The sequence below is a fragment of the Nelumbo lutea genome, chromosome 2, assembly GCF_056320005.1.
Source record: "Nelumbo lutea isolate HS-2025 chromosome 2, American lotus-T2T, whole genome shotgun sequence".
NCBI classification, from domain to species: Eukaryota; Viridiplantae; Streptophyta; class Magnoliopsida; order Proteales; family Nelumbonaceae; genus Nelumbo; species Nelumbo lutea.
Genome location: NC_142685.1, coordinates 113347075 through 113412425, shown reverse-complemented (window position 1 = coordinate 113412425; position 65351 = coordinate 113347075). Strand labels below are relative to the sequence as shown.

At 38.3% G+C, this 65351-nt stretch overlaps 1 protein-coding gene, 1 long non-coding RNA gene, 1 other non-coding gene and 3 pseudogenes across 3 annotated transcripts; all 6 read left to right on the top strand.

Moving 5' to 3' along the window:
* The first annotated feature begins 18457 nt into the window (after positions 1-18457).
* On the top strand, positions 18458-19334 carry LOC148872920 (arabinogalactan protein 13-like). Its single transcript, XM_088968209.1, has one exon. The coding sequence runs from the start codon at positions 18627-18629 to the stop codon at positions 18804-18806; it is 180 nt and encodes a 59-aa protein (XP_088824335.1). The 5' UTR covers positions 18458-18626; the 3' UTR covers positions 18807-19334.
* Positions 19335-29802: 10468 nt separating this feature from the next.
* Positions 29803-31517, top strand: LOC148872918 (uncharacterized). Its single transcript, XR_016106812.1, has 2 exons — positions 29803-30161; positions 31001-31517. It is a non-coding gene; the product is annotated as an uncharacterized LOC148872918 (long non-coding RNA).
* On the top strand, positions 30002-30135 carry LOC148872919 (small nucleolar RNA U19). Its single transcript, XR_016108545.1, has one exon. It is a non-coding gene; the product is annotated as a small nucleolar RNA U19 (small nucleolar RNA).
* Positions 31518-38290: 6773 nt separating the features above from the next.
* On the top strand, positions 38291-39763 carry LOC148872917 (cytosolic sulfotransferase 12 pseudogene; annotated as a pseudogene).
* Positions 39764-56047: 16284 nt separating this feature from the next.
* LOC148872916 (cytosolic sulfotransferase 15 pseudogene) lies at positions 56048-57652 on the top strand (annotated as a pseudogene).
* Positions 57653-61142: 3490 nt separating this feature from the next.
* LOC148872915 (cytosolic sulfotransferase 15 pseudogene) lies at positions 61143-62334 on the top strand (annotated as a pseudogene).
* The last annotated feature ends 3017 nt before the right edge of the window (positions 62335-65351 follow it).

Below are 65351 nucleotides of genomic sequence, written 5' to 3'. Positions count from 1 at the left end.
AAATAGGGTGGATTTGGAAATGGAGGTGTAATTGCATTTGTTAATTCCATTTGTTATTTTGATATTCATTTGTTTGGGCATTCTTTTAGTGGTGTGATTATTGATGATTTGAAGAAACACCAAACAAATTTGGTGAATTTCACAAGTTGGTAGAATTTTAATTGAAATCGAGAATTCTCTTCTTTGACCTATTTCAAAATTTGCAATCAATCAAGTAGTGGACAGTATAAGTGAGCTGTCCAAATCAGTCCAGTTGAGAGGCATTTGGAAGAAGGTTGTAAAACGGATTATTTGCTTTTGTACCCGAAAAAAATGCTGACTTGTTTACATGATCAAAATATCCCAATTTAGGTGGTGTTTGTTTTATGGTTCTGGAAAAAAAGGTGGTGTGGTTCCAAATTTCAATTCGTGGTTCACTTTTTCAACTGTAACATGTGAGTATTGATTGTGTAGCCCATGTGTTCACTACTTGCTTTTACTATTTACTTTTGAAGATTTATTGGTGGGAGAGATACACAACATAATATTGAGTAAATTGAATATTACTATCCTGTCCTTTGGAATTAGTCTCATTTTAGTATTCAAACTTCAAAATGTACCATAGCTTGTAGTATCTAAACTCTTGAAAATTGTTCATTTAGTTCAAAATTGTTTGAAAGAACATAAATACCCTTCCAGTTTTGAATATGTGAGATAAGTATAATTTTGAAATGGCTAAAATAACCATATTTAAATCATTTTTTCATTGTGATTACACACCATTGTTCACTTTATGCCATAACCTTTCTACCAAAGGACTAGTGCTTGCTGTTGGAGAAGCTACACAATAAAATATTGCCAGAGAAGATGTTAGAGGGATTTAGGCCACCGTTGTTGTAATCCTTTTACATTTATTCAATCCATAACAAAGGGGGGTTTAGATTGCCATTGTTTCCAGAGAAGATGAGTAATTCTTGTTGTCACTGGAGAAGACAATCAAGTAAAATGGTTTAAAAAATATTAAAAAGGATAGTTTTGACATTTAAAAAAAACAAGTTACATATGTTATCACGTGATACAAATAACTAATGAACTATTAACAACGAGTATTAAATTATCAGTTTCAAGAATTCCAGTACTACAACGACACATTTTGAAGTTTGAGTAATAAAGTAAAACTAACCCCAAATACAAATTACTAATCTGCAATTTATCCTATAATATAGGTTATATGTCGTGATTATATCAAGGGACCATGTTTTCTTTTGTGGTTTCTGAAAGCACTAATTGTTGATTCCTAATCACCTAACAATATAGGGGAATGAATGAAATATAATTTCTATTCTTAGAATCAGCTGAAGCCTGTAAACAACCTGAGACAACAATGGTGCTCAAGGGTACCTGTCCTTTAAAATATTTTTATTAGTTTTCAAGTGATTTAGACACACACCCCATCTTTTCTTTTGATAAACGAGAAACACACTTGATAATGAAACATGGATTACATGTTTGAAAAGAGAGAAAAAAAAAAAAAAAGAAAGAAAGAAAACACCTCTTCGTCGTCAATTCGTCATCAATGGGTTTCTTTTGTCTTTTTGCTAGATATGTGCCCAAATCAATTCCCATCAATAGAATGATTGTGATGAGAGGAATTATCACAAATTTATGGCATACTAGTGTTATAGTTTCATACCTTGATACCAGAAAAACTTGTAACGAATGAATCAATATCATAAAAGTAGTAATTGATGGTGCACAATTCGGCCAGTCCTATCTGTCAACGATCTTGCCTCTGGCTGGAGCAGAAGGTGCCTGAAACGGGGAAGAGAGCAAGTATCTCCGGGAAGGGACCCAGTGAGAGTGCTCCGAAGCTCAAGATAGTATCCTCAAAGGCAAGATGATAAACCATATGGTGCAAAGTTCACATACCTCGTTATTTGGGGGGGGGGGGGGGTAGAGAGCCTTTTATAACCACTTCGCGCACTCACTCCTAAGCTTCTGTCAGGTCGGGTATGATTACCTCTGCGCTTCTGCCAGTTTGGGTGTCCTCACCTTTGCTGGGACAGAACCGCCAGTGCTCTCTTTGTTGGAGCCGTCTCTTTAACTGGAGATGGCGGTGGTAGATGGCGGTGGCAGGTGGCCGTTGAAGTGCGGCTGTCAAGCATCAGTCCCCAAGTCAGTCAGGTGTGCCACCTCTAGATACGGACTCCTTCAGTGTTAGGTACGGTGCGGTTGTTTAGTTCGACATCCCAGAGGCAAAGTGCTGGAGTGATGTGCGAGGTGAAGTCTTGAGTTCGGATAGAGGTGTGGCCCGAACTGCCATGAGGCGGGCAGTTCGGGCTCCAAGAGAGAGCTTGGGCTCCTTGTGGGGAGTTCGGACCGTGGGTTCCTCTTTTTGGAGCTCGTGTCTTGGGCGTACTGTTGTGCCGAGTTGCTACCTTTACATGTTGAGTGGTTACGAGGTCGGGCCAAATCTCCCTTCATCAATTGCCCCCCACTCCTCATGCAAAGGGACTTGTCCTGGCGCGGGGAGTTCGTGAGGTGGTGGGTGAATTTGACCCGTACTTCGGACTGGTTTGACTGATAGCGCGGAGTGCACGTTCGTCAGGGTTCTTCTGGGTTTCTCGAGCGCCAAAAAGTCAGAAAACGCGCCAATCCGTCTATAAATGTTGATAGACGTGACAGCGTGCATTTATTTCAAAATATAAAAAATGCACCGCTGGGAGATGTGATGGTGGGCATTGTTTCAAAATTTAAAAAGCGTGCTGTTGTTGTCTTTTATGCGGGGAGACGTGTGCCGACACTCTTTCAATTTCAAGTGACGTGCGGCCAGTCATGTCTCGGTCTCAGGAGACGTGCTGTCAGCGCGACTGCGGGCCATTGGATTTGCCTTGATCAGAGCCGTTGATTTTCGGTTACTGCGGGTATAAATAGTGGGGGACCCCAGTCATTTTTCATTACATTCTCCCGCGTTTTGCTTCTTGAGCTCGCATCCAAGTTTTCGTAGTTCGTTTGCCTTTTCCGGGTGAGTCTACTTTCTTCCTGGTATCCTTTTCTTCCTGATGTCTAGCTCGGATAGCTCAGACAATTCTTCGAGGTGTTCAGATGCAGGTACGCATCGAGTTGCATCCCCCGACAGCTTTAGTGAACTCGAGGTAGAGCTCGAGGAGGAACTTGAACCTATAGGCCGAGTCGCCTCTGGTAGTTTGGCATCCTCCTCCCGTCGAGGTCGGATGTTAGACAAGTTTGGGCCCTTGTCCATGATGCCCGAGGGGCTTCAGTCCCTTATTACCCAGTTCAACTTGCCTAGGGATTACACCTATTTTATACCCTTGGGCAGTTTTCCTTGGGAATATGGTCCTAATGAGATCGTGATATTCCAGGAGCAACTCGTTACTAGGTTGCGCCTGCCTTTCCACTCCCTCGTTGTCGAGGTTATGAACCACTTCGGCGTTACTGTCTACCAGCTTCACCCGAATTCTATTCGTAACTTAGTGGGGACAATCTCCCTATTTTGCGAACAGATCTTGCCTTTAGACCTAGAGATCTTTTCTTCCATTCTAATGCTTAAGAAGTAAGCGGGCCCCTTCCCGGGCGTAGGCGGGCGTGTTACTTGTCTCCTCGCTTGTGGTTTAATCTTTTACATGATCTTCCCAACAAGGTCCCGGCGTGGAAACGAGACTATTTCGGGGTGCGAAGTGCATTGGGGTGGTCGTTCCAAACCGGGTGGGGGATGTCTGCCCCTGATGCCGGTCTTATGCTTGATAGGGAGACGGCGAGGGGCCTCTGGGAATGGGCACGACTTGGGCTAAAATGCCACCATTATTTGATGGAGGCCAAGCTCGTCGAGGTTGGTCTGAGTTCGGGTAGGTTCCTTACTCAGAGCTTGCCTTTTGTTTTGCTCTGTTCTTTCGTTTTCCTGATGCCGAGCTCTTTTTGCAGGTGTGATGGACTCAGAGAAGACTCGTGGTGGGAACCTGTTTTCACGCCATGAAGAGGAGGAAGTGAGTTGCTAAACAAACTCGTGCCGAGCTACCTCGAGATGTGGAGCCCGAGGTACCGGACTACCCGGTAGTGGATCCACCCAGAGAGCCCGAGATGGCCCCTCCAGTACAAAAAGCGGCAGGGGCCCCTTACACCGAGGCTACTTACGAGGCTACTTACACGGGGGCTCCCACTTACTCTGAGTTTGCTTATACGCGAGCTGGGCCTTCAGGCTCGGGAGCCCAAGGCGAGTTCAGGAGCGTTTTGTCGCAGAACCACGCTCTTCAGAAGAGTAGGGAGGCCATTTATCCTGGGGATGTCGCGGCATGGATCGAGCTTCCTTTGAACCAGGTAGCTTGTCATGCTGCCACTCATGCCATGGTGGTAAGTCAACGATTTCTTGTCGGTCTCTTTGCTTTTATCTTTCTTGCTATCGTTCTTTTGATCATTTGTTATTTTTTCCTATTGGTAGGTGAATTCTTCTATCCATGCCTTGGTGGCCCAAGTGGAAAGGAGCTCGAACTGGGCACGAGCTACTGAAGAGGCTTCCTGCACTGCCGAGGTGGCTTCTCGGGCTGCTGAGGCGGCTTCTCACGCTGCACAGGCCAGGCTGGCGAGGTCTCAGAGAGATAACGAGGCCATGGGAGTTGTGGTGAAGCATATGGCAGACCTGAGGCTGAACTTGCAGTATCAGGTTGAATACCTTCAAGAGGATATTAGGGAGAGGATAGAGATCTTTTCTCAGGGCATCGAGGATGTCAAGAAGAAGGTCGTCCATGAATATATCGCCTCGCCGCGCTTTGACGACTTGATGGTGAGCACGTACAGAAAGGGCTTTAAACTGAGCCGATGAATGATCCAGAATACGTACCCCGAGCTCGATATTAGCGCCATAACCATTTTGCGCATTACTCAGGAGATGGCCAACGTTACTGATGATGAGCCGGATTCTGAGGACGAGGCAGGACCTTCTGGTATCGTTGAAGTGCCTTTTGATGGTGAAGAAGTATCTTCGGGCTTGTGAGCTTGCTTTTTTTGTTTTTTTTTTTTTTGAAATGTACGCAAAGTATTTTGCAATGGAATGATTTTCTTTTGGTTAAGTGTTGGTCACTCTTTTCTCCGAACTGTCCGTGTTGCTGAACTAACCATATGCTGATGCCCCTATTAGTTCATTGTTGGCACTTTGCCTGAGCTTTTAGTTGGCATTTTTTGCCTTTGCTTGCCCATGACGAGGTCCTTGTTAGCTCGGCATCCTAGCCCTTAGGCTTTGGTAGCGATTTAGTCTACTTCGCTTGGTGATCTATAGGTAGTATCGTCTCAAGTTAACGATGTTCCAAGCTCAAGGTACTTGTTTGCCCTCTAAAGTTTTGAGATCGTATGCCCCCCCCCCCAAACACTCTCTTTACTTGGTAGGGCCCTTCTCAATTTGGTCCAAGTTTGCCATGCCAGGCTCGGGTGCCATGATCTTACGGAGGACCGGGTCATCGACGCGAAAGTTCCGCTTTTTACTCTGGCGTTGTAATACCGAGCTACTCTTTGCTGGTAAGCTGCGGTCCGGATGTATGTGAGGTCTCTTACCTCGCCCAGTAGGTCGTGGTTGGTACATAACTCATCTCCATTTGTCTGATCGGTGTATGCTTCTAGTCGTAGTGTAGGTATTTCGATCTCCGCCGGGATTACCGCTTCGGTGCCGTAGGTGAGGTTAAAGGGAGTATCTCCCGTGGTGGTTTTTTTTGTAGTTTGGTGAGCCCATAGAACACTTGGTAGCTCGGTCTAGTCATGCTTTCAGTCCGTTGAGGATAGCTCTGTTCATTACTTCTGTTTGACCATTTGTCTACGGGTGTGCGATCGATGTGAAGTTCTGCCGAATCCCCATATCTTGGCACCATTCCTAAAACTTGATATCTTCGAACTACTTGCCATTGTCGGAGATCAGTACCCGAGGTAACCCGAATTGACATACTATGTTCTTCCAAAAGAAGTTCTGTATGTTTCGAGCTGTAACTGTTGCGAGAGGTTCAGCTTCTACCCACTTTGTGAAGTAATCTACCGCCACCACTAGGAACTTTCAACCACCTGTTGCTGCCGGGAATGGCCCTAGGGTGTCGATGCCCCATTGCGCAAAGGGCCATGGACTGGTGAGGTACTTGAGGTCGGCGGCACACTGATGGTGGATATTGGCATGCTTCTGACACTTATCGCATTTTCTAATGAGCTCGACAGCCTCTGTCTTCATTGTTGGCCAGCAGTACCCTTATCGAAGTGCCTTTTGGGCGAGGGCCCTGCCTCCCAAGTGTCTGCCGCACAAACCTTCATGAGTGTCGCGTAGTACGAGCTCAGCCTTAGCAGGTCACAAGCAACGCAGGTAGGGGAGTGTGTAGAACCGTCGGTATAGCCGTTCGTCTATTATGACGTATTTGGCTGCCTGGCGCTGCACCCTCCTGGCTGCATTGCGGTCCGCAGGGAGGGTTCCATGTAGCAAGAACCTCGCGAGTGGGTTGATGAGAATAGAATTTATCATATTTTTATCCCCAATTATTCTGTCTTTTATACTAAATTAGCATATAATTGGACTCATATCTCTTGTATTTTGGTTCAGTGTATGAAAGAAGGCATCAAGAGCAAAGAAAGACAAATCGAATGATTTTTCACAGTTTTGACATCGTTCAGTGATTTGGGCTTAACTCGCGTCTCCGAACTCCGAATGGGCTGATTCAAGATCTACTGGAAAGAAAGAGAGAAAAGGCACAACTTTTATGTTTTGGACTTTCGCAGATTCGGCCTGCATCGAAGTCTAATCCGGGCCCGAAGTCGGGGCAATTTTGTTGGAAGGCCCAATCTGCAGCTGAAACCCAACTCGCAGAAAAGCCTGACTAAAGCCCAATTCGTAGAGGAGGTCTATTACGAATCCAAGAACAAGAAATTAAGTAGAATCCTTCTAGATTTAAATCCTCGATGTAATCTTAGAGTGATAAAAGGATTGAGTTCAAGAGATAAAGAGATAGGATTGGAATTAGGATAGGACTTTCTATTTCCTATAAAAATCAACTTCAAGAGAAATTTAGGAGACCACCCCCTCCCCTTTAATCTATATAAAGGAGGGGGCGGACCAGCTTTAGGAATCACTCAATCACCGGATCACTAAATCATTCAATCATTCAACTTCTGATTTGAATCAAGAAGCAAGGAGCAATTAGTCAAGAAGGGTTCAAGAATTCAAGAAGAGGAGATCTCATCACCATGGGTGAATTCAAGAGTTCTTTCTTCCCCTTTGTTTGTTTTAATTCTTCCACCATGAACTGATTTATTTTTTGCTAGGGCTATGGAAAGCCTAACCATGTTGATGAATATGTTTTTATTTTCTTGATTTATCCAAGATTGTGATTTCCATATAGTCTATGAATTATTGTGTTTAATGCAATTAAGAGCTTGGCCACCTCTTAATTGATTGGGTTATGTGAATGAATTGAGAAAGGAATTCACATAATTGACAGAATAATTCATACTGTGAATTGAATGGTATATAGACATATATATACATGATTCATCTGAATTAATGGTTTTCTTGGACTTAATGCACTTCCATCTTGAGAGCTCTACTCGAGACATCGAAGGGTTACCTGATGGGCATAGGTTTAGTATATCTCGAGAGAGAATATTAAATAAATTTGTGAAAATCTCAGCTTATAGGAATAACAATTAGTCTTGGATAATTGGACCCATCAATATTCATTACATTGGTTAGGTGGACCTAAAGTCCTAGCGATTCCATCATTTGCATATTCGATTGGTGATCACCCTTGTTTTTATTTTCTTTGTTCCAGTCTTTTTTTTCAGTAGTTTTGTTTCCTCAAATCTAAATTTCGACTATCCAAATAATTAGGGAAGACTGTGATTCTAATACTTATTTTGTTAAATCCCCGTGGGAACAATATTATTATACTACTTGATAACTGGTGCACTTGCTAGGGTTATATATTTATAGCTATCATGGGTCGATCTAGCTCGGCTCTGTTTCAAGGATGGGAGCGACCTCTTTTGCCCCACCGAGAATGTTAGGCCAAGATAAGTCCTCTATGTACACGGTTCTCATGGTGTTGTGACTCATGCTGGCTAATTGGGACAGGGCGTTGGCCTCAGTGTTCTCTGACCTCAGAATTTTCCTAATGAAGTGTGACTGGAAGTTGAGTAGAGCCTCCTTTACTTTTTCCAGGTAGGTGATCATAGTTAGCTTGCGTGCTTCGTATTCGCTCGTAACCTGGTTAACCACCAGCTGGGAATCGCTGCAGACAACTATGTGTTATGCTCTTACCTTTTGTGCTAGGTTCAGCCCAGCTATCAATGCCTCATACTCCGTCTCGTTGTTGGATGTTGCGAACTCAAAGCATAGTGCGTATTCCAATTTCGTGCCACCCGGGCCATGCAACACTATTCCAACCCCACTGCCCTGCTGGTTCGAGGAGCCATCTACGTGAAGGATTCAAAGCTCCTCATCCCAATTCGCGTTTGGCCTAACCAGGAGAGATGCCACCCTGGCTGCTACTTCACGGGGTTCAGGCTCTGTTGGTTGGGAGATCCGGGCTCACCCGAACTAGGGATCTCGGGCTCAACCGGCCTAGGGACTTTGAGGCTGAACGTGCAGTTGGCGATAAAAACTGCTAAGGCTTGGGCCTTAATAGCAGTTCGTGGCTTATACTGGAGGTCGGACTCGCTGAGCTCGATGGCCCACTTCGTCAGCCGACTGGAAACCTTGGGCTTGAGTAAGACTTGCCTTAGAGGTTTGTCAGTCAAGACGATGATAGTGTGAGCCTGGAAATATGGGCGGAGTTTCCGAGCTGCAATTACCAGTGCGTATGCTAGTTTTTCTATCTATGGGTATCTCGTCTCTGCTCCCTACAGAATTTTACTAACATAATAGATGGGTCGTTGGACCCGATCTACTTTTTTTATTAGTACCAAACTGACCACCTCGTTGCTTGCCGAGAGGTACAGTTCTAAGACCTCGCCCTCCTCGGGACTGGTTAAGATCAACACACTAGCGAGGTAGTTTTTTAGCTCGTCAAACGTAGGCCGACTGTCTCAGGTCCATTCGAACCCTTTGCCTTTGATTGTTTTAAAGAAGGGCAGACAGTGGTCTGCCAATTTGGACATGAAGTGGCTCAGAGCGGCTATGCGGCCGTTTAGCCTCTGAAGCTCTTTTACTTTTCGGGGTGGTCTCATATCTAGGATGGCCTTTAACTTGTCCGAGTTGGCCTCAATGCCATGCCGGTTGACAATGTACCCTAGGAACTTACCCGAGGTGACACCGAAGACACACTTGTTTGGGTTCAGTTTCATGCTAAATTGATGCAGAATTTAGAAGACAGAATCTAAGTCTTGTATTAATTCCTATGAAAATTGTGTCTTGACGACCATGTCATCTACATAACATTCTATTTTCGTGCCAACTAAGGGCCGAAACAGCTTATTCACAAGTCTTTGTAAGGTTGCCCTAGCATTCTTCAGTCCGAAGGGCATGACCTTGTAGCAGTACAAGCCGAACTCGGTTATGAAGGTGGTTTTTTCCTCATCGGACTGGTCCATCTTGATTTTGTTGTAACCCGAGTAGGCGTCCATGAATCTTAGCAACTCATGTCCCGATGTCGCGTCCACTCGGCGGTCAATTCTGGGGAGGGGGAAGCAATCTTTCGGTGTAGTCGACGCACATGCGCCATTTGCCGTTTGCTTTTTTTACCAGCACTGGGTTGGCTACCTAGCTCGGGTAGTGAACTTCCCTTATGAAGTCTGCTGCGAGGAGCTTTTCGACCCATTCGTCGACCACCCTCCAGCGGGGCTAAGTTGCGTTTCTTCTGTCTAATAGGTCTGACAGTTCGGTTCGTAGAGGTTCCTAGACGGAAGCACCGATCTGTAGCGTCCGAGCTGAGTCCGTAGCTGAAGTTGGGATTGCGGCCGTTTTTTCTGTGGGCGCAGCTCATTCCTCGCCTTGTTCCGTAGGTCGCTCTAGTTCATGGTCGTCGACCACCTTGGTTTTTCACTTCAGGGCGGCAACATAGCACTTGCGGGACTCGAGTTGGTCGCCCCGCGCTCCCCCCACACCGAAGTCTGTAGGAAATTTCATTGCCAAGTAATAGGTGGAGACCACTGCCCACAAGACATGAGTGATTAGCCGCCCTATAATGGCATTGTATGGGGAGGGGGTCGCAACCACCAGGAATTCATGGTTGAGTCTAACCGCACAGGGCCATGTGCCGATTTCCACTGGTACTATTATTTTCCCGAGGGGCCTAACTTCCTCTCCGCTGAAGCCCACCAGTGGAGTGTTTGCGGGCTTCAGCTCGCTTCTTTGCAACTAAAGCTGGTCAAACGTCGACTTGAAGAGAATGTCCGCCGAGCTGCTTTAATCAACAAGCATGTGCCTGACTTCAAAGTCGCTGATCCTTAGTTTGATGACAAGAGCATCATTGTGGGGGTAGTGGACCCCTCGCGCATCATCTTCTGTGAAGAAAATCGGTTCCTCCACCTTTGGCCTCTTTGGAGGGTTCCGCTCTTCTCGGGCAGCTTCACGAACGGATGCCCAGGTTGCTGCTGAAGTGCAACCCGCGACTATCGAACCTGCCACTATAATGTTGATGGTTCCCCGAACTGGCCTCTCCTTCGAATGCTGTTTTTGCGGTGGTTCGGCCGGCCTGCCACTGGACTTGGGAGCATCCTTACTGTGCTCCCCTTGCCGACATGTCTTATTATTATTATTATTGTTATTATTATTATTATTATTATTATTATTATTATTATTATTATTATTATTATTATTATTATTATTATTATTATTATTATTGCTATGCTGTACAAAATTTCTCAAGTACCCGCGACGGATGAGTCCCTTTATCTCGTCCCGGAGATTATTACACTGTTCGGTACTATGACCGTGATCTCTATGGAAACTACAATACAAGTTTTTATTTCTCTCATTTCGGTTCCCTTTTAGGTGAGGTGGTCATTTCACGTATGGGGCGTCTTTGATCGTCATCAAGATCTTGGTCCACCTCGCATTTAAGGGTGTGTAGTCCGTCTGAGCTGCTAAGGGAGCTCGGAATGGCTGGCTCGGCTTCATCTCCCAGGCCGGATTTTTTCTTCTGTCAACTGGGTTGGAGGGCTTGCCTTCCCTCTTCCTTTTCTCGATCCCACTTTCGGTCCTTTGGTTGTTCTCTTCCTCTGTTCTCATGAACTTATCCGCGAGCTTAAGGAATTCGGCTACGGTCGCGGGCTGGCTAGCTACCATGTGCCATTTGAACTCCTTGTGTGTTACTCCTCTCTTGGCCACCGCGAGCTGCACCATGGGGTCCAGTCGCGGTATCTGCAAGCACGCATTATTGAACCGCTTGGTGTAGCCCCGGATGGATTCTCCTTCCCTCTGGACTACTCTGAAGATGCTTTCCTCAGTTCTGAGGCACCACTTGCTGGTAACAAAGTGTGTGGTGAAGACCTACACAAACTGGGTCCAAGCTTCTTATCAACTCGAGGGATAGGTTCCTGTACCAAGTGCGGGCCACCCCTCTGAAGGTGGTGGTGAAGGCCATGCACATGCACGATTCACTGGCCCTTGCTAGGTGCATCTAGGACTGGAAGGCATCGACGTGGTCATTGGGATCGAAGGTCCCGTCATACTTGTCTAAAGGGGGAATTTGAAGTCTCTGGGCATGGGGACTGCAAGGAGTTCTGATGAGAGGGGGGAAGGAACTGAGAGAATAGGGATAGCTTTTACCTCGTCTGAGCTTGTCTCTTCTTTACCTCTGAGCTCGGGCAGGACACGGGTGGCAGTTCGGCAACTTCGTCGGCGTCTTTGTTGCTGAGTGAGCCTGGTACTTGTGCTGTCAGCCTCTGTGTTGCCGAGCTCGATGGGGCCGGAATGTTGGTAGTCCACCGCTAAGACGCTGAATCGGTTCTCTGTGGGTGGGAGCTCAGGCTTGGAAATCTGAGGTGCTGACTTGGCGGGCGAGGTTCTTGATCCGTCGGTGAGCTGCAAGGCAGGGAGATCCTTCTTTCTCTTCGGCCTAGGGATGAGGCTTGGCTCTTGGAGGGGTTCTGAAGTTGGGAGGCTTCTCCTCAGTGAAGGCGTCCACCCTGAGGGGAGGGCTTAACCGGCTTTGGAGCAGGGTGCCAAGGTGGAAGCTGGGATTGGTTCAGAGGAAGCAATTGGGGGAACTGTTGTTGATAGTGATACTGAGAGAGGTGGTACAGTACTTGGTGTTGCTGGAGCTGATGCTGCTGGAACTACTGCATTTGGGCTTGCATTGCCCACATGCAGTGCATCAGGTCGTCAAACTGGATCTGGCTAGTCGCCAGGGGACAGCAGTTGGTTCGATAGAGGTTATCTCGACAGGAAGAGGAAGGGGGACGTTCACGGCGGGTAGGTTCACTGGCTCCACTGTTCGTGGGGCATTCAGGTTGGGGATCCCATCCACCGGAAGGGGGACGGTGAACTGTCCGACGCACACCACGGGGACTTGATGTTGTTCCCCGGGGGCATTCATCTACGTGCTACGTCCGACATTTCTGGAAGAAGCCATGAGTGTCGATTTCTTGGAAAAATGAGGTTATAAGAGTTTTAGAGGGAGGCTTTTAGAAGTGTATCCCACAGACAATGCCAATTGATGGTGCGCAATTTGGCCGGTCCTAGCTGTCAACGATATTGCTTCTGGCTGGAGCAGAAGGTGCCTGAAATGGGGAAGAGAGCGAGTATCTCCGGGGAGGGACCCGGTGAGAGTGCTCTGAAGCTCAAGTTAGTATCCTCAAAGGCAAGATGATAAACCAGATGGCGCAAAGTTCACGTACCTCATTCTTGGTGTGGGGGGGGGGGGGGGGTAGAGAGCCTTTTATAACCACTTCGCGCACTCACTCCTAAGCTTCTGTCAGGTCAGATATGATTACCTCTGCACTTCTTCCAGTTCGGGTGTCCTCACCTCTGCTGGGACAGAACTGCCACTACTCTCTTTGTCAGAGCCGTCTCTGTAACTGGAGATGGCAGTAGCAGGTGGCCGTTGAAGTGCGGCTATCAAGCGTCAGGCCCCAAGTCAGTCAGGTGCGCATCCTCTAGATACAGATCCCTTCGGTGTCAGGTACGGTGCGGTTGTTCAGTTCGGCATCCCGGAGGTGAAGTGCTGGAGTGATGTGCGAGGTGAAGTCTTGAGTTTGAGTGGAGGTGTGGCCCGAACTGCCATGAGGCGGGCCAGTTCAGGCTCCAAGGGAGAGCTCGAGCTCCTTGTGGGGAGTTCGGACCGCGGGTTCCTCTTTTTGGAGCTCACGTCTTGGGTGTACCGTTGTGCCAGCTGCTGGCTTTACACGTTGAGTGGTTACGAGGTCGGGCCAAATCTCCCTTCAACAATTAACCAATCAGATTTTAGTTCGACATGATAGAAGGCTGAATCACAATAAATCTCATAATAAAATCATTTTACAAATTAAAATATCCTATCAAGTAATAAGGGATGAGATTTGGGAATTGAGACTTGAGACCAACCTTGTTATAAGCAACATAATAGTGGAATAGACCCAAATCTCTCCTCACAAGGCTTTGTAGCATTTTGAATTGTCAAACCTCCCGTCTGGAAAGAATACCCCATCAGCATCTTCAATGATAATCATATGCTAAGGATGCTTGCTTTTTACATATATGCCATTTGAAAGGTTAGCGATGGGTTGGAAGTTGATTGGACCCATCGAATCGCACAAGATCTAATGATATGAGGGTATGGGTTAGACATGGAAGAGAAAGGCCCAACGCAATGGCCAACGAGAAGGGCTGTAGTGGAGAAAAAGAAAATTTGGGACTAAAGCTGCATTATGAGAAATAGGGCTGTTAATGGGTTGGGTATTATGGACTTGAACACACTGTTTTCAAAACCGGATTGGACCGGATGGTCAGATCGGAAAAATCGGGAATTGGTTACATGATCGGTTTCGTTTTCCTCCAAAACCATTTTTTCCCCAAAATCGTTGATTTTGGTCAGCAAACCATTGAACTGGCCGATTAATCATTCGAACCGTCTGAATCATTCGAATCATTCGAATGGTTTTGATTGTTTTCTAATTTTTTAATTTTTTTAAAATTTTTTATTTTTTTGTCAGAATGGGCCGACCGTTCTCGTCAAACAGTCAAACCGTTTGAACTGGTAACCGGACCCCTGACCGGCTCAGTCATTGGTTCGTTTTTAAAAACCATGCTTGAACATATTGAGTTGGTTTTCGTTTTAGGCCCGATTATTATCGATGCAGAATCAGTTTTACCTAGTCCTGAATCGATTTAGATCCCAACTAATATATAATATGTATAGTATATTAAATAAATTATGTATTTATATTAGGTAAATACATATTAATGGTCCATTGGTTTAGACCTGATTGTCTTAAGAACTGACTGATTTGATTTTGGGTCTAAAATTATAGACCTTATCAGGTATGGTTTAATTCCAGCTTCAAAATATTTCTTATAGGATCAATTCTAATTCTATCCAGACTTGACCCATTAACAGTCCTAACTATGAGAAGAGGTTAAAATAGGAATTATCGCAATTATAAACATATAGTGATCCGGTGCCAATAAGACACTCCCAATACTGTACCAACAATTCACGGCTGCCCCATAAATATTTCTGATGTATAACTTGGATTAAAAAGAGGGGTTTAATTAAGAGTTAGGATCTTTTGCCAATGGCGGTGCCAATGTCGTTGCTCAGAAAACAGTAACACATCAGTGCCATGTTGGAAAAACCGATGTTCTAGAAAATGGTAATATGTTTAAAACCGTTTTCTTATAAAAAATAGTGTTCCAAACCATGTCTTAAAAATTGAGAAAGTGTGGTCTACGGAAACCTCGAATTCGACATTTTTTAAACTTGGAGCTCATTGCTGCCAATGAAGACATGATATGGTAGTGACGTGGACTTCCTATAATGGGTATTAGTGTTGTAAATAGATATGGAGCATTGGTACCAAACATAAGGTGTTGTTGTCCGAGGAAACATCCTTGTTAGCATCCAATTTTTGCTCGGTCCCTCCACCCTACCTCTTTGTACCCCTCTTTTGCACTCCAAAAACTTAAAATAAACCAGATCAACTTGACACTTTCCAAACCCGAAAAAACCCTCATTTGACCCAATCCACAAGACAAACAATAACATTGATCAAACATTATCCATAGACTAGAAAAACTATAACTTAGTTGCACATCAATTTTTATGACTAAACTCTAAAGATCCACTATTCATTAGGCCAACTTCATTTCTAACAGCCCTAAATCTATGCGATATCAAAATTCCAATTCCTCCAAAATCAAATCTAGCATATCCATTACCTTTGGATCATTAGGAAATAATCAACTAGCGAATCCCACCACGAGTCTTCAACAACCAACCGTAAAAACATCAAGATCCCATTTGGGTGGTCCTGAATTATTACCAAGATCGACCATATATTTCTCAAATCAAAACCATCCACTTGACTCCTCACCCTAATCCATGCCTACCTACCAAATTGTAGTTCAAAATTCCCTCGTTTAACCCCCATCAAGCCTAGATCCTATTCCAACAAATCTCATTAATTAGAGCCTACCATTCATCATCCCAACCTCACATGACAAATCAGACCTTACCATTGTGTTTGGAGACCCATAAAGCCCTAGCATGTCAAATCTCACGACCAAACACCTCCGTTTGTCCATTGAAAATGTAAGATTCCATAAGATAAGACCATAATCTGAACTAAATCAATCAATCTGCACCCCTGATCAAAGATCCATCACTTTCATTATATTTAGGATGATCAAAAGTGCCAACCCAACAAATTTCATCCCAAAATTCCTTCATTTGACCCTTCATTAAACAAAGATTATATTTCAGTAAATCACGTATATCTGAACTTGTCAACCATAAATCTCCATTATCCCAACCCCATTTGTCCGATTAGACCTCACCATTGTATTCAGAGACCCAAAAAAACCCTAAGACCCCAAATTTCATGACCAAACTCATTTGTTTGACCGTTAAATTAGAAAGATACCATTTCAATATACTAGATTAAATTGCCATGCCATCTGGCCCAACCTGAAGCCTTAAAAGTGTGATGGCTGATGTAAAATCCATTCTTGACCCATTAGAACACATGGATCAATCAAACAAAGCCTAATAGACCCAAAAGCTCAAAATACCAAACAGACCCTTACATAAGAACAAGAAAAGATAAATTAGCTTTTAAAAGTTCTTCAAATTTATATTTTCTACCATTGACAGTCCCAAATACGAGATTGCAACGTCTGGCACGCCCCAAGCTCCCATTGGACGCATAAACCTGTGAAAACCACCATCAAATAGAAGAAAATGTTTCACCAAACAAGAAAGCTTGATTGTGTACTTATTTCTTTAAATAATCTTTGCCTATTTTAGTGAAAGGACTACTCAGTTATAGACGCTGTAGCTGAGCGAATTTCAAACCCATCTCCTTCCATTTTTCTCTATAAATAGAGGCCCAACTCGAACTTGGGGAGGGGGGACTGAAAGAAAAAGCCCAAGAGAGGATTGAGAGGAAGAAACCCATGGGAAACTAAAGGAAGGAAACGTAAGAGAGGTCCCTAGAGAAAGAGAGAGAAGGAAGAGGAGAGTTTCCCAACTCCTGTAAAACACTCAGTATGCTTGAAACCCCAAAATCCTTCAAAGCCAAGCTCAAGCCCTATCCCCTATTTTCCAAACTCAACACTAGAGACGCTCAGCCTAGTTCCTGCCTTGCTTAAGTTTCATTTGAAATATTTTCAGCTGTTGGAAAGATTGTTTCAAGGTTGTACACGAGAGGTAAGCCTCTCATTCCACCATATCTTTGCTTTTAGTTTAGTTTAAGGTTGCTTAAAGCCTTAAAACCTTGTTAAACTTGCCTTCCTAGTTTCCTCTGGATTTGAGAAAAAGAGATAGAGAGGTGAGGGTCTTAGGGAAGCTAGTACCTAAGACCCGATAACATCATATCAAATTGATTTTGGGCGAAGTTGGAAACATTTTTGTTAGATATCAGGAGTTTTGAACAATCTTGTTAGTTCGTGTTTTACCAAAATTTGAGCATGAATAACTCTCGTTTCGGGTTGCTAAAGCAAGTTGGAGAGAGGGGTGCCTAATACCTTTCATCTCCTAATTCTTAGAACTTGAAATCTCTTGGTTGTGTGCCTTTCCCATGAAAAAGAGTCACTATGAAAGACTTAGCTTGATTTTTCACATCTGAAAATGAGGGCCCATTTCTTCTAAAAAATGGGCGGCGATTCCAAATCTTTTGGGTCAACCGTGAGCTTTCCGGAACTCACAGTCCTACCTGGTAGCAACATTTCCAAAAAAAAGACACCATTTTCTCAGAAAATGGTGCTTCCAATCGACACATATGCAGCGTCGATGTCAAACATATACAATAAAACACGTTTCAACCATCTATCAATTTGATCGAACACCGAACATTTCATCATGAGATTGGAACCCATCATAAAAGTGGGACCCGCCATGTATGAGATGTGCGGTTTGAGATCTGTTGGTAGAGAGTTGTAGTGTATTATGTTGTAGGTGATTTGGACTCGTGTTTGTTTGGCATCGTTGCCGTTGCTCTAAAAAAAGAAAAAATGATGCTCTAGGAAATAGATGTTTGTTTGGAACCTTTTTTCCATAAAAAAAAATAATGCTCGAAAGGCATGGCTTAGAGAAACGTTGAATTTGGCATTTCTTGCACTTTAGTTCCTTCTTGTCAAAAAAAAATATAATTTGACATTGATGTGACATTAGATAATGGGTACTGTCTCTCAAACCCTCAAAACGTTTTATAGAACATTGATACCAGATAAAAAATATTATTGCTCAAAAAAAATCTTACCTAATCCCAAAATTTCTAAACAAAAAAAATTAAACAATTTTCTCAAAAAACGATGCTCCCAACCCACAACCCTCACATCAGCGAAATTTTTTCGGAGTGCTGCATGTGCATCACGGATGACAAACATATACTTAATTAAAGCCCTTGATTTAAATAATGGTTCTTCTAAACCTTTCCCAATGCGGATGGATGAGGATGACATTGTTGCCCAGGCGCATGTTAGGGGCAAGACCCAGAATTGTCTGACATGGTAAATGCAGTGCAGCCCACGCAAAAATAACAATTTCTGACTTCAACTTATCGAGGCCAAAAGTAAAAAAGTACAAATAAAAAAATAGAAAAACAGAAATAAGATGAGTGGTTAGCAATAGCAAAAGGTTGGGATCCACAAAGGTACAAACGTCTTGGTGACAGCTGTATGGCACCCGAAGGTCGAAGGCAGACACCCTGTCAACAACGGGCAGCTCCCATCGCCAACCCCAACCCAACTCCCATTGTCATTCCAAATTTTTTTGTTGTTGAACGGTCATTTCGGGCAACCTGCCCGTAAACCATCTCTCTCTCTCTAACTTGGCATCCCCTATATTATAAACCCCTCTGTACTCTCCCTTCCTTCTCTCACCCACCTATCGAGCTCTCTTCCTCTGCGTTCCTCTCTGCATCCACCCTTCTGCACAGAGGAATTAGAGAGCTCATCTCTCTCCATCTCCCCCCTCTCTCTTTCTCGCTCTTGCTTTCGCTCGCTCATTTGTTTTTTAAAAAGAGTATCAGAAATGGAGTCATTGAAGATGAGGTTGTTCGCTGCTGTAGTCGTGATGATGATGGCCATCTCGGCCGTCCAGAATGTGGCAGCCGCAGACGCTCCTGCACCAAGTCCCACCTCGGACGCCTCCGCCTTCGTCCCCACCGCTCTCGCTTCCGTGATGGCTCTCGCCTTTGGGTTGCTCTTGTAATCAACTACATATAAAATGGAAGGAGTAGTTCTGGGTTTTCTTCTCTCTGATTCCTCGTCTCTGGCTCTCGCTCTCACTCCAGTAGATTTCAGTCTCTAAATATCTTAATTACCGGTGCAGAGGGCAAGAATGGAGGTTTGAGTTCGAGAGGATAGTCGCTCTGTTCTCACTTCTTTTTCTATCTTTCTCTACCATTTTCCGTCACTATTAATTAATTGTTATTGGGGATTTGTTTGGGTGTGCGATTGGTTGATGTATCTTCGGTATATATTTCTGTAATTATTTTGGGTGGAGGTGGTTTAGGACAATAAAAGTGTGATCTCAAGAGTGCTTAATCTGAGGGAGAAGAAGAAGGATTGGAGGGGTTCAGCTGGAAGAGTTTTGATTGATCCAGATTGATCTGTTCATTAATCATCATTTGTATCTGAATTTGTATTTGAGTTTGTATTATCATCTTCTTCCTCTTCTTCATCTTTGTACTTCGGGGCCTATTTTATAGTAATAAAAATTTCTATTTCTTTCTTTTCATCTTTTTTTTTTTTCCTTTTTGAAATTCTCTTCTTTATGTGGTGGTGGACCTGGTGGTTGATTGGATGACCCTCCATCCTCCATCACTGACTCGTCTTTTTATGGTGATGAAGTCTCTGTCATGAGCTGTCTTTTTGGCTGCATGTTAAGTATTGAAAATGCACATGCATTCGGTAAGTATTGAAATTGAAAATTCATATCATAAATAATTATAGTAAGAAGAAATATTAAACGTAGTTGTTAAAATAATGATAAAAAAATATATATAATTTGTTTATAATAATAGTTATGGTGCATCTTATCATGTGCTCGGTGAAGATTGTTATTTAAACAATGGCCACAAAAGCAATTATATTTAGCTTTTTTTAAATTAAAACATATTAATTGTAAATATTATTTTACAATTTCTCCTCATAAGATCTTCAAATCGGACGGAGATGGCACAACTGTAATTATTGTGACTTTTTTTTTTGAGAAAAACAGTCTTTATCACTAATCACCGTGTGGTCGGTATTGAATTTTCATATGCACGACAGATGAGCAGGAAGCTCAGGTTTTTTTTTTCGAGTTGACGTCTCCGCCCCACAAGAGCCGCCCAGAACGCCCCACAGCACATTCGCGCTGTATATTGGGAAAGGTTATGTAGGGCGGAGATGTGATCTCGTTTTTGGTGCAAAATTTGCTTGGTAAATGTCACTGTAGCAGAAAATTGTAACAAACATTGTTACAATCCCAGTTTGCACCAGGGGTGGGGGTTATGCGCAACGTTCAAACTATTGATACTCTCCTACACCCTTTTCACCTTACCAGGGAGTATCCATACTTTCAATGGTTTTCGACACCAGATTAGACTGGATGGTTAGATCGGAAAATTTGGGAATCAGTCAGGTGATTGATTTCATTTTATACTACAACCGTTATTTTATCAAAAACCGTTGATTTGGTTAATAACATTGTTCATCAAAAACCGTTATTTCATTCTATACTAAAACAATCGAATCATTTAAATCGTCTAACAAATTTTGCCATTTTTTAAAATTTATTTTATCAGAACAGGCCGTCGGTTTGATTTAAATGGTCGAATTATTCGATCCGAGATTATGATTTTGAGGGATGTGCTACCCTCGTGTAGCCCCATGGAGCAAAAATTGTAACATTGTTCAATTCCTGCCTCATGAAGGGTGTGATGGAGTACCCTTTGTATAGTCCCATGGAGTAAAAATTGTAGTAGACATTGAATAATCCAAGCCTTCACCAGGGTTGGGGTTATGGCCTTATGAGTTTTGGGGTATGAATTATCCGTTGTATAGCCCCATTGGAGCAAAAATTGTACAGACATTGTCCATTTCAATGTTTAAAAAATTGTGAGAAAGTGACATAATCCTTAGTACTTCTTAGAAGTTTTCAAAGAAATTAAGGCCCCATTTATTTTTCGGTAAATTACTTATCTAGAAAAATGCAATTATTTGGGTAAGTTTTTCCTAAGAAACATTTATCCATGTTCTTTTATTAAATTAGGTAAGGACCATTTTAGCCTTAAAAATCCATTATTAAAAGGGGCATTTTTGTCCCATTCAAGTGTTAGAGGCTTTCTCACTAGGTGGGAAAGTTATTTACCCACTTAAAGAGATGTATATCACTTACCCCCAAGAAAAATAAACTTTTCCTGGTCTCCACGTAAATCTGAATAATGAATATGAGATTCTTGGTCACTTGGAACCAAAATCCCATTGACCAATTTTCCCCTTCTCAAAATCCAAAAAAAGAACACCCCCTAAAGGTATTTATCTTTTTCCTTTTTTTAAATTTTATAATTTAAAAATTGAACAAAATAATTCAAGTCACCAATCACCTCTAAGACTTTTACATTCCTCATTAATACATCATTAACTCTCTCCTTCAATAACTCATGCCACTAATATGTATGTACGTATGTGTATATATATATATATATATATATATATATATATATATATATATATATATATATATATATAATATGCATTAAACTGCAATTATTAGTAAAGATTAATTATATCAAAATTGAGATATTCAATAATTTATTTTTATATTAAATAATCTACTTTCATTAAAAAATAAAAATAATTATTAATTATTATTATTGATAAAAATATTTTTTATTAGTACAATAAAAATAATTTAATTAATAAAAGGAATAAGATAAATAAAAAACTAATATCAATTTAAAATTTTTATAAAACTAATACAAAATTATCAACTAATTATTAGTTTTATAATTAAATTTTATTAATTCAAAGCCAACTTAAGTTCCACTAAAAATAAAAATTTATATAAATTTCATAAGGTATTTAAATTTAATAAAAACTTAATATATTTAAATTGAAAATGTCATAGAGCTCCATTTTCAATTTTGCTTATAAATAAAGCCTGTGCATTGATTGTGGTTATACCTAATCAAGGAACAGGATTTGCTCCTGACACTTGAGCGCCTCACATACACATCCACCATGCATTAGAAACATCTCTTATGAATAATTACTTATAAAGGAAGATGTTCCCAATGGGTGGTAGGATGTGCGTGTGAGGCGCCCAGGAGCAGATCCGGTCTCCCCAATCAACATCAATGCACATGGGACTCAAACGAGAAAGGAAGAGAAAAGTATAAAATGAAATTAGAAATATAATAGGTCAGTGAGTCAGTTCAGTCTGGTGGGTTGTTGGGTGAACCTTTGTCCATAAGCTAAGCTAAGATGTGGGTGACTGACACTGCCACGCATGTTACTTTTATTTCTTTCTTTTTTCTCATTTTTTGTTCTTTTCCCATCTTTTCTTAGTCCCACAAATGTTCCCCTCAAATTTCAGTATTGCTGAGGTAAAATGCAACCTAATTGCAGAGTTTGTAAGAGTTCATATCTCTTCTTCAATACCGGTACCCAATGTTGGTAACAGCTAGTTGGATCTTTTATAAATGGAAATTCTGTTCATTTAGCATGCAGTCACACATTGAAATTGTTTCTCATATGTTTATGTTAAATTTATAGGGAGGTTAGGGATATTCCCAATGTGGGGCGGAATTTTCATGCTTTCACCACGTGTTTAGAGTTTTTTATTTGGAGAGAATGGGGACACACAATGAGCCCGGGGTAGTCCATCCCCCAAACCCATAACCCCCAACCTTGGTGGCAGGGGGATTTGATCTAAGTATCCGCATGTAAGGCTGTTGATGGACCAGTTTTGGGTTGGACTTAGTCCAACATCAAAATCCATTTGAACGGACTGGATGGACCAATAATACATATTGAATTTGGACGGATTAGATGGACCAATATAACATATTGGATTGGACCTGGTCCATCCATAATGAATTTATATTGGATTGAGCCAATATTTGGTCCATTGATAGAAGATAAGAACATAGGTGTCAATGAATCAGGTTTGAGTTGAAACCAATTTAAATTAACAGGAATTTAAACAGATTGGACAGTCTCTGGACCAGTCCAAAATGATCCAAAATATTCATTGGACTGGATTGGACCAGGTCCATTTGTAATGGAGTCACATTGGACTGGACCGAATTGGACCAAATCCAATCCAATTGACACCCCTATCCGCACGCTACAACTAGCTAGAGATGCTATCAACTGAACCCCATGATTGGATACCGGCCCAACCTTCAGCATTTTCTTTAAAGTGGTTGCTCTCATACTCAAATATACATTTTCTGTAGGCCCAGTTTATGATTTTCAGTTTTTATGTTACAGAGAAAGGCTTAAAGTTGAATGCATTGATCAACATGAGAATTACATCAATATATAAAGTGAGAAATCCTGTTTTAATTCAAACTATCATATCACTACTCTCTTCCCTTTAGCGCCTTCGAACCCATAGGATCAGAGATCTTGATAGATTTGTCAAATACTTTGCAATGCTGTGATGTTCCTAAAACCTCCAATCCTGCTGTGACAATGATGATGTGGCAAGTATTAGTCTATTCCACCATAGAGATAGTTCCATCATCCATACTTGATGGGATGATGATGATGTGGCAGTCTATTGGGATGACATGGCAATTTGATGATGACTGAAAATCTCCAAACATGTGATGATGATGATGTGATAAGTGTAAGTGGTCCTGTTGCTTCTTCAGAATTGTAATTAAAATTTAGCCATTGCAGGCTAACTGAAAAGGGCCACGGCAGGTTAACAAAAGTCACCAATGAGTCGATCAAAATATTACCATGAGCTGGCTTCTAGAGCTGATTCAACAACGGACCACCATGGCTAGACTGAAGATAGGCCGGGTCTCTATGGGCCAAAATAAAATTGCGCAATGGTTTTTTTTTTTTTTTCTTCTTCTTCTTTGCTGAAATGGGCCTTCAAAGGCCGAAACCAAAATAGGATGGACGTTGAGGTCAGTACTCTCAGGACATGGGTTTCATTAGGACTAAAAATTAATAATTAAAGGTTAAAAAAAATCTTCGAAACTAGGTCTGCTTTGCACACCAGTCAGCAACAAGTAAGCGTCCATTAGTGGTATATAATATCCGAAATTGAATCCGATTAAAGATTCAAATATTTGATTTAATTCGATTAATTAATTATTTTAGATAATTAATAAATATATAAAATAAATATTTGATTGATATAAATTTTATAAATATTTAAATTATTTATATAACTTAATTTTTATATATATAAATCATATAAAATATTTTATATATTATATATAAGAATTAAATAATCGATCGAATTCGGATATTTATCGAATCGAATCAGGTCATATCCAAATTCATCCGATTAATTATTTGATATGAATTTAATATATGAATTCGACCGGTTATATATTTGAATTATCTGAATTCGATTCAATTATATCGAGTATTGAATTTTTAAATACCGTTGACACCCTAGCATCCATCCCATCTCTTATCATAGCTATTCAATGCTGATTGGTATTAAAGACTGTTCACAGTGATAGCATAACGAACAGCAGAGTGTGCACAGAAAATCCAGATTCAATGTTCATAAATTGTAACGGTATTGAAGATGACTGAGTGCGACTGTGTCCGTTCAATCATAACTATCATTTCTCCCCTTGCGCCAAGATTGAAGATCACCATGGACTAGAGATGGTAATAAGGTGGGTTTGGAAGGGTTTTGTAAATTCTAAACCTCACCTGTCTCCCTAAACATCTCAATTTTATTCAGCCTAAAACCTGGGTTGGATTTTGAGAATCAAAATTTTTCTTGCACATGAAAATGTAAAACCCCTCCCAACCCTATCATCCCCTACAATCAAGGGTAGGGTAAATTGGGTTTAAAACATGTATCTAATTTTCTATTATTTCTTGTTAACATGGACAGAGTTTCCAATTATTTGATTAGTATATAAACTATCAATTATCCTTTACATAAAATTCAAAGGGGTAAAATACAAAAACCTCCCTTGTACTTTTTAAAAATTATGCAACTACCTCCCTTCCTAGACAAAAAAGCCAATATGATGTTTTTGTATTTTTTTAAAGGCCTATTTTTCCCTATTCAGCCTAAAACTTGTAGCAAGTTGGATTTTGAGATTCAAAACCCTCCCCACACATGAAAATGTAAAACCCCTCCCAACCCTATCCTCCCTTAGGGTGAATTGGGTTTAAAACCTGTATTTAACATGAACAGAGTTTCCAATTATTTGATTAATACATGTAAAAATCACAAACTATCAATTATCCTTTACATAAATTCAGAAGGGTAAATTACAAAAACCTCCCCTATGTTTTTATTTTAACAAAACCCTCTCTTGTACTTTTCAAAAAATATGCAACTACCTCCCTTCCTAGACTGAAAAGCCAATAGAATGTATTTGTTTTTTTCAAAATGCCTATTTTGCCAATCTATTTAAATACTTTCAAATAACCATTCAACCTAAAAGCTCTGTTAGGTGAGGTCCTTAAATAGGTTGGTACTCTAACACATCCCCTCACAAGAAAGCCAATTGGGCTTGAAGCATGAACAAGCATAGGCCCACTCGTACCTTGGGCTGAAAGTTATATTTAATTATAATGGGGAAACGGGGATCAAACACTAGACACTTGGTCAAAATGGTTTTGATACCATCTCAAAGAACCATTCAACCTAAAAGCTTAAGCTGTTAAGTGAGGTCCTTGAATAGGTTAATATTCTCTAACAAATACTGCTCATTCTCTTCCTAAGAACTGAGAACCAGAGTCACATCTCTCTCTCTGACGCATTTTGTGGACCCTTCGATCCACCTTCTACATGCACTCTCCAATAACAATTCGCCACATCATTGAAACTTATAAAGGACAGTTAATTCATTTGAAAAAAAGTAAAATATATAGAAATACTGAGTTATGCTGGTTGCAACACCATTGATCTCCAGTTACACGGTACTCCATGGAAGGAAGAGTTATTGTATAGCAGTCGTCTTGATTCTATGTTAGGGTTCTTTCGGGATATGAGGAGAGAAGAATCAGATCCTACAGATTGCAACTGCAAAGACGCCTTGAACAGACACAAGAAAGGAAGCCAGTCTTGAGAAGGATCCCAGAACAGGCTATTTTAGCTGTGGTTCATCGTATGGTTGAAGAAATGCAGACATTAATCAAACCGTTCGGGGTGAGCTCCCCACGGGCCAACCCATTAAGAGGTTGCAATCTTGTGGGATTATTAGGGTCTTGTTTAGGGGGGCGTATTAGCTGGAGACAAAAACATACACATCCGACTGAATTACCTATCACGGTTGGACATGCCAGTGTTCAATATAGTTGGGTCCTAGATGGGGCTCACAGTGAGTACTGGTGTGTTCAGCTGTGATAGGTAGTTCAGCCTGGTGTGTATAATTTTGTCTTCTGTTCATCTGGACTGCTTGTTTAGCTTAATATCATACCTTATCCATACCCATACCAGTTGAAGGAGTATACATATATAGATGGATCCGACTATGATATGGAAAACCATACTATATCTAAAACCTCTATTACTGCCACGTATAAAGCAATTACCGAATTTATTTAAGTAACCAGTAATTATTTTTTTATATATTAATTAAAATTTAAATCACTCTTTAACTTATCTGTTAATCGAATCCTCGTTACCCATTCTTATCTCCTTCGAGTTCCCTCTTCTGGTGGAACTTCTCATTTTGAAATTGTAAATTCACAATTGGGTTATGGATTTGACCTAAGTAAAGGATTTGGATTTGGTGAATACATACCCTAGGATGTATGCGAGTCAAAATAATGTTCCTCTCCTGTAACCTTATAAGTGGACGGGCAATTGGTTGATGGTTGTCAGATCATCCTTGTAGCGCTTAACCTCTGCTAACATGCCAACAATGCGTTTGGGATCCACCTCTGTATTTATTTTCTGCTGTAAAGCATCAATTTGATTCTCAAATGATCGCATTGTGTTTACAACTACAAGTGTTTCATCAAGATCAAATACCATGCCAAGACAAGAATTGTAAAGCACTGGTAAAACATTAAAACCCCAAAAACATAAATATTGTTTATCATTCTTCCTGGATAACATGGCTACCAAATGGAGTTCCTCCTCTCCTAGTGGCATAACTGTAGTCTGTAAACCAAAAATCAATAAACACAAGGCATGGTAAGTGAAAAAATGCTTTGAGAAGTTGAAAATAAGCACATACAGGGAACTAGTAATTGAGTTGTATTTCCAGAGGAACTGAATGTTAACAAAGAAGCTGAAACACTAGGTCAGTTGGTAAAAAGTAATTGAGTTGTATTTTCTTCTGGGTTGGACATATTTCTGAATTTGATACCAGCTAGAGAGATTTTGATATTTTATTTTGTTACAATTTGTTATGTTGGAGTTGGAGTTCTACCAAGAAAGACCATTATTACTAGTACGATGCTGTATTAATCTCTAGTGCTACAATTCAGTTACTTTACCACCTCGGTAGTTGCCCACGAATATGTGCATTGTGGAACTCTTCTTCGATGGTATAATCCTACAACAATGCCTCCTTGTTGACTGCACATGAAAAAAGAAATCTGGTTAATAACCAAAATGCAGAAAAATACACCTCTCATCTCCTATAGACTACAGTCTATAGATGTGGCTGCAGGTGGTTAATAGAATAATAAGTACTTAAAGAAATTGTTTGGTCTCTTGAACACGACAATAGACTTGATTGCAGCTGGGGAAGCCATTTTCCATTGGCAATAAAGGTTGTATATGTCTGTAGCGGGACTCGATTGCTGGGGTTGGAATTTGGAGATAAAGAGAAAAGGGGGAGGGTGACATTTTTTTGAAATGTGATTTAAAGAGAGAGAGAGCAAAACCTTGTATTTTGTATGTAATTTACATTTCCACTCTCCCTAACCATCTTCTCCTAGACAATCCTATTACATCCACGATAATCAATAAGACTAACAGAAAGCACACTCAGGGTCATTCTTCTTTGGCATTACTCCTTGAGTCTCTCCTAATGGAGGAAGCTGCTATGCTATGTTATAGATGAGCTAGGAGTGGGGATTCGGCAGTGGGGAATGCAGAGGAATTGGAGGGAGGTGATACATACTGGGTGAAGGAATTAGAATATCGGATGCAGATGTAGAATCAAGAGGCTTCACAGGACCAAGGGCCTATTTGGTTCACTGGAATAAGGGTTTGGAATCAGGATAGGAATGGCCCATTACATTTTCACTCCTGGTGGAATGGCATTCCCTCCCCTTCCCTTGGGAATGAGATTTCATTTCAACTTATGTCAATTCTGATTCCATTTTTTTTGAGCCAAATAGATTACGAGAATAGACCATTCTGATTCCAATTCTCCCCTGCAAGGTGTTGTTTGTTTATTAAATAGCTGGACAAAGCATTCAGCAATAAAAACATAATGTACTAAAGTTTTGCAGAGAGCTACACTTGTAGAAAAGAAATGTAGCAAAAAGATCAGACTTATATTCTGTTTGGAAGTTGGGGTCTTTGAAACTTGGCGGAGAAGCTCTAAGGCACGACACTGTCTTTGAATTGTGATTGTTTAAAATGTAGTTAATAATTAATGATTGTTTAACTTTGAATTGTACCTCTTGATCACACCCGATCGAATCGTGACACCAAAACCAAAGCTGCCATTCTTAAGCCACATAGGTGCACGCAAAGTGCGCCTCATTGCACCGTAAGCCTTCATACTTTCCTCTCTTTATTGAGGAGTGTAAATCAGCTCCTATTAGAAAACCCAAAATAATACTTGTAATTTTGCAATGTGGGACAAGTTAAAACTGGTTTTAGTAAGAGAAAAACTATTTTTCAAAACATATGTACTGGTGTGTTTTGTTATGTAATTGACCAATCAAATCCATTGAATTTAATCTCTAATGATATTAAAATCTAACATATTCATGTTGTAATTTGAAGCAAGTTCTTAAGTCGAAAAGCCTTCTAAATGGTTGATTCTTTTTTTTTTTTCAAATCATAGAGGAGTCGTATGCCCCATTTCCCTGACCATACACTGTTCACTTTTCTTTAAACTGAAAATCATGTTCTTACTAACCCCACCAACTATCTACTCATCTTTTTCCTCTTGATGGATATCTAACTAGTTAATTCATAGCTATAAACTGAAGCTATGTTTGGTTTAAAGGAAAAAATAGGGAAAAGGAATGGAAAAAAAAAAAAAAAATCTTTACAAATTTTGTATATGTTTTCCTTTCCCTACCTTTTTCCTTCAAATCAAACATAGCCTTAGGGTTTATTACAGTGTTTTAGTGATACCAGCAAGACCCAGCCTGATGATGTCTGCTAGTTGGTGGTACAGGACTCTTACTACAATAATACCCACATACCCAAAAGCGGGTGCTGAGCAAAAACAATACTCCATTTTCATTTTGTTTTCTTGCTCTCTCTTTCAGCATGAAAGTAGTCTATCCGATAGACCCGAACTGAGCGAACAAATTTTATCATTTTTGGTTCAGTGATTTTGTCCGATTTATAATTAAGTCGGTTCTGGTTCTTAACTTCTTATTCCGAATCGACTCAAACTCAAATTGACTATTTCGTTAATGATATATAAAAGTATAAATTTCGTAAATAATTTATAAGATAAATTTAATTAAAAAGCACTTGAGTTATTAATACGTGTAAATAATTTATTATTAAGATTATATTATCCAAAACTAAGTTTTAAGTTGTTATTTATTGAAATAATTGGGATGCGACTGGTATAAGCTGTCCGAACCGGAACCAACCCACTGACGGCCCATGTTATAAAATGTTGGGCAATCATAATCTTAGACTGGGCTTAGGTAATTGGGCTTAGTAGGTAACTGAGCCCAACTCAAGTTTAGGCCATGTTTGAAGCCCAGGCACAGAAGTGGCACCAAAGGTTAGAAGTTAGGGCACAGAAGTGCATTTTTGTCATTCCAAAGCCCAAAAGGGCATTTTCGCCATTCAAAAATAATAAATCTCGTTAATAAATAATGCAGAAGCACCTAGGTCGTTTCTCAGAACAAAACCCTAATTGCGTAGTGGCCTCCCAAATTGGTATCCAATGGAAATCCATCAACTCTGTCATTCTCTTTTCTCAATCTGTTTATTCTTTTTCTCTTTTTTCTAATCAACTGGAAATCGCTAGTGGTGATCGGCGAAATGCCTCTTTGAGTAGCCGGATGTGGGTTTCGAGGCTTGTCCTTGAGTCTGTAACATGTTGGCTTAGTTAGGAGGCAGAGAGAAAGTGATCGTTCCTGTCTTCTGGACTGGGTCGATCTTCTCAGGCCTTTTGAGGGGACTTCTCGATGATTCTTCAAATCGACTGTCCTCCAAGCAGCCTTGGACATCTCCATCGTTTCTTTCGAAGTTTTCAAAGTTAGGGTTCCTTCCTTTTCCTTCTTAATTTTCTTTTGTTTTTGATTGATTTAATCAACCAAAAAAATGAAGGATCGATTGCCTCTCGAATAACTGGAAGTGGAAATCAATACGCCGCATTCGGTCCAGACAGAGGCGCACAGTAAGAGACGTGTGTGGTTCGACTTCGGGCGGCACACCTCCATCCCGAACCGTTTGAGGGAAAGGAGCTATTTCTTTCCCAGTTCCTTTCTTAGATTGGCTTCGGATATCTGCTTTCGGTTTTATTAGTTTTCTTTTGTTTTCAGATTACTATCGGAAATATATCTCAGCTCGGAGTCGTTGAAAAGTTCGTTCGGTTGAGATAAAAAAAAATACCTGTTTGTTTTTGCTAAGTTGATATTTGGACCGAAAGTGGTGATTTCACTTAAATTGAGTCCTTCCGTGGATTATCAGTTGCAGAAATTGCCTGAATGAAGCCTAATAACTCACTGATACCGGTGGACTTGGTATAGATAGTTGAGAATGACCACCAATAGAAAAAAGCTCAATAATAAGCTATCCTTGCTCATTATCGCTTTTATCTTCCCGCTGCCGTTTCAACACTTTGACAAAGCATTGAGACATTAATCAAACGCAAATGGACGATTCATACATGAATTTTGTCTCTGAAACTGAAACTTTCAGCTTAGAATGACGATCTGAGGAAGAAGTAGAAATTAATCGGTTCAACTGAATTAGGGTTTTCTACGGTGTATAATAATGAGTTAGATTTTGTTTTTATTTTCTTCTACTCCTTCGATTTCTTCGGACAAAGGAGTGAGAATACTGAAAACCTTACAGAGTGGGTGTGAGTGCAGTGCTGCTTCTTTCGAGGAGGCGTCCGGCGTCCCTCCGGCTCCGGTTATGATCCAGCAGCTGATACGGTCTCTTAGCGTCCTTCCCAACATGGAGCCGCGGTATCAAACCCGCGTAACGGTGGTCGTTCTGTCGACCCAGTGTTGGGCCGTGTTGGAGCAAATAATGGACTTGGGCTGCGTTTCGAATCATTGTAAAACGTCAGGAATCAGTCTAAAACGTATTAACTTTGTGTAGAAGAGTATAAAGTTTTATGTTGATAAAATCGATAGTTGATAAACTTTACAATTGATAGGTTTTGATAAACTTTGTGTAAAAGGGTATACTGTTCTTGATTTACACTGATTCTAAATACAGCCTTAATTTGAAAGAAAAGAATATCTTAATCCAGGAATAGGGGCTGGAATTGGAATGGGTTATTTTGATTTCAACTGTTTGGTTGGATCGAATTAAAGTCTAATTTTCATTCCTGATAGAATGAAAATCCATTTCTGTTGATTTTATTCTCATTTTTGTTCCTATCTGATTGTGGGAATAAATCATTTCTGTTTGAATCAAACTGTGAACCAAATGTATCCTTAGATTTTTTTTGGTAATTCATAAAACAGGAAATATTATCTTTAAGGGCCCAACCGGGTTCGAACCAGTGACCACTTGATCTTACACTCTTTGCCATATATATATATATCATGTGTTGATGCCACGTAAAGCTACGTCATTATTTAAAGGAATTTGTACTGAAATTTCTGTTTAATACTTTAATTAGGCGATTTTGTTTTTTCAAGAATATAGGCTAAAAATTAATTTTTAAATGATAACTCCAGTACAAAATATATCAGCCTTGAGAATCAGTTCTAAATACTTAAATAGACTTAAGCCGAATTTTCAAAAATAAGCTAAATTCGTCTTAAATAGCACAAATAATATCAAACAAAAATCACCGATTTTTGCAAATAATGAGGGTATATAGTTGATCAATTTCCCTAAAGGCCAAAACCCAGGCCTGGGTAATATTTGACCCTCACGTGAACACACGAAAAAAAAAAAAATATGGGTCCTATTGCGGTAATTGTGTCCATGGGTCAGACCCGTATCAGGTCAGCAATATGTAAATTTATAAATATGTATTTATATATTATTTTTTTATTTAATTTATGATTTTAATTTTATATTTATAAAATAGTGGGGCAAGGTGCCATTTAGACACATAGATCTTGAAAAGTTATTGAAAATAGAAAAAATAACTTCAATCGGACATTGGAATGCAAAGTTATGGTCTTGTAAAGTTTACATTCACATTTAGCGTACAATCCGTGATCTGATCATCGATTCACATGGATCAATGGTCCAACTGGCTGGATTGAACGTTTTTTGATTAAGTCAATAAATTTTAACTATTTTCTGGGCTTTACTAAAACCGAACGCCAAATTTTGACCGGATGATGATTCAAACAGTTCAACCGGCTAAATCAACAGTGAATTGAAAACATTGATTTCAATTATATCAAACTCAGGTTAAGATTCATGCCCATTAAAAATTTAATAAATTCCAAACACAATCAACAAGATGCAACCCTAGTAGCTGCTTGGTGCTACAACCAATAATGCTTCTGTTTTGTTTATTGTTTTTCTTTTTTCTTATTCTGTAAATCAGTAGCCAGGAACTCAGATAACCACTATGGAGCACTGTTTACAGTCACTTTCAATTCAATAATGCTTCTCACGGTACATCTAAAACGCTCACTATACAAATTTGTTGTATTCCTAACTACTAATTAGGCCCTCCATTGTCCTCAACCACAAATTCATGGGTAATTTTTCAATCCAGCCTTGCTGCATTTGATATTGATACACCTTCAACATAGGGCTAGGCTATAATAATGATTTCCACAGCTCAAATCCCCAACAATAGACACGGTGCATCTAACCATCTACTTTTAATATCAGGGTCATGATCAAACCACAACCAGCAACAGCTTCGGAGTGGAAAAGCCAGGTTAAGATTGACTATTTAAGAGGGTTTTTTCAAATTTAGACAAATTCTGAGAATTTGATGTTAAAGTCTACACCCACTACTATCATTCAGACAAGCGGCCTTTCATTGTCTAGAAGTTAGACATGTGAAAATTTCTAAGAAATTCTTAATAAAACCTACAATCCACTATCAGGCTATAACTTCCCACCATTCAGGCACATGGCCTTATCATTTTTCTAGAAAATTAGACACGGGGCATTTTCTGAGAAGTTGTTAAAGCCCACAACTCACTACCACCATTTTCAATCCATTCCTAAAAAAATGCAGAAAATGCAGAAATGGTTATCCACAACCACTTCTGCCTACATTCTATCATTCTCACTTACATGGTGTTTGGAAGCATGGGCGCTTTTTGGGATTAAGTTCCAAGACCCATTTTTCACAAAAAAATGCTTCTGCCACGTAGGTAGTGAGCAACACTATGCTGTTTGGTAAGGTGATTTTCATCACCGTTTTTCATGTATATGATGACAGGTAAGCACCACATAGGATACACATCAGTCAACTGTTGGGGGAAACGGTTCACCGATGCATGAAATGCCTATGTTGAGATACATGGGCATTTCATGCATCAGTGGGGTCCCGAATTTCGAGGCATACCTGATTTTTTAATAATCGATTGAACCAAACAATGAGATACATGGGCGTTTGTTGAACCGCCTTTGTGGATCCGACGTGGCACCGTTTTTTTGAAAAACAGCCACGGTTCCAAACATCCCCTTAATCATTAATCCTCTACCTATCATAACAAAAGAAAATTATTGATATTCTAATAATTATTGAAAAGCTATTTTTTATAATTTTAACAATTATTTAAAATATTAATAAGTATAAATTTAACAGTATTAATTTCATAATGCAAATTTAACATTTTTGATTCCCCATGCTTAGTACGGGGTCATTCACTAGTGTGATTAAATAGGAAGTTTTTCTAGAACACGGGTGCTAAACCCCACCACAACTAACCTCTAATGCAAAGCCCCCCAAATGGGTTTTAACTCATCCAAAAAAGCAGTTTAGTCAATGCCTCCAAAACAGACCCTTTGTATTGGTCTTTAGGTTGCGTTAGGTTGCAATATAAATGCAAATATGTACACTACATATTTACCCAATTTTCGGTTCATGAATGCAAACACGATTCACATTTTAAATCATTTTTGCATTGATCTTGTTTGTTTGAAATCGGTGCAAAGTGTGGACCCATCATTAAATGCTCCAACTATCTTATTCTCCAATACCTTAACTTTGGTAAAAAAGTTAATTATCAAAAGAACACAAAATTGTGTCCAAAAGATAGGTACAACAATGCTCTCTTCTTAGAGTACAAGTGTTAGAACAGAAAATACATTTTTGATCTGATAGTCATTACTTTTTTACACATCAAACAAACGCTCGTAAATGTGAACCAGGGTACATAAATACCCCGATTCAGCATTTGTATCGCAAACAAATGGAGCCTTAGGGAAAATTTCACTTTAGTATCCTGAACTTTGGGGGTAGTGTCAAGTTAGTAACCAAACTTTCAAATGTGTCTCTGTGGTACCTAAACTTTTAAAATGTGTCAAATTTGTCCCTGCCGTTAATTGACTGTCAGTTATTTGTTGAAAATGTCAAAATTACCCTTCAAAATAAGACATTATTCATTGTCTTCTACCTTGAGACTAAATTAGTTATCTTCAAAGAAAAAGAGAGAAAAAACATGAAATATGATAAAGGGAAATAATAACTGAAAGCAAAGAAATAACTAAACAAGAATATGTTTCGGATCTAAAGGTAGAAGATAATGAAAAAAGTCTTCTTTTGAAGGGTAGTTTTGACATTTTCAATAGATATCCGACGGTCGGTTAACGACACGGACCAACTTGATGCTTTTTGAAAGTTTAGGTACTGTAGTGACACATTTAAAAGGGTACTAAGGTGGAGTTTTCCTTATTCTTTATCTACCTGATAATAGAAAAGGGGGATCCATTCTCCATCAGACATTTTACCAAGGAAAAGAGCATAAATGCATAATAATATTATATCATTCATGAATCACCAAATGAAAACATGCACTTTAGATCAGAAGTTCAAGATTTTTTTTTTTTACTTCAAAGGCAAAAAAAAAAAAAGAAGAAAAAAGCACACGCACATATACCAAGAACATGCTTTCTATGTTTTTGTTTCAAGAACGATTTGTTTTCAAAGCAAGATGGTTTTGATTTATTTTTGAAACTCATTCACATTGAATAACACCCCATTTCTTATCCATGATCGTGGCCTTGCACAAGGAACAAATTTGACCCTTTTCTAGGAAATAGTCTCTCACACAAAGGATACAATTGCTATGAGTCTACTCGCCAATGACTGTGTGATTTGAAAATAAATATATATATATATTTTTTATTTCTATATTTACGTTCTTTCTATGAATTTCTCTTATTCTCTCTCTCTCTCTCTCTCTACCTATCGTTCTCCCTTAATCTCTCTCATTCTCTTTCTCTCCCGCTCCCTCTCTCATTCTTTTCTTTATTTTACTTACATGCTTATTTGGTATTAATAAGATCATATAAAAGAACATGGGACCAATTTGGTATGGTTCAAAAATCATTACACCAATTTGATAAAAATTCACAAGAAACTATTGGGTATGAAATATACACCAACTTGATTATACAAGTGGTTGGTCCCTTTAGTTCTTTTATACGGTCTGATTAAGGGTGAAGAGAGAGAGAGAGAGAGAGAGAGAGAGAGAGAGAGAAAGAGAGAGAGAGAGAGAGAGAGGTTTTGATTTGGTTACAAACCGAAGCTGAGAGAATAGGAGAGATAGAGGGAGTGGGAGATCGAGAGATGACTATGAGAGTGAGAGAGAAGGGTGGGAGATTAAGAGATAGAGGGAGTGGAAGAGAAACTGAAAACCTATTTTCAGTATAGGCTTTTTGTTGTGTCTAACATGGATTAATAGTCCCATGCCACATAAGCCTTTGATAACATTGCGGGGGATTTTATAATTTGAAATGTAGAGCTGGTTGTCAAAGTTTTCCTGGTTTCTAGACCAACTTGCAACCTAATTTTAAATGTAAAACCGGTTTTGACTATAATTTTCCCTTTAAATTATATGTTTCATTTACATTATATAAAATAATTTTTACTTATCACACTTAATTTTTGTTTGTCTATGATATCATTTGACCTAGACCACTAACCCACCACCTAAAAAGAAAAATAGTTTGATTTCTAGGTTGACACTAAATTTTGTATTACGTTTTCATCATTGATAAAATTATTTCTTATGTATAAAGCTTATTTTTGTTCAATATAATGAATGCATAACATTAGAGATGTACCCAATATTTTATTTTTTATAAATATATAACATTAGATATGTGCCTAAATTGTTCTCTATCTTTTTTTTTTGTGATTCTTTGTATTTTCTATTTTTAAATTTTTTTTATTTGACTATGGCACCATTTCATTTCTAGGTAGATTTTAAATTTGGCATTCCATTTTCATCATTAATAAAAATACATCTTACATTTCATACTTATTTATTTTATTTCTTATTATTTAATTATGACATTATTTATTAATCCATTTGACCCCAAATGGTCAAATTGTTTGCTTACCATCGGGAGGGAAGAAAATGGTTTTGTTTTCATATTACTTTTCAAAATATTTATTTTTATACTATTAAAACTAATAATGTTGATTTAATTACAATAATTTAATGATGAGAAAAATATATTTTAAGTATAGGTTTTAATGAAAGAGAATAAGAAAGTATTTTTATTTTTAATTGGTTATTTTACACTCCATTTCCAACATTAATAAAGGCATTTCTTATTTATCATACTTATTGTTGTTTAATATGTATTATAAGAATGTTCCCAATTTTTTAATTTTTTTTTCCATTTTTGAATTTTATTATTTAATCGTGGCAACATGGATTGACCCATTTGACCCAAAATGGTTTAATTTTGTTACGACCACATAGATGAAAACACTATTTTTTCTAGGTAGGTTTTAAAAGTGTAAACTTTTATGTTATTGATATTATTAAATTATAAAGTATGGATTTGATTTATAAAACTTAATGATGAGAAGAAACAAAAATGGCTTAAATATATAATTTAATGAACACGAATGCAAGTTAATAAGTTAAATGTTGGATTTAATGAGAGGAAATTAAATGCATTAAATATCTTAAAATTACCTCTTTTCAACTCATTTAATATCAATAACCAATTACACTATTTACCCACATTTTTATTAATAAATTTAAGTATAGAAGGGATAAATTTAATCCTAAAAAATTTCAGAAATATTCTTGAGGCCATTCATGCTTTTTAAAGTAGTATAGATTTATTGGATATTGAATTGAATTTGAATTACAATTGCTTTAATTGGATTCTAATTTGAATATGATGTGACTCGCTCTGAATTTGCTCCCTTTATACCCCCATTTGTTGATCCATCATATTCATCTCAATGGTTAACATTGTAGCCTTATTGTTTCATTGTCTACCAAAAAAATAAAGTCTTATTCATAGTTGCATACAAGGTTTTTAAAACTGAACCGGATAGGGAATTGTTTTGGGACTAGTTTCTTGATCGGTCTGATCGTCTAGTTCGAACGAACAACTCGTTCTAACAAAAAAATCAGTGTTTTCAAAATTAGATCGGACTGAAGAATAACTGGGACTGGTTCCATTTCACCCCCAAAACCGTTGATTTATTCAACAAACCGCTAACCTGAGTGATCAAACCACCAGACCATTGTCTGGGTTGACAGTTCGACAGTTTGACCGCCTGGGTTAGCGGTTCGCTGACAAAATCAACAATTTTTTGCCAAAAAGCAGTTTTGAGGTGAAATAGAACTGGTCGAGTGACCCCGGTTCCTGGTTTTTCCGGTCCAACTGTCTGGTCCAGTCTAGTTTTAAAAGCACTGGTTACATGTGAATTTTTGGCTCATAAAAAGGGCATTTACTAAATCACCCCTATGCTTTAACGAATTTACTACTACCCTATAGTTTATAATTTGCGTTTTACTAAACCCCATAAGTTGCAACCCATTTACTTTTGTTCGACCTTATGTTAGATAAAAGAGATGGACAATTTTGCATGAGAAATCTGGGGAGGTAAAGGGTCCAAATCACATCTTTGTCGCTTCCTACATCCTGTTTTCATCACTTCACGCCAAAGTGCGTTATTGTGGACTCCACAGAAGACTGACAATGGAACAAATGGGTCTATTTAGATCGGATTTAGTTCTCTATAGCTTTTTTTGTTTTGGTAAAGAACATTTCCATCCTGAAGGAAGCTGCTTATCTTGGCAAGGCTCTATGTTCGTATGAAGTGTTGAGAGGTCCCAAGTTTGCTTGTCGATCAATTTTCTCTTCTCATCTTATCTGGGCAAGGCTCTATGTCGACGATCCAAGCTCCTCCTTGTCCTAAATATTTGCAGGAAGAAGAGGAACTGATCAATAAGGGAGAGATTAAGCACGTAATCTCCTCCCAACCAAGAGAAAAAGGTTGGATCTTAGATCATTTGTATCAGTACCAAGGCTTTTGGTTCTCAGCTAGGGTACTACAGGCAATGCTCAGATGTCGAGGATATTTCAAAGCTCAGGACAGCGACTTACTCCTTGTTACCAATCCCAAATCAGGGACCACTTGGTTGAAAGCCATTACCTTTGCCACTGTGAACCGTAAGCGTTACTCTTTCTCTCATCACCACCCACATGAACTTGTACCCTTTTTAGAGCTCGATCTCTACGTCCATGGCAAAGTTCCTGACCTTGACACCTTCACCTCTCCAAGGCTCTTCTCTACTCATCTCCCATATATATTGCTCCCGAAATCCGTCAAGGACTCCAAATGCAAAATTGTTTATCTCTGTAGGAATCCTAAAGACACCTTTACTTCATTTTGGCACTTCGCAGGCAAATTGAAATCCTTTAGTGGTCGAGAACCCATTTCACTGCAAGAGGCATTTGATAGTTTCTGCAAGGGGGTCTACGAGTGTGGACCTTTCTGGGACCATATTTTGGGGTATTGGAATGAAAGCTTGAAACGGCCTGATAGGGTGTGTTTCTTCAAGTATGAAGAGATGAAGGAACAACCTACTGCCCACCTCAAAAGGTTGGCTGAGTTTCTGGGTTACTCATTCTCTCCAGAGGAAGAACACAAGGAAGGGGCAGTGGAAGAAATATTAAGGTTGTGCAGTTTTGACCATTTGAGCAATTTAGATGTGAACAAGAACGGGAAACTGGAGTCGGGAGTGGAAAAAAAGGATGTTCTTCCGGCGGGGCGTGGTCGGAGATTGGGTGAACTGTCTTACGCCTGAGAGTGGAGCCGCTCGATCGGATCATTGATCAAAAGTTTGGGGGTTCTGGTTTGACGTTCTAAAGCCAGCCTGTACTTATTGTTTTCAACCATAATTACTTTGTCAGCATGTGGATATATGAATAATATTTACCGATCCAAGTGAAATTGGATTGTTCTCTGGTTAATAGTTTCTGTCAATCGGTAATCAGTGGTGTCGTTTTATTTGTTTTTGAATAATATTTGCTTCCTGCTTGTGCATCTCAAAATGTTTGTTGGGTTCCTGTTTCTGAATACTGTACCCACGGAGTCATGGACTAATACTTGAAGTTCAAGTAGGAACGGAATTCATCTTTAGATATTATTGCTTGTTATAATTATATATAGTACACTGTGATGGCTAGTTGTATTACAGATTGATGTTCAAGTGCTCTTTGCTTTGTATTTCACTCTAGTTTTGGAATTATGATATTAAAATCATTCTGTGCATGGTGACGCCAAATATAATTGAAAATGAGAATGGACATATGGAGGTATTCTTAATTTCTTATCACTAAAACTGGCTGAGGTGTATTTTGTTTCTAAGTTATATCACAGGTTTATGTTTGGATTGGTTTTGGTCTGTGTTTCTCATCTTCTTAGGAGGCCAAGTTGTGATTGTAGCATTATAGTGTGACATAGGAAAATGTTGGCCAGATTTTTTAAATGTATTCCAATTTTTTTCACTTTTTTCCATGGTTTTTGAAAATGACTTGGAGATCGAATCGGTCAGGTGTCCTTTGGAAAATCAACGATTAATGCAGCTAGAACCACACCGATGTGACATTTTTGAAAATTTAAAGAAGAATGATGGAAATATAGTATTTTTAATCCCAATGTTTTTCGAACCATTGTTGACCCAGACGGTCAGACCGGAAACCATTCAAGTGACTAGTTTCATTTTACCCCAAACCCGGTCTTTGGTAAAAAACCGTTGAAATAGTCAATGAACTGTTGATCAAGATAGTTTGACCGTTGAACCGTTCGACCCGGAGAACAATTTGCGACAAGGTTTTAAAAGCTGAGAAATCTCAAATCTGAGACAAAAAAATCTCAGATCTTCTCTCTCGCACGACCAGTGAGAGAGATCTAAGATGTGTGAGATAGAGACATATTTGCACGAGATGGTGAGAGAGATTTGAGATTTGTGAGATAGTGAGAGAGAGTGAGATCTGAGACTGAGAAATCTCAGATCTACTTTTATCGCCAGTTTGCCACCATCGTCGCCACTGCCACTGTTGCCACTGTAAGTCGTCATCGTCGTCGCCACTGCAACTTGCAAGTCCTCCTCCTCCTCCTCCTCCTCCTCCTCCTCCTCTTCTTCTTCTTCTTCTTCTAAACTCTTTCAATCACTAATTCCCTAATATTCCAATCTAATGGGTAAGATGTTTGAACTATTTGAATTGTTTGACCCGGACGGTCGAACCACTGACTCGAAAACCGGTGGCTAGAATGGTTCAATTTCTCGATCAGTTTTTAAACCCTTGTTTAATCCTTCCGTTAACAAACATTGACAATAAAGGAAATATTAGTCAATCATCATAAACAATAGGGGTAGCATTAGTCAATTTTCAAATAGTAAGGTACACTTGGTGAATTAACTAAACCATAAGGAGGGTAGTTTAAGAAATTTATCCTATGTTTAATCAGAACCAATGCGGCCAAATTCAAACTCTTGCACAGATTGAAAAAGCATGAGAATCCCACTACACATTGGGAACATAAGTTATAATAGCCAGAATTTATAAAGTAAACCAACCGCTTTCCATGTATAGATGTGTGAAGATTTTATATGAATCTTCTTCAATTAACATAGCAAGCAAATACTAGGCTATGGATCAATGGTGCTGATTGCCAACCAATTTCGTCTCCTTCAACTTAAAGGCCATCATAGTATATAGAACTAAGATGATTTGGGGATCAAAGAACTGATTATCTGATTGTATTCATTGGTGTATATATACATGATGTTTACATGAGATAAAGATCGAGGTTACAATGAGGAATAATGATTCTCATTACCGAGGTAATCATTATACAATTAAAACTCAGATGGATAATCTCGTGTACAACTAACACCCCCCCTCAAGCGAAATTGGGGGAGCCATAGTGAGCTTGTCACCAAAAGAACTGAACTGAGTAACATGAAGAGGTTTGGTGAAAATATCTACTGTTTGATCTACTGTAGACAAAAAATGCACTTAAAATTGCTTTTGTTGGACCTTGTCTCATACAAAGTGATAATCTAAGGCAATGTGTTTGTTGCGGGCATGATGAACGGGGTTAGAGGCAAGGTATGTAGCTCCGATATTGTCACACCACAGGATAGGAGGAGAGGAGGGAGACATATCCAGCTCTTGAAGTAACATCTGAAGCCAAGCGAGTTCCGCAGCAAGGTGAGCAAGAGAGCGGTATTCTACCTCTATACGAGAGCAGGAAACCGTTGCTGCTTCTTGGATGCCCAAGACACCAATTTAGGTCCATAGTAGATGCAGTACCCACAATGAGAGCGCCGATCGTTAGGGCATCCAGCCCGATTTGAGTCACCAAACCCATGTAATTGAAATGATGAACTCTTAGTAATAGTGAGACCCAAATGAAGGGTGTGTTTGACATAGCACAAGATGCACTTAACATCGACCCAGTGAGATACAGATGGCTAAGACATAAACTGCGATACTTCGTTCATGGAGTAGGCTGGATTAGGTTGTGTCACTGTAAGATATTGAAGGGCACCTACAGTGCTACGAAACAAAGAGGGATCTTCAAAGGGTGAGGAAGGATCTGCAACAAGCTTGGTACTGGTGGCCATTGGTGTGGAACATGGCTTGGCTTCGGTCATCTTTGTGCACTTGAGAATCTCATAAGCATATTGAGATTGAGAAAGATGAAGATCAGTAGATATCTATGTACATTGAATGCCAAGAAAGAAGTGAAGTGGGCAAAGATCATGTAAAGAAAATTCATTGGAGAGGTGACTAATAATGGACTGGATCATTGAAGCATTGGAGCCAGTAATGACGATGTCGTCCTCATACACTAGAATGAGAGTAATATCTGATGATGTGTGAAATATGAAGAGCGAAGCATCAACCTTCGATTCTGTGAATCCTTGAGCAAGAAGAGAATCACACAATGTTGTAAACTAGGCTCTTGGAGATTGGCAAAGATCATAGAGAGAGCGATGAAGCTTACAAACATGATTTGGATATGAAGGATGAGCAAAACCTGGCGGTTGGACCATGTAGACTTCTTCATCAAGGAGACCATGGAGGAAAGCATTACTGACATCCAATTGACGAATGGTCCAAGAGAGAGAAACAACCATGGCAAGGATTAAGCGCATAGTGGTTGGTTTAACAACAGGACTAAAGGTGTCTTCAAAATCAATGCCTTCCAATTGGTGATAGCCTTTAGCAATGAGGTGCGCCTTGAAGCACTCAATAGACCCATCAGGCCTGCATTTGATCTTGTAAACCCAACGACAACCAATAGCTTGTTTGTTAGATGGAAGAGGAACCAAAGACCATGTATTATTTTGTAGAAGAGCATCAAATTCAGCATTCAAAGCTTCATGCCATCGGGGATCTCGTGCTGCCTGTGTATGTGATGTAGGTTCATCATCGTCCATCGTATGAGAAAACATAGCATATTTTGGATTTTGGCGATAAATACCAGATTTGGATTTGGTCTGCATGGCATGGGACGATGTGGCAGTGGACTCACATGGAAGAGGTGGATGAGAGAATGTTGCAGTAAACTCATGAGTTGCAGATGATGGACTAGAAGGAATACCAGATTCTGTATGAGATGGAGATGGTGAATCGGCACCAAATGGATGAGAAACCAACGAAGATAGATCAGTGGAGTGGCTGTTAGTAGCATCATTGGTGTCATTGTGAGGTGCCGAGGCATGACGAACTACTGGAGGAGGGCCCAGTAATGACAGGAATGATTGCTGTTTCGTCTTTGGGGAGGATGCCAATCGTGCATAGGAGAAGGAGTTTTCATGAAACAACACATCTCTAGAAGTGTAAATGCGGCTAGTGGGAACATGAAGACAATGGTAGCCCTTATGATCATCTGTATAACCAACAAAGGTGCATAATTCTGATCAAAAATTGAATTTCTCTTTGTTGTAAGTCCTAAAATTTGGATAGCAGTCATAACCGAAAACTCTCAATAAACCGTAGTCTGGGGACTTACCAAATAAGAGCTCAAGAGGGGATGCATGGCCAGCATTCCGTGATGGAAGTCAATTGATCAAGAAGACGGCGGTGGTATAGGCTTCCAACCAGAGAGAACGAGGTAGTTCGCTTGAGCAAGAAGGGTCAGCCTAGTGTCAACAATGTGTCTGTGTTTTCATACCGCAACACCGTTTTGGGCATGAGAGTGAGGGCAACTGAAACGTTGGATGATACCTGAAGTTTTGATGTAGGATTTGAATTTAAGAAATTCACCCCCTTCATTAGATTGAATCATTTTAAGGGTCTGTCGAACTATTTTTCAACCATTGTGCGAAATAAAATGAAGGTATGGAGTGCCTCAGATTCCAGGTATAAGGGGTATATCTATGTATATCTACTATATGCATCTACGAATGAAATATAATAATGGTGACCAAGTAGAAACAATAGGGGCAGGGTCCCACAAATCTGAATAAATTAACTGAAATGGTTTTGAAATGACACTAGTAGAAGGAACATAAGGAAGACAATGATGTTTCCTTTAGAACAAGAAGAACAAAAACTAAATGTGGATTTGGTAGTGAGAGATAGTTGATGACGCTGAAGTATATCATGCACCAAATGGACATGTGGATGTCCTAGTCTCTGATGCTAACCATATGCAGTCGTTTGAACTCCCATCAAGGCCATTGGTCCCTTATTTTGAGCTTTATTAGGTGTAGTAGATAAGTGGTAAAGACCATTTTTAATTGGTCCGGTGATAAGAGGTGTCTCCAAATGGACATGTGGATGTCCATTTGGGGATGTCCTAGTCTTTGATGCTAACCATATTCAGTCGTTCGAACTCCCATCAAGGCCATTGGTTCCTTATTTTGAGCTTTATTAGGTGTAGTAGATAAGTGGTAAAGACCATCTTTAATTGGTCCGGTGAGAAGAGGTGTCCCCAGCTGTTTGTTCTTCACGGTAAATCCAGAAGCATCAAACTCAAATGGAACGTCATTGTCTTCACAAAATTGTTTAACGGAGAGTAAATTATGTATAATCTTAGGCACATGTAAGAGTCTATTCAATTTGAAAGTATGAGAATTGGAATGTAAGAGTGAACTTCCAATATGTTGTATATGCAAACCTGTACCATCCCCTACTACGATCTTATCATTGCCTTAATATCTAGAATGAAGAGAAAGATTGTTGAGGTTTGACATCAGATGGTTTGTGGCTCCGGTGTCGGGGTACCAGTCAGTGTCAGAAGAATGTTGTGTATTTGAAGCAATCAAAGCTTTGGATTGCGGCTAAGAATTCAAAGCTTGATAAGTAAGATCAAATCGGTGATAGAATGAGAGAGCAGAATGACCTAAGCAGTCGCAGACCTGACGAGTGATCTTAGGTTGTGACTGGGAAGAGGAATGGTTACCACGTTCATGACCGCCATTTTGACCACCTTGGGATGGACTACCACCATGTCCCTTGTTTGGAGAATTGTTATTGTAGGAAGGTTTGTTGGAGGGGTGATGTATGGTAACATTAGCATCCATGTTGAAATCTGATGAAGTGCGGTGTCATTCTAGTCGTTGCTCATATTGAAGGAGTAAACCATGGAGTTCTTCAAGGGAGATGGGATCAATAGAGTAGTAATGGCCGTTACCAGGGAGTCATAGTCAAGTCCTAGTCCTCTAGTGGTGTATTAAATGATATCATCAGTGGACAGTGTCTGTCCAACAGCAGAGAGAGAATTTGTGAGCACTTTGATTTTCTGCTGGTATTCTGACGTTGGCTTCAACCCCTTCTGTATATGATGCAAATCATTTTTTAATTGCATGATGTGAGCCCTTGAGGTAGAAGCATACATACGGTGGAGACAGCTCCAGGCTTCATGAAAAGATTTGCATCCTACTACTTGAGCAAGAGCACTCTTAGACAGAGTTGCTAGTAACCAGTTTAATAGCAACTTTTCTTGAATTTGCCACAAAACAAAGTTTGGATTCGTGGATGAAGTCCTTACGCCATCTTTTTCTATGGTGATTGTGCATTCAGGGCATCTATTCGGGCCATTGAGATATCCCATCAATCCAAAGCCATCAAGCAATGGCTCATATTGAGCTTTCCACAATAGAAAGTTGTGTTTATTGAGCTTTATTGAAATGTGGTTTGATAGATTTCCGAAGGGAGAAATAGCTGGTGAGAGGGAGAAGGTTTGGGTTGAATAGGAGGATGAGGCCACGGGGCTTTTAGCTCTGATACCAAGATAGAACTAAGATGATTTGGGGATCAAAGTACTGATTATGTGATTGTATTCATTGGTGTATATATCCAAGATGTTTACATGAGATAAAGATGGAGGTTACAGTGAGGGTGAGATAGAGATAATCATTATCCAATTACAACTTAGATGGATAATCTCGTGTAGAGCTAACAATAATAACCTCCAAAGGATGTCTAAGCTCTAGCCAGTGGAACACCTTTCTCCGCAGAAAGTGTTTGATTCAATCTAGTCGCACTCTTAACCACCTGTTTGATACTCTGCATCCAAAATTTGGATTGGTTAGCTTTTTAGATTTCACAAGATATTGGTCCGTTAAGCAATCCAATTTCAAATAACTAATTAACCAAACCTTGTTGTCATCGGTGTAGATCTGAAACTGAAGCTTCTGGTGATGGTGTTTGTGTCTTTGATGGCTTCCGAAGATGAACATGCAGATAGTGGCAGCAGCCGCACCTATGGAGCAAAGAGAACCAATTCCACTAATTCTCCATTTCCAAATGCAATGGCCACCAACATCACATTCCCAATTGGTCTCTTCTTTGATCACTAAATCCTTGTAGTATTCCTTCTTCACCGTCTCTTGCTTAATTGCCTCTTCACCAAAATTCCGGCGGTGGATTGCCTCTTTTTCTCCTCTGTTTGAGGCTCAATTCCAACACTTGTGGACTTTGGCGAGTCCATGAAATTCATGTCGACGAATTTGTTCTCCTTCAGTTTCTTGAAGAAGACTTGCGAGGCAGTGTCCTGATTTGCTGCCATCGCCCCTAGGTTTGGAGCTTTGATCTTCTCCGATATCACTACTGGGATGATACCAATCCCCACAACTAGAACCTCAGGAATTTGTTTCCCTGCCAATTTATGATATGGGGTCTTTCTCTATCCTACGGTCGAGTTGGAAAGTTGTTAGATCAAAGTTGATCGAAAATACTAAAAAACCGACCAACTCGAGTCGAATTTGATTAGATTGATTATTAAAAAGTTAAAATATAAAACAATTATATACTTCTATGTATTTCTATTGTTTAACTTTCGCTTAATAAAACCCGTACATCGAATGGGTCCCTGCTAGTATCATATAAAGAAAACATGATATTGAAAAATTTGTAACCAATCAACCAATATTATAAAGGCGATAATCAATTAGGTGGTCTTTATCAAAATTAAATGTGGTGGGGGAGGTTTGTTTAGTATCATCCTTGATTTTTCTTAAACATTAATATCAATCCTAATATATGTAACTGAGAATTTATCAGACTAAAAAAATAAAAAAAATCAAACTGAAAAAAAAAAATAGAGTATCGATTGTTAAGAACTTTGAATATGTGATTTTTTGTGTATCCAGGGTGTCAATACTTTTAAAGTGCTAATTAGCCTACTGATAAAGTGTCTAACTGATTTCTCATCTTCATCTGGGTTGAGGGTTTTAGGGGTTTGGGGGAGGGATACACCTGTTGTATAGTTCATTTTTAAGAAAAATAAATGTATATCAGTACTTTGAAGCATTAGATTGAATATGTATATTTCTCCTTCTTTGTGACAGCAAAGTGTGAGAGAGAGATTAATAAAAAAGAGATTCTCGTGAGAAAGAAAAAGAGAGTCGGTTGCTTGATATGGTGTACTTGGAATGATGTTGAGATTCAAGAGAGATTAAACTCCAAGGGAGAAGAAAATAAAGTGGGAAGAAGAAAAGTGGAAGTGCAATACCAAATTTATGGCCACATTCCCCTAAAGTGGCCAAATTCCAAAACACCCCTTATTTGAATTTTCGGGGAATTATTGATACGATACGATAAGGGTGTCAATGGATTGGACCCTATCCAATCTAAAATCAATTTGGATGGATTGGATGGACCAACAAGGCATATTGGATTGGACCAATCCGGTCCAAAATATTTATTAGATTGGATTGGACCTGGTCCGTCCATAGCAAATTTATATTAGATTGAGTTGGATTAAGTCAATATCTAGTCCATTGATATAAGATAAGAATATATGTGTCAATGGACCGGATTTGGGTTGAAACCAATCTAAATCAAAATGAATTTGAACAGATTGGACGGTGTAGACATTGAATTGGACTGATTCAAATTGGTCCAAAACATTCATTGGGTTGGATTGGACTTGATTCATTTGTAGTGGACTTACATGGGACTGGATCGGGTTGGACCAAATCCAGTTCAATTGACACCCCTACTTCCAAGGGCCAAAAGCTAATAAACATGAATAGGAAACCGAAATATAAATGGAATATAGATGGGGATTGTGAGAACTTTTAAGGCATACATTGGACTGTATGCCTGAAAATAGAGTTTGGTGGGTGTTAGGTGGATTCCATTAGAGTTGAAACTAATGGAGCTTTTCTAGCATAGCACACGTAGTAATACACTGCATTGCTGTCTCTACGAGATTTTTTCTTTTCTTTGCACTCATAATCCATTGAATAAAGCTCTTGGGTATATAGATGACTTTATTTCACTGTTTTTTGTAAGAAAAGTTGTTCTTTGTCATTCCATTAGAGGAATGTTGTCAAGAGGCACAACCCTCAAGAGATGGTCACATTAATAGAGGCACCACTCTCAAGAAGAGTTACATTTCTTTGTGGAGAATGGAGAGAGTATTTCCCCTATACTTTCTTCTTCTTCTTCTTCTTTACACATGTGATGTTATTGTGATTTATTTTCATATACTCTCCTCTTAAGGTTGTATTTGTCTAAAGTGTAAAAAGGGTTGAGATACCTTGTTTTTTGCCATAAAGGATTGAAATTGTAACTGCAATATTTAGAAGGGAAAATGATTTTAACCCCATTCACATTAATAAATTTGGAGTTCAATTTGGGGGTGTTCGACAATATGGTTGGTTTTGTTTTAAACCAACTGCCACACAGCAAAATTACATTGTTTTTGCTAATATGGTTGTTGTTTTCAAATACAAAACCAACAATGTTGTCGAACACCACCTTAATTGTAACTATGTGTATATCCATTTGCAACAATATCTAAAATATAGATATGGGTTGCCACTTATATGTATCGGTTTTTCAGGTTACTAGCCCATGGCACAGGTGGAATGGCTGAAAGTCCACTTGATTCCGCCCAGTATCCATAGTATTAACCAAAATGTTACCATTTTTAATGCACTCTCTCTCCTACATTTTCTTTCAGGGAAAATCTATGATGTGGGAAAGACATGGTGTCGAAAGATTTTGACCAATCAAAACCCACCCATGAATTTTGATAAATAAAACCTAATTGGCTACTACATTTATGATTCTAGTTAACTGGTCAGATTTTTTCAGATATCACATCTTTTCCATATCATTGTCGAACACTTTCTTTCATTATTATCTATAATTCACTCTTAAATTTTTTCTCTTATTAACTCATATATTTATGACAAATTTTCAAATTCAAATTTGTCTAGCTAGTTGACTTTTCAACGCCATTAAATTACTCCAAGGGGGTGTTCTTTTTTGAGATTTTGATAGGGGGAAGTTGGCCAATGGGATTTTGGTTCCCATTGACCAAGAAACTCATGTTCCCTTTTTAGATTTATGTGGGGATTAGGAAAAATTTATTTTCCTGGATATCGCTTACTCAGGTAAGTGATACCCACCTCCAAGGTGGGTAAATAACCCCCCCTAGTAAGTGATACTAGGGGTGAGCAAATGGGTAGATTCTACCCAGAACCAATTGGAACCAACCTCAAACCAACCCTACCCAATTTGTTACAATGTAGGGTCTAGTTCCAAATTCTTGGAACCAACCCCCACCTAGACCGGTTCTAGGGTCTAGGGGTTTACCCTACCTGAACCGACCTTGGTTGGCCTTGGTGGAACTGAGCTTGCCTTGAAATAAACCCCAAAAATACTTTTAGAGATGTGAAGATTTAAACCCAAGCATCGATGGTTACAAAGGTCATAGTCTCACTTTACCGCTAAGTTACTTAAGTTATTTTTTTCATTTGTTTTCACTTTAGTATTTGAATGTGTACAATAAGTAATGTAAAATCTAATATATACAAAATTTAAATTTAAATTATAAGTTTTGAACCATATATTACTAATCTACACGTTAAGTTATTGAATGTAATCAATAAAGATAATATAAGTTTTAAACTATATTTTATATTCATTGAAAATCAAGTTTTTAAGAACATGCTTCTTATTATTTTTTCTTTGAATGGGGGGGGGGGGGTTAAAGAAAGAAGAAGTTCCATGGGTAAACCCTGGAATCAACCCCAAAGCCACCAAGGCCAGAACCGACCCTGGAACCGACCTTCATAGGGTAGGTTCTGGTTCCAAAAACCTGGAACCAGCCCCTACAAGGTAGGTTCCAAGTTCTGCCATGGAACTGAATCCAACCGGCCCATGCTCACCCCTAAGTGATACCCATCTCCAAGGTGGGTAAATAATTTTTCCACCTGGGGGGGGAAGTTTCTAAATACTTTAAAGAGACAAAAATGCCCCCTTTTAATAATGGAATTTTGTGGCTAAAACAGTAATTGCCTTATTTACTTGGGAAATAAAAGAACATGGGTAAATGCACTTACCCACGAGTAAGTAACTTACCAAAAAGTGAACAGGGCCTAAATTTCATAACCTATAATGTTGTTGGTGTAATAACTACAAATAAGTAAATCTAAACCATGGTCATTAGATTGAAAGATGATAAACCTACCCTGATGTTTTAGTTGCTTGTCACACTTATATGTATTCAAGATCTTAGCTTGTACATTTTCTCTTCTTAGATGATATTTATTAACTAATATAAAAAATTGATTATTAAAATTTATGTATCTATAAATATTAACCCAAATTATATTGATTTTCTGATAATTGAGAAATACTCATCATACATGCATTTTTCTCTTCTTCCATCATTTTGCAACATTTATTAAGTCAGTCCCCATACTTCACACTTCACATTATCACGTAAAACTAATAAAGGATGCATATCTTATGTGTAATATCTTATATATTGTAATCTAGAATTCATATTTTGCGTTATTAATATATTCTTTAGGATTAATTTGAATTTTCATGTCGCATTCATGTGCATCTTATTTTTTCCACTGTATTCATATGTAACCAAAACATATTATATAATACTTCTCTTAAAATTATCTTTTCAATGATCAATACTTTTTGGTTTTGCAATACCTTGAAACTAGATTTGCAAAATCAAATTTTACAATGTGTTCCTCTCTAGCAACAATTAGAAGATGATATCATCAAGAGAGAACCCTCTTGGTTCAGGTCAAATCCTCACCAAAAAAGGTGGTTCACAACAGTAGAACAAAAATAATCTTCTCACCTCAAAGAGAGAACAAACAACTCTTGACAACCTTCTCAGATATGAATAGCAACACAAATCTTATCGTGGATATGGCCTTCATAGCAGATTCTTCTTACTTGAACCCTTCCAAGAAAACCCTAGTCTCAAGAACCCAAAAGTCACCCAACGAATGAGTGTGTTGAGATGAGAGAATGAAGGTCTTTCCTTAACCCTTTCCTTTCCTTACTTGTCTTTTTTATTTTTTTTCTTTTTTCTTTACTTAAAGTGAGTGGGCCCCACCTCATAAGGAAGGGACCCAACAATAGAGATGAGGATTCGAATCTTGTTACCACCAACTTTAGAGGAGAGTTAGTAGTGTATTGCTATGCAATTTGAAAAAGGAGAAACAAAAGAATTATGGCCCATATGGGAGATTCACGGGTATGACTAAATACCAAAAACAAAACACTAAACACTTTTGAGGTGCGGAGTGTCCTCTTTTTCTTTCTTTCTTTCTTTCTTTTTCTTTTTTTTTTTTTTTGGGGGGGGCGGGGGGGGATGAGGGTAGAAGAGGTAAAAATACAGATGATGGGTGATGGCTCGAACCATTCAACAGCCTGGATCAACAGCGGTTTGAAAACACTTAGTAAAATTATGTCAAAATTGTGCCATTTGCATCTCCATGAATTGTTCTCCATTTCTTCCCTCTTTTATTCTTTTGCTTATGGAGTGAGGACTACACCATTTTAGTATTCTCTAAGCAAATAAGGCAACAGTCTAAGCCAAAATTTTCCCCTCTAGCATCTTACCCAATGCTACTTAGACTCAGTTTGGAAAGAGTATAAATACAAATATGTGAGGTGTAAATGCAGCCATGTATCGATCGTAGCTTACATTTACTTTTATAGCTTGCACCGAGAAGGATTTGTTCCCACAAGTTATCCACCCAATTGTTGACGATTTCTATAAGTACACTTGACCTGTATAAAACTATATATAAATCAGCCGGACTATTCCTTTAGTATGTGGGAGGGAGGTTAAAGGAATCGTCCCATTAAAGGAAAACCAGACATGGATGTCAGCCTTTTAACCTATGTCTTTGTTTTGATTTGCTAAAATCAACAAGCCAAATGAAAGGCACAGTCTTCTCTCTCTCTCACATCAAAAACCCATCCTACATTTCAAGCATCTTTTCCAAAAACAAACAAATCATTCAGACTACTCCCCCACCTTTACCCACCTTATCTCTCTCCCTCTCATGTAAAGTTTGAAACAAAGAGGATGTTTGGAACCATAGTGTTGCAAGGTGTTGCAGTCCTTTTAAAGCTCAATTTGAAAGGAGTATAAATACAAATACGTAGAATGCAAAACTTCATATTTTGTATTATTTTATATGTATTTGCCTTCTATACATTTGTATTGTACTCATTCCAAACTGAGCCAAAATTTCAATTAGGGCATCGCATAAGCATTTGGACTTTTATCTTCTAAAAAACTCTTTTGATTGGACAGAAATGAAATATATACAAATGTTTGTACTACTCCTTTGCATAAAGGCTTTGAGAGAAATTTATCTTTTTTAGGTTCATTCATTACTTTATAAAATAAGAATATTCATAGAGGCATTTAGAAATCATCAAAAAGATGCTTCTCCTAACCCTAACAGAAGCATTTCCATTTTCCACTTGAGGTGTCCAATCTCTTATTATGCATTTCATTATATTATGTTCCAAAACATCTCGATATCCTTAACAAAGCTTTATTATGGATAGGTATGGGGGTGGGCTACCCAGTTGTATGAATTTGCATTGGCTTCTCATAAGAGCGTACCCCACAGAACATTCCAACTATACATTGGGAACATCTCCCATGACAAGTACAGGAGATCTAGAGATGTTACCAATGCATACTGAGCAAGGTTTAAAATTTTGATGCGATACGCTTGATACGGGGCGTATCGTACCGTATCTTTGAAAAACAAATATGGGATACACATGAAAATCGGACGTCTCATCTTTTTTCATGTGTATTTGACCCGTATTGAGGCGTATGGGGGTGTATCGAAGTATATCGATGAAAAAGATACAACCAAAAACTGAAAAAAAATAAAGGGGAAAAGCAAGCTTCTTTTCCCTCAAATAATAAGCCTTCTTTCACCCCAAATGACTCTAAAACTCCAAAACTCATTCCTATATAGAATGCTAGATTTGAAAAATTTTGCAAGTAACAAGTGTGAGTTGTTTTTTTTTTTTTTCTGAAAATTTTTCAAATTTTGAAAATATATGGCAAAAATAGGTAAGTTTTTTTTCAATTTTTTATAATATCTTGTGATTTCTTTTTCTCTTGAATGCTTAAATTTATGTTGATCTACATTTCTTACATTCAAAATCATAATTTTTTTTTTGTGTGTTTTTAATAAATTTATGAAAATTTCATAAAGATATTTGGGGAAGTATAAATTAAGAAAAAAACTGAAAATGCAAATTTTCTTTGTCTATAAAGACTAAATATGTTTTAAATCTATGGATTTTTCTATCATATCCATAGAGCAATTGGAATTTTTTCTTTAGTATTTTTTTGATTTTGTATATTTTTAGAATTAAAAAATATATAATAATTAATTATATTTTATCATTTGATCACAACAATTGAATATATTATAATTATATGGATGGTGTATCCTATCCACAAAGCAATTGAAATTTCTTATTTAATAATTAATTTTTATTTTATATTTTTAGAATTAAAAAATAAATAATTAATTGATTATATTTTATCATTTGATCATAATGATTAGACCTGTTCATGGGTAGGCCCGCAGGCTTAAACTCGGGCCAAAAATCCCGACCCGCAATAAATTCGAGTCGGGCTCAGGTTTTGTCAAAATAGCCCAGCCCGACCCGACCCGACCTAAAATTAGACTTAAAAAGGGTTATGTGATTATGTCCATTTGAATAAATTTTTTGATTTAAGAATGTAAAATTGTGTTTTAAAACGTAAAAGAAAGGGAAAAAAACCATATTGAAGGCCCATTGTTCATTTAAATAGGAAAAGAAAACCATATGAATTTTTAATTCTAATTTGAATAGGGAAAATTGTAATTTTTTTATTAGGTCAAGCTTTGGGTTCGGGCTTGGGCTCGGGCATCGGGCTTTTTATCAGGGCCGGGCTCGGGCCCAAGTTATAGGCCCGTTGGTCGGGCCGGGCTCGGCTCAGGCCTAGCGTATTTCCATTAATGATGAGTAAAAAGCCCGGCCCGAGCTCAGCCTGACTTGGCCCATGAACATGTCTAATAATGATTGAATATATTATAATTCTATGGATGATCTATCATATCCACAAAGCAATTGGAATTTCTTCTTTAATAACTATTTTTTGAATATATTATATAATGTTTATTTATTTTTTATAGTTTTTGAAAATAAATAATAAATAATTATTGATTATATTTTCACTTAGAAGTTGTATCAATGCATGTTTTATGGTTGGATTTTTCCCTATCCCATAAAACATTAAAACTTAAGAATTATAATTTATAAATTATAGTTAAGCATATGATTTTTGGTGAAATTATAATTAATAATTACAATATATTTCTTCATAAAACCATTAAAATATATTAACTTAATGTATATACACCTCATTGAGGTTTTATATTTAGTGCTATTGATGTATTTTTATGATTTATTAAAGTATTTATAGTATTTCCAAGCGTATCTATGCATATCTTAGTTTATACATTTACGTTTCGGATACTTTTAACCTTGACACTGAGATGTACAAGCGGGGCGCTAGAACCAACCCCAAGTCCCCTTGTGTAGCCCAAAAGTATAAATCTAGAGTCAGCAACAGAATTTTCGGCGTACAAAATTTGACCATGGCCGACAGCATTTTCATTTCAATCAGATTTTGGAAAACTCGACACCCTCTTCATGTAAACCACATGGAAGGCACGTTTATCATAAGCTTGTTGAAGCACATTATCATCAAATTATGAATTGCAAGTAGCTAGAAATGAATAACATTAACGTGTTAAAAATAAAATAGGACAAGATCCCCACCTTGGCATGGCAGAAGATTGTTCGACTGCCAAATGTCTTACTTGTGGATCGTATGCCTTGTGAAAATGGACACACCAGGAACCATAGGAGAGTGCAGAAGTGTACATGTTCCTCTGGCTGGAGCTTAAAACTCTTTCAAGGAATTCTCTATCAGCCTTGAAAAAGGGGAAATCATGTTAAGAATAGTTTCCATTTGCACTCAACCAATACAACAACATTTACATTCTTCAGAATTAGCACATCTCCACCAGCAAAATATCTGAAACTAAACAGCAAAATTAAATTACATCTCCACCAGGGATCTTCAATGAAGATCCATCATTCCATCCCCTGTACTCTTCCTAGCAAACCAGTCCAACCGTTGTCTGAGTCGATAATTAGGACAGTTTGACTGTATGGGTTAGTGGTTTATTGACTAAATCAACAATTTTTAGATAAAAAAAAAAAAAAACAATTTTGGGGTGAAATGAAACTGATTAAGTGATCGATTCCCAGTTTTTTCAGTCCAACCATCCGATCTGATCCGATTTTAAAAACACTGGTTACATGTGAATTTTTTGGCTCATAAAAAAGGGCATTTTCTAAATAACCCCCTATGCTTTAACGAATTTACTACTACCCTATAGTTTATAATTTGCGTTTCACTAAACCCCATAAGTTGCAACCCATTTACTTTTGTTCGACCTTTTGTTAGATAAAAGAGATGGACAATTTTGTATGGGAAATCTGGGGAGGTAAAGGTCCCAAATCACATCTTTGCCGCTTCCTACATCCTGTTTTCATCACTTCACGCCAAAGTGCATTATTGTGGACTCCACAGAAGACTGACAATGGAACAAATGGGTCTTTTTAGATCGGATTTAGTTCTCTATAGCTTTTTTTTTTTTGTTTTGGTAAAGAGCATTTTCATCCTGAAGGAAGCTGCTTATCTGGGCAAGGCTCTATGTTCGTATAAAGTGTTGAGAGGTCCCAAGTTTGCTTGTTGATCAATCTCTCATCTCATCTTATCTGGGCAAGGCTCTATGTCGACGATCCAAGCTCCTCCTTGTCCTAAATATTTGCAGGAAGAAGAGGAACTGATCAATAAGGGAGAGATTAAGCACGTAATCTCCTCCCAACCAAGAGAAAAAGGTTGGATCTTAGATCATTTGTATCAGTACCAAGGCTTTTGGTTCTCAGCTAGGGTACTACAGGCAATGCTCAGATGTCGAGGAGATTTCAAAGCTCAGGACAGCGACTTACTCCTTGTTACCAATCCCAAATCAGGGACCACTTGGTTGAAAGCCATTACCTTTGCCACTGTGAACCGTAAGCGTTACTCTTTCTCTCATCACCACCCACATGAACTTGTACCCTTTTTAGAGCTCGATCTCTACGTCCATGGCAAAGTTCCTGACCTTGACACCTTCACCTCTCCAAGGCTCTTCTCTACTCATCTCCCATATATATTGCTCACGGAATCCGTCAAGGACTCCAAATGCAAAATCGTTTATCTCTGTAGGAATCCTAAAGACACCTTTACTTCATTTTGGCACTTCGCAGGCAAATTGAAATCCTTTAGTGGTCGAGAACCCATTTCACTGCAAGAGTCATTTGATAGTTTCTGCAAGGGGGTCTACGAGTGTGGACCTTTCTGGGACCATATTTTGGGGTATTGGAATGAAAGCTTGAAACGGCCTGATAGGGTGTGTTTCTTCAAGTATTTAGAGATGAAGGAACAACCTACTGCCCACCTCAAAAGGTTGGCTGAGTTTCTGGGTTACCCATTCTCTCCAGAGGAAGAACACAAGGAAGGGGCAGTGGAAGAGATATTAAGGTTGTAAAGTTTTGACCATTTGAGCAATTTAGATGTGAACAAGAACGGGAAACTGGAGTCGGGAGTGGAAAAAAGGATGTTCTTCCTGCGGGGCGTTGTCGGAGATTGGGTGAACTGTCTTACGCCTGAGATGGTGGAGCCGCTCGATCGGATCATAGATCAAAAGTTTGGGGGTTCTGGCTTGACGTTCTAAAGCCAGCCTGTACTTATTGTTTTCAAGCATAACTACTTTGCCAGCATGTGGATGTATGAATAATATTTACCGATCCAAGTGAAATTGGATTGTTCTCTGGTTAACAGTTTCCGTCGATCGGTAATCAGTGGTGTCGTTTTATTTGTTTTTGAATAATATTTGCTTCCAGCTTGTGCATCTAAAAATGTTCGTTTGCTTCCTGCTTGCTGAATACTGTACCTTTCCAATCTGATGCATGGAGTCATGGACTAATACTTGAAGTTCAAGTAGGAGCGGAAGGAATTCATGTTTATATATTATTGCTTGTTATAATTATATATAGTACACCGTGATGGCTAGTTGTATTACAGATAGATGTTCAAGTGCTCTTTACTTTGTATTTCACTCTAGTTTTGGAATTCTGATATTAGAATCATTCTGTGCATGGTGATGCCAAATGTAATTGAAAATGAGAATTGACATATGGAGGTATTCTTAATTTCTTATCCCTAAAACTGGCTGAGGTGTATTTTGTTTCTAAGTTATGTCACAGGTTTATATTTGGTTTAGTTTTGGTCTGTGTTTCTCATCTTCTTAGGAGGCCAAGTTGTGATTATAGCATTATAGTGTGACATAGGAAAATGTTGGCCAGATTTTCTTATTGTATTCCAAATTTTTTCACTTTTTTCATTGTATAACCTCTCTTAGGAGGGCATATTTTTAGCAGAATTAGACCAGTCCAGATTTAATGGTCCAAAGTGTGTATTGGACTGAATTGAACCTGGTTCATCCATAATGAATTTATATTGGACTGGATTGGATTAAGACAATATCTAATCCTTTGATAGAAGATAAGAATATAGGTGTTACTGGATCGGATTGGACCAAAGCCAGCCCAATTGACACCCATATTTTTTGGTGCATCATTTGTGCTTTCATATAAGTTACTCTTGAAGGGTTTTCTTTTTCTTTCCTCTTTCTTTTTTGGTTTTTTTTGGATTACATATTACACATACAGGAGATTAAGGTAATGTTTGGCTTCGATGCTGTTTTCGGAGAAAGTGTGGTATGGAGCAACGGTGCTCGAAAGATCGTCCTATTGTAAATGGTGCTCCAGATCATGCATTGAAAATCGGGAAAGTGTGGTATGGAGCAATGCCAAATTCAATGGTTGCTGAGAAAGCGATGCATTGCAGTCAGTGGTGCAATGAGATGGCATCATCTTGGACGTTGGATAATATAAATCAATGTTGAAAACATTGCTGTCAAAACTGATACCAAACAAAACTAGTGTTGTTTTCTCAAAAAATACTTATGTGACAGTACTGGTTGCAAACAAAAAATAAATATCATTTTTTGAGAAAACGGTACTTACAACTTCACATGCCTAGTCCGTTATTATGAAAAAATGGTACGACTCCTAGCACCGATGGCAAACACCTACTAAGGGGGTGGGGACAAAAAAATGGTGCATGTGAGGTACACTGACCTTAACACGGAGAGACTGCAATTACAAGGGTGTGATACCATGCATGCATGTTTGGAAGGACACCAATTGACCATTCACCACTTGATCATCCATAGGGGATGAGGTAAGTTTGCTTGCAAAGTGATATTGCTTTCTTGTTGGTCTTGTTAGACATGATCCTTCGATAGTAGGGGTGTGAACGGAGCGAATTCAAATCGAATCAAGCTCGGTTTGAATTTGAAACTTATTAAATAGATGACTTTTTGAATTCGATTTGATATCCAGTGATTTCTTAAAGCAATACATCAAATGCAAATTCGTCTATATAATCAAATATTTGAATTTGATTTGGATTCAAAATACATTTTTAATACTAACCTCTTCACCAGGGGAGGAAGAAGAAACCTGGTTTGAAGTTTTTTTTCTTTTTCGTTCCCTATCGATCTAATTTTCAAAAAACAAAGAAAAAATTTAATTTTTTTGAACCATAGCCATCTATTTGATGTCGCTACAACAAGCGTCGCCATTAGTGTGGTTTGCAACAAAGAGATTGTCCACCATGTTTATGTGCTCTGCAACATCAAGAGGGAAAGAGAGCAAGAAATAGGGAGAGAGGAAGAGAGAGAAAGTGACTAAGAAACAAAGAATAAAAAATACTTGTATGTAAAAAATAAAAAAAGAAATAAAGAAACGGAAATTAACATTAAAACTTTCAAGTTGCATGGACCTAAACAAGATAAGCTGAGAAGAAGAAATGTTATAGAGTAAGAACCGAGGAAGAAGAAAGATGAATAGTAAATGAAAAGTACAAAAAAATTAATGAGATAAAGACTTTTAATAAAAAATATTAAAATATTATTTTGTCTGTTCCAAAATCATCATAACATCTATATCCGCTCAATTGTTTTATTATTAAAATAAACAAGTATTATAATATTACTTTATTTGAATGAAAATCATCATAGTATCTCTTTCTTCATTCAATTATTTATTATTAAAATAATATTATAAAAGAAAATTTTCAAAATTCATTATTTATTGTATTTCAACAAAATAATATATTAATTATATTGAATCTCGAAGTCGAACTTGAATTTTTGAATACCATTTACCCCTATCTGGCAGACTGGCACCGGGTTCATTTTGTTTGCTTTTGTATTACTGGAATTTGAATAAGGCTGGTGTGTTCGATTTTGTGTGTTGGGTCATATGTCTGTTAATGAGTTTGTCTTACACACTAAAGGTCCCTAGTTCAATCCTGGGCAGCATCATTTGCATTTTGTATGTCTGAAATATGTAAAATATTGGATATTATAGATCAAATATTTGATTTTACAAAAATAATAGTGATCAGTGTTATTTGGATAGAAAGTGAGAAAAATATGTAGCTACTTCTATTATGAATGTTGTCCATATCTCATCTGTTGTTTTTAAGTTTTTGCCTTACCATATGCCCTTTGGGTTTCACTTGAAATACAAGTGAATTATGTCAAGAATGAACCTAGCTCCAACTCCATTCCCCACGCTATGACCCAGTTGATATTTTCAGTGCAAAATGTTTAAATAATAACAATTATGATAAATAATAGAAGTTACAACAAATATAAGCCATTATTTCCTTCCTACATTTACACTAAAAATATATATACATATGTAATTGTATCTATACTTTTATATAATTATTTATACAAGCTAACAAAGAAAGGAAAAAAAAAAAAAAAAAGAGAAAAAAGAGAACTTGCCCAGCCGCCATGCCACTTTACATTTGTTTGGAGTAAGGAGCCGTCTGTTTTTCTAGAACACGGGTGCTAAACTCCTCAACACCTAACCTCTAATGCAAAGCCCTCCCAATTCCCAAATGGGTTTTAACTCATCCAAAAAAACATTCAACGCCTCCAAATTATACCCTTAGTTCTGTTCATTAGAAACAAAGCACGATGATTTTGATTTATTTTTCAAACTCATTCACATTGGACAACACCCCATTTTTTATTCATGGTCGTGGCCATGCACATGGAATAAATTGGACCCTTTTCTTGGAAATAATCTCTCACACAAAAGATACAATTCCTATTAGTCTATTCATCAACAACTGTGTGATTTGAAAAAAAATAAAAATATTTTTTTTTCTGTATTTACGTTCTTTCTATCAATTTCTCTTACTCTCTCTCTACATATCATTCTCCCTTAATTTCTTTTTCTCTTTCTCTCTTGCTCTCTCATTTTTTTTACACACTTATATGGTATTAATCGATCATATAAAAGAACATGATACTAATTTGGTATGGTTCAAAAATCATTACACCAATTCGATAAAAATTCATAAGAAACACTTGGATATGAAAGTATCACACACGTAATATAAATTTATAACTTGATTTTACAAGTGGTTGATCCCAAGTTGATAGAAATTTATAACTTGATTTGTCTCCACCTAATCCCCTTAGAAAGATGTTAATATGAAGTGTTGAGAGGTCCCAAGTTTACTTCTTGTTCATTTTTCTCATCTCATCTGGGCAAGCCTCTATGTCGACGACCCAAGCTCCTCCTTGTCCTAATTTGCAGGAAGAAGAGGAACTGATCAATAAGGGAGGAACTGAGCATCCTCCCTACCAAGAGAAAAAGGATGGATCTTAGATCATTTGTATCAGTTCCAAGGCTTTTGGCTCTCAGCTAGGGCACTACCGGAAATGCTCAGATGTCAAGGACATTTCAAAGCTCAGGACAGCGACTTACTCCTTGTTACGAATCCCAAATCAGGCACCACTTGGATGAAAACTATTACCTTTGCCATTGTGAACCGTAAGCGTTACTCTTTCTCTCATCACCACCCACTACTCACTACAAACCCACATGAGCTTGTACCCTTTTTAGAGCTCGATCTCTACGTCCATGGCAAAGTTCCTGACCTTGACACCTTCACCTCTCCAAGGCTCTTCTCTACTCATCTCCCCTTTACTTCATCTTGGCACTTTGCAAACAAGTTGAAATCCTTTAGTGGTCGATAACCCATTTCACTGCAAGAGGCATTTGATAGTTTCTGCAAGGGGGTCTGCGAGTATGGACCTTTCTGGGACCATATTTTGGGGTATTGGAATGAAAGCTTGAAACGGCCTGATAGGGTGTGTTTCTTCAAGTATGAAGAGGTGAAGGAACAACCTACTGCCCACGTCAAAAAGTTGGCTGAGTTTCTGGGTTACCCATTCTCTCCAGAGGAAGAACACAAGGAAGGGGCAGTGGAAGAGATATTAAGGTTTTGCAGTTTTGATCATTTGAGCAATTTTGATGTGAACAAGAGAGGGAAACTGGAGTTGGGAGTGGAAAAAAGGATGTACTTCCAGCCGGGCGTGGTCGGAGATTGGGTGAACTGTCTTACGCCTGAGATTGTGGAGCCGTTCGATCGGATCGTAGAAAAAAAGTTTGGGGGTTCTGGTTTGACGTTCTAAAGCCAGCCTGTAGTTGTTGTGTTCAATCTTACTTTGCCAGCATGTGGATATATAAATAATATTTACCGATCCAAGTGAAATTGGATTGTTCTCTGGTTAACAGTTTCCGTCGATCGGTAATCAGTGGTGTCGTTTTATTTGTTTTCGAACGATATTTGCTTCCTGCTTGGGCATTTAAAAATGTTTGTTTGCTTCCTGTTTGCTGAATGTACTGATGCATGGCCTAATACTTCGAAGTTCAAGAAGGAACGGAATGAATTCATCTTTATATATTATTGCTTGTAATTAATTATATATTGTACACTGTGATGCCTAGTTGTATTACAGATTGATGTTCCAATGCTCTTTGCTTTGTATTTCACTCTAGTTTTGGAATTCTGATATTCAAATCATTCTGTGCATGGTGATGCCAAATGTAATTGAAAATGAGAATTGACATAAGGAGGTCTTCTTAATTTCTTATCCCTAAAACTGGCTGAGGTGTATTTTGTTTCTAAGTTATGTCACAGGTTTGTATTTGGATTGGTTTTGGTCGGTGTTTCTCATCTTCTTAGGAAGCCAAGTTGTAATTGTAGCATTATACTGTGCCATAGGAAAATGTTGGCCAAATTATCTTATTGTATTCCAAAATTTTTCACTTTTTTCATTGTATAACCTCTCTTAAGAGGGTATTTTTTAGCAGAATTAGACTAGTCCAGATTTAATGGTCCCAAGTGTTTATTGGACTGAATTGAACCTCGTTCATCCATAATGAATTTATATTGGACTGGGTTGGATTAAGCCAATATCTAATCCTTTGGTAGAATATAAGAATATAGGTGTTACTGGACCGGATTGGACCAAATCCAGCCCTATTGACACCCATATTTTTTGGTGCTCTGTTTGCGCTTTCATATAAGTTACTCTTGAAGGGTTTTCTTTTTCTTTCCTCTTTCTTTTATGGTTTTTTTGGATTACATATTACACATACAGGAGATTAAGGTGATGTTTGGCATCGATGTTGTTTTCTGAGAAAGTGTGGTTTGGAGCAACGGTGCTCCAAAGAATGCCCTCTTGTAAACGGTGCTCCAGACCACGCCTTGAAAATCCGGAAAGTGTTGGCTGGAGCAATGCCGAATTCAATGGTTGCTGAGAAAACAATGCATTACTACCAGCGGTGCAATGGTATGGCAACATCTTCGATGTTGGATAATATAAATCAATATTAAAAACGTTGCTGCCAAAACTGGTACCAAACAAAACCAATGTTGTTTTATCAGAAAATGCCTATGTGGCAGTACTGGTTGCAAATAAAAAATAAACACCATTTTCTGATAAAACGATACTTTCAACTTGACATGCCTAGCACCGTTATTATGAGTAAGCAGCGCGATTCTCAGCAACGATGCCAAACACCTACTAAGGGGTGGGACAAAAAAATGTGTGTGTGAGGTACACTGACCTTAACACGAAGTGACTGCAATTACATGGGTGTGATACTATGCATGCATATTTGGAAGGACACCAATTGACCATTCACTGAATTGATCATCCATAGGGGATGAGGGAAGTTTGCTTACAAAGTGATATTGCTTTCTTGTTGGTCTTGTTAGACATGAGCCTCTAATAGTACGGGTGTAAACGGAGCGAATTCGAATCGAATCAAGCTTGGTTCAAATTCAAAATGATTAAATAGATGACATTTGAACTCGATTTGATATCCAGTGGTTTCTTAAAATAATACAGCGAATTCAAATTAGTCTAAATAAGAAACAAAGAATAAAAAATACTTGTATGTAAAATATAAAAAAAGGAATGAAGAAACGAAATTTAACATTAAAACCTTCAAATTGCATGGACCAAAATAAGACAAGCTGAGAAGAAGAAATGTTATAGAGTAAGAACCGAGGAAGAAGAAAGATGAATAGTAAATTAAAAGTGATTGAAATGAAAAGTACAAAATAATTAATGAGATACAAGACTTTTGATAAAAAATATTAAAATATTATTTTGTTTGTTCCAAATCCTCATAACATCTGTAGCCGTTCAATTGTTTTATTATTAAAACATAATAAGTATTAAAATATTACTTTATTTGAATGAAAATCATCCTAGCGTCTCTTTCTTCATTCAATTATTTATTATTAAAATAATATTATAAAATGAAATTTTCAAAAGTCATCAGTCATTGTACTCCAACAAAATATATTTTAATATATTTATTTAATATGAATATAATTGCATCACTAATATCAATATATGTATAATATATATTATCGAATCGAATCGACTCCTATTCGAATTCGATTTGATTAATTACAATCACATTTGATCGTCAATGACATTCAAATAATCTGAATACGATTTGATTATATTGAATCTCAAATTCAAAATTGAATTTTCAAATACCGTTTACACCCCTATTTGGCAGACTGACACCGGGTTCATTTTGTTTGTTTTTGTATTATTGGACTTTAGATAAGGCTAATGTGTTGAATGGATTGGGTTGGGTCATATGTCGGTTAATGAGTTAGTATAATTTTAAATGAGGATAGTATTTTGTCAAAGATTGGGTTGGGTCCCCAGTTTGATCCTGGGCGGCATCATTTGCTTTTTATATGTGTGAAATATGTAATATACTAGATATTATAGATCAAATATTTCATTTTACAAAAATAATAGTGATCAGTGTTATATGGATAGAAAGTGAGAAAAACATATAGCTATTTCTAATATGAATGTTGTCCATATCTCATCTACTGTTTTTAATTTTTTGCCTTACCCTATGCCCTTAGGGTCTCATTTGAAATACAAGTGAATTATGTCAAGAATGAACCTAGCTCCAACTCCATTCCCCACGCTATCACCCACTTGATATTTTCAGTGCAAAATGTTTAAATAGTAACAATTATGATAAATAATAGAAGTTACAACAAATATAAGCCATTATTTCCTTCCTATATTTACACTAAAAATATATATACATATGTAATTGTATTTATATTTTTATTAATATACTATGCCTAAGGTCAGAAGGAAATTACCATAGGATTTCTTTGATTAAAACACTGCCTGGCAAGAGAGGATCAAACACTACCTGGCAAGAGAGGATCTCTCCCTTGACTGTAAGGTGCAGTGCTGCACTCTCTACTCACATGGATCCCAAGAATTAAAACTTTTTGCAAACATTTTGAAACCATAAAATATATATGCATATCTCTATATAAATACATTTTGCAAAAACAAATTTCAACAGTTGAAATCAACTGTCGATAGTTTAGGTTTCCATCAAAGAGAGTGCATCCCCGAT

Coding starts and splice junctions, on each gene's coding strand:
- LOC148872920 (XM_088968209.1), top strand. CDS start 18,627: ATGGAGTCATTGAAGATGAGGTTGTTCGCTGCTGTAGTCGTGATGATG.